Below are 72089 nucleotides of genomic sequence, written 5' to 3'. Positions count from 1 at the left end.
ACTTAGCACATAGATGCATCAATGACTGACACACTGTTTGTATGTGTTTTGAAGACAGCATATGTGCAGGACTGTATGGGTGAATGAGTGTGTATATGTGTGTGTTAGTGAGTGAATGACTGTCTCACTAGTGTCTTTATCAGTAACTACATATGTTTTAATCTAGTATATGTGAGTATTGATGTATTTAAGTGAGTATATGTGAGAGTGAGAGATTGGAAGAGTTCCTGTTTAAATAAGTATGTGTTTCTATAAGTGATTGTTTAAGAGAGTAAGTATGTGTAAGTTTCCTTAGAAGTAAGGTGGTAGTGTGTGTATAGCTGTATATGCAAATAAATGGATGTTCAATAGTTTATTTGCATGTGTGAGTATGTGTGTGAGTAACTTTTGGATGACTGTCGGTGTGTAACAGGATGTATAGGTGTATCACTACATATGATAAGTGAGTATATGTATGAGTGACTATATAGAACTGTTGGTGAATGAGTGGATGTGTATATAGATGGTGGAATTACTGAATTGTTTGTTGTAACTGGTATGGGTATCTCAATTTTTTGTAAATTTTAGTTTCTATTTTTGAATATGTGTTTCAAGGGTTACATTACACTGAAAAGAGGTTTGTCACTCTGTCACAAGGATGGTGTCATCAGTGATATCATGAGTGATGTCACTGACCATGTCATGAGTGATGTAATATGTGACGTCATCAGCAGTGCATTGCAGGCGCGCAAGTTATAGTGAGTCCAACTAACTATAACGTGGGAATTTCAATGGTTTTATGTCAGTAAAATTTCCAGCTAACTATAACTGATGTCCAACCTATGGTTTTTTCAGTGAATTTAATAGGTTTTTCAAATGCTAATTCCTAACTATAACTGGTGTGAAACCTATGGTTTTTTCAGTGAATTTCATAGGTTTGGTAAATGCTAATTCCTAACTATATATAGGTCCTCAAACCTATGTTTTTTTCAGTGAATATCAAAGGTTTTTTAATAGCAAATTTCTATAGCTATGAATTTTTTTTTTTATAATGAATCCTATATTGTATATTTATGTAATACTATTTTTTTATGTATATTGTTCAAGTTTATTTTTTTTGCCCTGGAGCGCTCCCGGTGCGCGTACCGGTGAGCGCACTGGTAAGCGCAGTATTGCGGCGCGCCCCGGTGCGCGTACCTGTGAGCGTCCCGTTAGCGCTATTGCCGCGAACGAAAACATCATCGTGACGTATCGCGTAGCCGCGAGATGCGTCTTATGACGCACGGCGTAAGCGCACCCAGAAGCGCCCGAGCGCATACGATCGCGCTACGTATGCGCTCCGGGGCGCGTAGCGTAAGCGCGTCGGGTCATGTGACCTGAAAATAACACTTTTCATTGGTTCAGAGCAATTTTTTTTCCAAATGATGAAAGCCCCCACCTTTTTTCCTCATTCTTACTTTGTACTTTGACTGAGGAAGACCTGTTTACAGACCTGAGAAATGGCTACAGTAGCAGCAGCAGCAGGAGCATCTCAACCACCACCACCACCACCACCACAAGGACCACCACAACACCACAGTGGTGGTGAAGAAGAAGAAGAAGATGAGGAGGAGGAGGAGGAGAGGCGGTTCCAGCCTAAAGATAATACCCCCTATAAACCTAGGGAGCACTTTGTGTGGGAGTTTTTTAAAATCCCACGGGGAAAAAAGAAAGTCAACGCTCCCAAAGTGACATGTCTCATCTGTGGCACTGTACTTTCCAGGGGGAACCCTGCCAAAAAAAATTCATTTGGGAACCATACAATGTTGCGCCATATGCAACGCCGGCACCCAAACAACTATTCTGCGGCAGAGGTCAGAGAACTAACAAGAAACCCTCCTCAATCTTCTCCCAGCACCTCCAAAAGCAAACAACCCACTCCATCGGGTCCAGAGACAAGGGAGATGGTGCCAAATATCCAACCCCAGTTTGGAGATTACAAAATAGTTTGTATATTTTGCGGGACTACAATTTCCTATGGGGAGCAAAGTATCAAACTAATCAACCGTGCTGGAGACAACCACAACTGTAGAAAGAAACATACATTTTTTCCTGACTTTGTTGGCTCCAGTTGAGCCGTTTACAATTCCCTGTTTTTTGTTTGTCCCCATAAAAATTACAAAGAAAATATAAAATTGTTCATAAAAGCCAAAAAAAGTAAAAAATGTTCAAAAAAACAATAAAAAAAATAAAACAACAAAAAGAATAAAAAAACAGTTATTTTTAGAACTACCTCCAATTTATAAAAAATGCTACATTTTTTAAAAACTCTGTCATTCTTTTTTCTCCAGGATACGCGTACCGGTACGCGCACCGGGGCGCGTACCAAAAAAAAATAATGAAGGAGTGAGCATGAGGGAAGGGGACAGAGTGCTGATAAGAGAAAGAGAGCTAGAGGGAGCAACACAGAGGGACATTGTAATAGATAGTAAGACAGAGAAAAGGTGTAATAGGGTGTAAGTGAGAAAAGGAAAATGAATAAGAGAGCGAAAGAAGGGAAGAGAGAGGAAGAAGACTAAAGCAGAGGTACTGGGAGAATGTGAGTGGGTGTTGAAAGTAAAGGGAAGGACACTAAAGGATGGGGAATGAGGGGTAGTGACAGAACCAGAGTAAAGGAACAGCGGTGAGGGAGGGTGAGAAAAGAGCAGTGAGTGTAAGTAAAGAGGGGTGAAAGAGGGTGGATTAAAGTGAATAAGGGTAAGACATGGGGAGTGACAGAGAGAAAGGACAGAGAGAGTAAAGGAAGGAGTGACAGAAAGGGACTGAGTGAAGCAGCAAAGAAAGGTAAGTGAGAGAGTGTGGGTGAGTTATAGGGAGTGACCATAATGAAAGAGTAGTGACAGAGTGAGGGGACACAGACAGTGAGGGTAAGTGAGACGGAGTGAGGGAACGAGGGTGAGGAACTGTGAGGACAGACGGACTGAGAGAAGAAGTGAGAGGAGTGGAGTAAGTGAGTAAGGGAAAGGGAATGAGTGAGGGAGCGAAGGAAGGGAACAGAGGGTAAGGGAAGTAAAGCAGGGGGACTGAAAGAAGTTGAATGTGGTAGGAGAGCAAGGGAAAGAGGAGTAAACATGGAGGATAAGAATAAGTGAGGGAAGCAGAGTAAGGAAACGGGAGTGAGGTAGGGTGAGAGAATAGTAGTGAGGTTAAAGCAAAGGGTGATGACAAACTACATTTTTTAAGTCACACTTACCATATAATTAATGTAAACTTAATTACATGTTTTTACTACACTTTGTATCTGTGAAAGAAAGAAGAAAAAATAAGTTATAATTAGTAAAATATATATTTTAAAATAGAAGAGACAGGTCAAGGGTTTAAAAATCATAAAAGTGTACTAAGAAATAAAGTAAGAGTGAAGGACACAGAAAGGGAAATAAAGCAATGTAGAAGGACAAAAAGAGGGAAAAAGAAATAGAAGGAGAGCAAATTACTAAGAGTAAGGCAGATACATTCAGTGACAGAGAGGAAGAGAAGAAGAGAGAAATGAATAAGCATGGGCGGATTTTGCGTATCGGCAATCCGCGGATTTGCGGATTTGCGTATTTGCGTATTTGCGTATTTCGAAAATACGCAATATCCGCGGATCCTAGCGTATTTTTTTGTTTTTTGTGTTCGCACGGGTTTCTGCACGTTCGCGAGGGTTTTATTGTACAAAACGCTCGCGAACGGGCAGAAACCCGTGCGAACACAAATGCATAGGCCTCTATCCAGCATCACAGCTGATTTTCGACGGTAGATTTGGGAAGAAGGCACATCTGCCCAGCCTTGACAACGCTCACGATTATTTTTGGGCTGATGAATGAGTCACTGAATTTAAGCTTCAACTAGGGCACATGCTTTATTGATATCTGTAAGTGCTTCCTGTTGAGGTTTAATTTTTGTGACAGGACAACCGTGCCAGAATGAACCCTGCCCTTCATATTTATTCAAGAAGACGCCACCGTTTTGTGCCATACCTCTACTCAACTGGAGGACTTTCTACTGGATAATCAGTAAGTGCTACCTCGTTGGGTAAATGTATAGTGCTTTTACTACACTACAGCTGCCTAAAGTGCCAGAGAGTTGTCTACAGCGACCAGGTGTGTGTTACTATGCAATGGCGCCGAAGGGCGCAGGGGTCTCTTGAGTGAGCTGTCCATCATAGTGGGTAAATGGCCGGAAGACGGTGCCCACCGCAAGTGTGTGGGCGGGGCCAAACGGGCGGGCTCCCATGCGAGTGCACATGCCTCTTGTGTGTATAAAAGGTCCGAGACCGATCAGACCAGCAGATGAAGATACAGAACTTCCTGGTCACAGGAACAGCACGGGGATTGCCTCTATCCAGCATCTCAGCTGATTTTCGATGGTAGATTTGGGAAGAAGGCACATCTGCCCAGCCTCCACGACGCTCACGATTGTTTCTGGGCTGATGAATGAGTCACTGCATTTGAGCTTCAACTAGTTCCAGCGACCATGTGTGTGTTACTATGTCTATTTTACAATGGCGCCAGCAAGCTGACAGCGCCGTTGTAAAATAGTTACAAAGTTAGCTTGCACAGGAAGCATTTAGATAAAATAAAGCAGGTGCTGCTTTATTTTATCTAAGTGCTTCCTGTGCAAGCTAACTTTGTAACTATTTTACAACGGCGCTGGCAGCTTGCTGGCGCCATTGTATACACGAGTTTGAACCCGTTACGTCCGCGGATTTTTTTTCTTCGGATTTTGTGGGAAATCCGCAAAATACGCGGATTGCGGATTTCCCAAAAATCCGCAAATCCGCGGGCGTAGCGGATTTTACGCCCACGCTTAGAAATGAACAACACATCACAAGGTTATCCCCTAGCCTTACCCACACAACAAACGAGGCAGGCTATGTCACTAAATCGTCCCCTTTTCCTACGTACTTGACTCAAGTCAAACAATTGACGAAGCCACCCAGAACTCATATATATGATGTGCTATATGTTTTATTTGTTAATTGTTTTGGTAAAAACACTGTAAGTTAGAAAAAAATATCGCACAACCCCACTTTAAAATCAGCAAAGATGCACAAATTGCTAGTTAACAGTACCTGGGATGTAAGAGAGTTTTGAAAGGGGTTCCTAAAGAGGTCCAGGTAGCTTTTACCAGGGGTGTAAGCCAGGCCCCTGGTCCAGGGGGGCCTCTAACAATAATGACCAAGGTCGTGGCAGGGTAGTGTAGCCCAAATATGCAACAGGGGTGGCTCTCACCCCTCTAAAGGTGTGAACGAGGACAGTTCCACTGAAACTAAAGACATGCCTATGCAGATTATAACAGATTCCTCTCAGAAGCCTCTCAGTGAGCCAGAGTCTGGCTGAAAGCCCATGGTTGCCCGACACAGAGTTACATAATAACCTGATTTCACATCCAAAGGTGTATTGATGCAGCACCGTTAAATAAACTATTGACACAAAGCCAACTTGGTTGGTTGCATAATTTATAGACTGGTTGGGAAATTGCTGCATTGTTTGTTAATCCTTAATTAATTTCTTTGTAACAAACAGAATTTCCCAGTGTCTTTCATGACTTCCCAGATGATTCAAATGCAAATATTATATTGTGTTGCAAGCCTGGGAAGACGGGTCCTTTCAACATAAACTGCTTGCTGTAGTGAGCAGCATGTGGACTGCCCAGCTGATGCTCAAACTGCAAAGAGATACAAGCCTCGCTGCCCTTGTGCTACCGGACTCAAGCGCTTGGACCCCACGCCACTACCGGGGCCACCACAGTGCTGGGTCAGGAGGCAATAAGGAGCTGAGCCCAGAACCAACACCCTAGCAACCTCTTCAGCCTAACTGTGGTGATTTGAGGGAACCTAGTTCCTTGTTGGCTCCAAAACACACTGGGTTTTGATACCAGGGCTATTCCCTCATCACGTCATGTCATGGAAAATGTTTTTCCTCCATTTGGTCACTCTCCAAAGCAGGCCTGGGGTCCAGAGGATGGTTTGCGGGGTGCAGTTTTCTACAGAATGAGGCTGTTTGGTGCTTACAACTGAGCTTAAGCCTCTCATTCAGGCTCTGGCGGGTGTAGGCTTCAGAGGTGGGGTCTCATCCACAGGCGTGGCCCTAGCCCTCACCTTGCTAGTGTAACCTGGCCTAGCCCTCACCTGGCTAATGTAAGCTGGCCTAGCCCTCGCCTGGCTAGTGTAACCTGGCCGAGCCCTCACCTGGCTAGTGTAACCTGGCCTAGCCCTCGCATGGCTAGTGTAACCTGGCCGAGCCCTCGTTTGACTTGGGTATCCTGGGCTTGATCTCATCTCGCTAGTGTATCTGGGCAAGCCCTCGCCTGGCTAGTGTAACCTGGCCTTGATCTCATCTCGCTAGTGTATCTTGGGCTAGCCCTCGCCTGGCTAGTGTAACCTGGCCTAGCCCTCACCTGGCTAATGTAACCTGCCCTTGTCCTCACCAAGCTAGTGTAACCTGGCCTAGCCCTCACCTTGCTAGTGTAACCTGGCCTAACCCTCACCTGGCTAGTGTAACCTGGCCTAGCCCTCGCCTGGTTTGTGTAACCTGGCATAGCCCTCACCTCGCTAGTGTAACCTGGCTTAGTCCTTGCGTGGCTAGTGTAACCTGGACTAGTTCTTGCCTGGCTAGTGTAACTGAGCCTAGCCCTCGCCTAGCTAGTGTATCCTGGGCTAGCACTCGCCTGGCTAGTGTAACCTGGCCTAGCCATCGCCTGGCTGGTGTAACCTGGCCTAGCCCTGGGCTGGCTAGTGTAACCTGGCCTAGCCCTCGCTTGTCTAGTGTAACCTGTCCTAGGCCTTGCCTGGCTAGTGTAATCTGGCCTAACCCTCACCTGGTTAGTGTAACCTGCCCTAGCACTCACCTGGCTAGTGTAACCTGGCCTAGCCCTTGCCTGGCTAGTGTAACCTGGCCTAGCCCTCGCCTGGCTAGTATAACCTGGCATAGCCGTCACCTGGCTAGTGTAACCTACCCTTGCCCTTGCCTGGCTAGTGTAACCTGGCCTAGCCCTTGCCTGGCTAGTGTAACCGAGCCTAGCCCTCGCCTAGCTGGTGTATCCTAGGCTAGCTCTCATCTCGCTACTGTAACCCGGACTAGCCCTCGCCGGGCTAGTGTATCCTGGCTAACCCTTGCCTGGCTAGTGTAACCGAGCCTAGCCCTCGCCTGGCTAGTGTATCCTGGGCTAGCCCTTGCATCACTAGTGTATCCTGGGCTAGCTCTTGCCTCGCTAGTGTATCCTGGGCTAGCCCTCGCCTGGTTAGTGTATCCTGGGCTAACCCTCACCTGGCTAGTGTATCCTGGGCTAGCCCTTGCATCACTAGTGTATCCTGGGCTAGCTCTTGCCTCGCTAGTGTATCCTGGGCTAACCCTCGCCTGGCTAGTGTATCCTGGTTTAGCTCTCGTCTGGCTAGTGTATCCTGGGCTAGCCCTCACCTGGCTAGTGTAACCTGGCCTAGCCCTCACCTCGCTAGTGTAACGTCGCCTAGCTCTCGCCTGGATTGTGTAACCAGGCCTAGCCCTCACCTGGCTAGTGTAACCTGGTCTAGCCCTCACCTGGCTAGTGTAACCTGGCCTAGCCCTCACCTGGCTAGTGTAACCTGGCATAGCCCTCACCAGGCTAGTGTAACCTGGCCTAGCCCTCACCTGACTAGTGTAACCTGTCCAAGCCCTCGCCTGACTTGTGTATCCTGGGCTAGCTCTCACCTCGCTAGTGTATCTTGGGCTAGCCCTCGCCTGGCTAGTGTAACCTGGCCTAGCCCTCACCTGGCTAGTGTAACCTGCCCTTGTCCTCGCCTAACTAGTGTAACCTAGCCTAGCCCTCAAGCTAGTGTAACCTGGCCTAGCCCTCACCTGACTAGTGTAACCTGTCCTAGCCCTCGCCTGACTTGTGTATCCTGGGCTAGCCCTCACCTCGCTAGTGTATCTTGGGCTAGCCCTCACCTGGCTAGTGTAACCAGGCCTAGCCCTCACCTGGATAATGTAACCTGGCCTAGCCCTCGCCTGGCTAGTGTATCCTGGCCTAGCCCTCGCCTGGCTAGTGTAACCTGTCCTAGCCCTTGCCTGGCTAGTGTAACCTGGCCTAACCCTCACCTGGCTAGTGTAACCTGCCCTAGCACTCTCCTGGCTAGTGTAACCTGTCTTAGCCCTTGCCTGGCTAGTGTAACCTGGCCTAACCCTCACCTGGCTAGTGTAACCTGCCCTAGCCATCGCCTCACTAGTGTAACCTTGCCTAGCCCTCCCCTGGCTTGTGTAACCTGGCTAGCCCTCACCTGGCTAGTGTAACCTGGCCTAGCCCTCCCCTGGCTTGTGTAACCTGGCCTAGCCCTCCCCTGGCTTGTGCAACCTGGCTAGCCCTCGCCTCACTAGTGTAACCTTGCCTAGCCCTCCCCTGGCTTGTGTATCCTGGCTAGCCCTCGCCTGGCTAGTGTAACCTGGCCTAGCCCTCCCCTGGCTTGTGTATCCTGGCTAGCCCTTGCCTGGCTAGTGTAACTGAGACTAGCCCTCGCCTAGCTAGTGTATCCTGGCTAGCCCTTGCCTGGCTAGTGTAACTGAGACTAGCCCTCCCCTGGCTTGTGTATCCTGGCTAGCCCTTGCCTGGCTAGTGTAACTGAGACTAGCCCTCGCCTAGCTAGTGTATCCTGGCTAGCCCTTGCCTGGCTAGTGTAACTGAGACTAGCCCTCGCCTAGCTAGTGTATCCTGGCTAGCCCTTGCCTGGCTAGTGTAACTGAGACTAGCCCTCGCCTAGCTAGTGTATCCTGGCTAGCCCTCGCCTGGGCTTCGGCCCCCAGACCAGTCTCTAGGTTGGCGCGAGGGCTCCTCCGAGAGGCCGCGGTGCTTTCAGTGGTACAACAGCTGCCGCTGGCATTATTGTGTGTTTTGCTGTTTTGCTTTGGAAGTTTTCATGCAACAAAAACACTCAATATTCTTGGCAACTTGTTTGCTTTGTGAACCTGGATTGAAAAATAAATGTTGGTTTTGAAGGTCACCTTCCCAGGTGCCTCCTACGGATGTGTGTCTCATTCCAGTGACGCGCACACCCCTACGATGCTGCCGTCTCCTCACCGACGTCTGTCCCCCACACTCAGGGGGGCTGAGAGGGCTGTCCAAGTGAGCCCTAGGCTCACCTCTTCCTTCACTGAGGTTTCTACTCATCTGGTGTCAGCACAACCCCAGCTCTCCTTAGAGTTTAAAATCTGAAGAAAAGAAACTTATCTGCTGGGGCTCAGAATCCTTCTAATGAGGCTTCCACCCTCTGCCACCACTGGTGCAGGGCACTCATCTTGGCTAACACTCATCAACTGATTTTATACAATAATGTATTTTTATACCATTTCATATTGCACACCTGCTCTTCTTAAGCTCTGTCAATAACAGCTGTGACAGTTTCACAGTTCATGGTACTCAGTAGACTGATCTCTGAAGCCCGGAAGGATTCAGGGGCACATGCATCAAGAAAGCTTTCGCGATTCCTTAATTGTGAATATTAAGAAATAGCAATTAAGGAATCGCAAAAGCCTATGCATGTAGAAATCACTAAAAAAGTAGTGATTTCTAAACATTCCTTAATTGCGATTCGCAAATTGCGAGTCGCAATTAAGGAATGTCTTCCCGTTCATTCCTATGAGCCTAGAGGCCCATAGGAATGAATTGGAATTGCATTCGCAATTTGCGAGTACCCAATAGGTAATCGAAAATTGCGCATGCAATTGTAATGGTGCAAGGGTACGAAAAGGACACCCTGTGGCACCCCTGAAATCTGCATATGAGTACATGTTACACACACATGCCCTAGGGGCATGTGTGTGTGTAAAATGGAACTTTTAAAAATGCACATTAATGTATTTTTCAAAGTTTTTGCCAATTACCATCAACTACAAATTGATGGTAATTTGTGACTTATATTAGCTAAATCGCTAACAGCCTTATTCATCAACGGGCCGTTTTGCGAGCCCCTAATAGCGATTCATAGCGAATCGCTATTAAGGACTCGCAAAACGGTATTCATGTAGGAATTGCTAAATAAATAGCGATTCCTACACATTCCTTATTTGCGAGTAGCAAATTGCTAATCGCAAATAAGGAATAACTCCCCATTCATTCCTATGGGCCAAAAGGCCCATAGGAATGAATGGGGAGTATTCCTTATTTGCGATTAGCAATTTGCTACTCGCAAATAAGATAGCGATTTAAAGGGTGCCAGGGGTGTCCAAAGGACACCCTTTAGCACCCCTTAAATGCAAATTGAAACAGGTATTGCGCACACACATGTCCAAAGGACATGTGTGTGTGCAACATGCAACTTAGAAAAATGCTTTTAAAAGCATTTTTCTAAGTTTTTGCTATTTACCGAGAGGTCTGACCACGCGGTAAATAGCGGGCCGAAAATGCATTTTCGCAATTTTAAAATGCTTCATGAATTGCATTTAAGGAATCTCAAATAGAGATTCCTTAAATTCAATTCTTCGCAAATGTGCGCATTCTTAAATAGCGAATTTTGCATTTGGGATGATGAATCCCAAATGCAAAAATTGCACTGCACCTTTGCGAGTGCAATTTAGCTTGATGAATCAGGCGGTAAATGTTTTACTTTAATGCATTGCATTTAAGGAATCTCAATTTGCGATTCCATAAATGCAATCGAAATTTAAGTAATTGCAATTTAGAGATTACTTAAATTGCGATTTTTGCATTTGGGATGATGCATCCCAAATGCAAAAATACTAGTCGAAAAGGGGAAGATTCTGAGAATCTGCCCGTTTGCAACCGTTTTTTCCTTAGATGCATGTGGCCCTCAGTCTCCTGCCCTGCCGGTTATCCCAGTGACTGAGGCCAGCGTTACCGCCTGGGTTCCCCTGACGCCCACCTGAGGCTGTTCTGCGCACAATGGTGCTTTAAACACTGTTCAGCACTTACACAAAGCCTTGCATGGTGAGTGTGACACAATCAAACAACGAATGCTGTTCTTCTTGGCACACAGTGTGCGGCAGTAGAGATCAGGTTGTCCTCAGTAGGGAACTGGGGGTGTGTGGTGTGTGCAGCGCGTTGCGGCCCTCCCCGCCCTGGCACAACCTTAACCAGGGCACCTGACGCACTCCATGAAAGCGTGTCCTGTGATGGTGACTGAATTTTTGACAGGCAGACCGGATGTCTGAAGTTCCCAGGGGCTTTCCAGTGAAGGTGGCAAGCCAGCCTCTTGTATACATGGAGTCAGAGCCCCCCCACCCCCCGCAGGTAAGTACAGTGGCAACTCTATACACCTGCAGGAAAATGCCTTGAGCCTCTGACCCCCAGCCAAAGGTCTCTTACATGTGGCAGAGTCATTGTGCCTCCTGACAGCCTCTTTGCCTCCACGCCTGCATCTGCCATAGAGATACAAAGTGCGTCCCCCTCTGCACGGTGCCGCGACCCCCACTGAATGAGCAGACGCTTCTTCGTGGCTGCCCTGGCGCCAAACGGGGCTTCCACAGTGAAATAGCATTTGGGGGCTTGTCACTGCAGGGGCACGGTGGCATTAAATCACTATGTGTCCGTTTTTAAGTACTGTGCACTCTGCCTTGTGGGCTAGGAGTTCTGGAAACGTGTTACTTATTAATATTTAAATTATTTGGATAGGTCGGACTGTAGGTTTGAACGACATCAATCAGGCTACAATCGTAGGCCCGACACCTTGTCTTTCTTATCAGCAATACGCAGGGATATTTTCTTACACTATTCCCACTCCAACCTGAGCAACAGTACAGAGAGTGTCAGCCTTTGTAGGAGAAACATGTACTGATCCCACTCCAACCTGAGCAACAGTACAGAGAGTGTCAGCCTTTGTAGGAGAAACATGTACTGATCCCACTCCAACCTGAGCAACAGTACAGAGAGTGTCAGCCTTTGTAGGAGAAACATGTACTGATCCCACTCCAACCTGAGCAACAGTACAGAGAGTGTCAGCCTTTGTAGGAGAAACATGTACTGATCCCACTCCAACCTGAGCAACAGTACAGAGAGTGTCAGCCTTTGTAGGAGAAACATGTACTGATCCCACTCCAACCTGAGCAACAGTACAGAGAGTGTCAGCCTTTGTAGGAGAAACATGTACTGATCCCACTCCAACCTGAGCAACAGTACAGAGAGTGTCAGCCTTTGTAGGAGAAACATGTACTGATCCCACTCCTGCCCGAGCAACAGTTGGGAAAGTGTTGGACTTTGGCCCTACAGCCCTAAAAACAAACACCGACAAAAAAAAAACTAAAATAATACTAGGAAAAAATGAATTGTAAACAACAATTAAAAAACTCATACGATATTATGGGATTTCAATTTCACCGTTGTGAGGGAGTAACCCATTCGCCGAGATCTATACCAGGCCCATGTAATTAATAATCACATTAACTAATTACAATTTATAAAATAATTAAAATATTTACAAACAATCCACCGCTAAATAAATACATGTAAATAATATGAAAAAACCTTAAATGTGTTATCAGAGGAAAATTAAAATAACCACTAGTAAAAACCAATTTCACATAATTAACTTAAAATAATATTGACTTTGAAAAAAAAGTAATGAAACATAACAAGATAGTTTAATAAACGATATTACATACAGCTACAATTAAAATACAATATTACAAATGTATATTTGTACCTGTGATATTCTGTCCCACAATATTCTTGACATTACAATGTTTTTGACATGATATTTGTGTCCAATGATATGTTTGCAAGGATATTGAGGCTGTGCGCCGATCAAGCATCATACAACCTCTTGTTGTAAAGCGACATGTCTATTTATATCATCAAGCATCAAAGATCAGATAACATTAAGGTAGAATCCCCTTCAGCCCAGTCCAAGCACTGGTCCCACATTAAAAAATGTCCACATCATCAACATCCAGTCTGTGATTGGAACAATTGTAGAACGTGTGGCTCAGACGGCCAATCAACAATTCTTGGTTTTTTTTATCACCGGTATAGCCGCTGCAGCACTAAGGGGGCGGGGGGCCGCGCGGCGCTCACACGCTGGTGACGGAACCGCTCCATCACCAGCCTCGGGTGAGCTGTGCTGATGACGGAGCTGTTCCGTCATGGCCCCGCCCGCTCAATAGAACGCGCCGCACAGGCGCGAAATCAGCACCACGCATGCGTGTCGGGCGGGCCATGACGGAACCGCTCCCTCATCAGCACAGCGCCACCGCGGCTGATGAGGGAGCGGTTCCGTCATCAGCATCGATGTGGTTAACTAAAAGCCTCCCGCCCTCTTCTGTCCATGAAGCTGGTGTTCCCCGCTGGATCTCCCTTGAATAGGATCAGGCATCAGAGCATCCTGAGAGACACAAATCAAGGAAACAACACACCTAATACAAAGATTTAGGGTGGAAGAAGAAGTATTCTGGACCCTCCCGAAGACTCCAAAATTCACAAAAAGTCTATCTGGAAGTTTGCCGTCAGGTAAACAAAAGGAGAAAATTGAAACTGCTCAAAAACCACTCAGAACGAGCAGACGTCTCTCATTTTCAGAAGAGGAATTTGAAAAAGATGATGGAAGAGAAATCACCTGAAGCTGAAAACATGAAGCTGACCATGAAACAATCCTATCAGACACTTCCTGCAGGGCAGGAATCCCACCTGAAGGAGGCGCTAACGCCCCAAGCCTACGGACAAGGGGCAGTGTCTACCAAGAAGAAAGGTTTCAGGGTTCAAGAATGTAACATGTACATCTTCTAGTATCCCAAATAGTGGACATTGTAAATGTTGAAGCACCAAAGGTAGATCCCAAGGTGGAGCTGACAACTGAGAAGCAAGCCTCTGCAATGAGAAATATTTCAAAAGACATGCCACCAAAACCCCCAAAGAAATAAAATGACTCAAACTGCTGCCTACTGAATGAATGAAGCCTGATTTATATAGCGCTACTTAGCCCAGTGGGCGTCAAGGCGCCTGACCAGTAAGAGTATTCGCTGCTAGCCGTAGATTAAACCCAGCCTGTACAAATTGCAGAAATGACCTGGGTTCACATATAACAGGGCCTAATGCCTCCTTCTGACACCAAGAAACAAACATAGCCCATTGCCAATAGCTGCATCTACAAGCAGAGCCTCTATGGGACTCCTGGATAGAGTCTACCAAAGAAGAAGAGAAACATAGATTATGAAAACCCCTCCTCAGTTTCCAAGAGGACAGATGAAGTCTCTAAAGAGACAGAAGGGACAACTCTGGACTCCTCAACAAACTTGGACAGATGGGAAGAATTCATTCAGAAAAAAAGGCCATCTTCCTCAGCAGGGGAACCAAACCAATTGAGGCCACAAAAAGGCTATTACTAGGATCTCCTCCCTCTCCATCTAAGGGCATGCTAGGATCTCGCTATCCGGGGAAAAGGAGGGAAGGCGTAAAGCACACGAGGAGGTCACAGAGTCGTTAATGCATCCACAATTGCTTTTGACTCTGAAAACTGAGACAAAAAGTAGTCGTTAGAGCATTTCTGCTACTCACGAATAAGCCCATCATCAGAGGTCCCAACGGGGGTTTAAAATCGAGCGCCATTGAACCTTGAGTATTGTGGGGGTATCAACTTGAGGGCATATTTACAAGCCCCTTGCGCTGCCAGTACGTCACTTTTTGTATCGCACTGAGAGCGCATTTCCCTGCCCCATATTTACAAGGATACGTAAAGTCACCCTGCATGGCTTTTACTGTCCTTGTAAATATGGCCCCTTCAAACGCAGCACTTTGCGTGAAAGGGGCGTTCCATAGGTGTTGCTGTGGGTGTTCCCTCGCAACACCCATGGAACCAGACACATTTCCAGATTTACGAGGAATCGGAAATCTGGAAATGCGTGAAATGCCACGCCTCACCAGGGGAGGCGTCGGGAGGTGCAACGAGGAGAAATGTATTCATTTCTCCTCGTTTTTGCTTCCTGTTTCTATGCGTGCTGCATTCTACAGCACATATAGACAGAGGAAATCACCTCTACTGATTGTTTTTGTTCAGGGAGGGTTCCCTTCCTGCGCAAAAACGATTTCACCACGATGCAGGCATCCTTGCAACACCATGGTGCAAGGGTGCCTGCGCCGGTGCATGGCGGCAGTTTGTGCGTTAGCACAGGGGGAAGCACAGAGATGCGACATGTTGTAAATATGTTGCATCCATGTGCTTCAAAACTAACGCAGAGCGGCGCAACAAAATGACTTGCTGCACTGTCCTGCGATGGTTTCTTGTAAATCTCCCCTTGGACTTTAGTAGAATTAGTAAAAATCCATGGTGTTCTAACCAAGGCATACTTCCCTTGTTTCTCTCTGCTCGAGAAGCTGAAGGAGTTAAAAACAACCAGTGATCCAAGTAGAGGTGAACCAAGATTCCTGCACTGTGGAGCACTGCCCCCAGTGAAGCCAGAATATTTGTATGAACTCTTCAAGAGAATTTGAGTCAAAAAGGAAATGATGGAGAGGACATGGACCAGGAGGAGAAGGGGGGCCAGGAGGGTAATGGAGGAGAGGACATGGACCAGGAAGGGGGAGAAGGAACAGGAGGTAATGATGGGGAGGACATGGACCGGGAGAGAAGAAGGACTAGAAGGGGGAGAAGGACTAAAAGGGTAATGATGGAGAGGACATGGACCAGGGGGGGAGGAGGGGGGCCAGGAGGGTAATGGAGGAGAGGACATGGACCAGGGGGGTAATGATGGGGAGGACATGGACCAGGGGGGGAGAAGGAACAGGGGGGTAATGATGGGGAGGACATGGACCGGGAGGGGGAGAAGGAACAGGGGGGTAATGATGGAGAGGACATGGACCAGGAGGAGGAGGAGAAGGACCAGGAGGGTAATGATGGAGAGGACATGGACCAGGAGGAGGAGGAGAAGGACCAGGAGGGTAATGATGGAGAGGACATGGACCAGGGGGGGAGAAGGAACAGGGGGGTAATGATGGAGAGGACATGGACTAGGAGGGGGAGAAGGGGGGCCAGGAGGGTAATGGAGGAGAGGACATGGACCAGGAGGGAGGAGAAGGAACAGGGGGGTAATGATGGGGAGGACATGGACCAGGGGGGGAGGAGGGGGGCCAGGAGGGTAATGGAGGAGAGGACATGGACCAGGGGGGTAATGATGGGGAGGACATGGACCAGGGGGGGAGAAGGAACAGGGGGGTAATGATGGGGAGGACATGGACCGGGAGGGGGAGAAGGAACAGGGGGGTAATGATGGGGAGGACATGGACCAGGAGGGAGGAGAAGGACCAGGGGGGTAATGATGGGGAGGACATGGACCAGGGGGGGAGAAGGAACAGGGGGGTAATGATGGAGAGGACATGGACTAGGAGGGGGAGGAGGGGGCCAGGAGGGTAATGGAGGAGAGGACATGGACCAGGGGGGTAATGATGGGGAGGACATGGACCAGGGGGGGAGAAGGAACAGGGGGGTAATGATGGAGAGGACATGGACCAGGAGGAGGAGGAGAAGGACCAGGGGGGTAATGATGGGGAGGACATGGACCAGGGGGTAATGATGGGGAGGACATGGACCAGGAGGAGGAGGAGAAGGAACAGGGGGTAATGATGGGGAGGACATGGACCAGGAGGAGGAGGAGAAGGAACAGGGGGTAATGATGGGGAGGACATGGACCAGGAGGGAGGAGAAGGACCAGGGGGGTAATTGTGGAAAAGTAAATTTTGCCATGTTCTGTGTCCCTACGTGTTCCCCATCCTATGTTATGTGTGCATGATTAATATGCATATGTATTCCCCATGTTTGATTAAAGACGCAATTACAGTTGTGTCCATCTCTAGTATGCCAGTTTCCAGTTCTCGTGAATACTACGAATATCAGGCCTATGTAAAGTTACGTTGCCACGTTTCCCAGTGTGCACGTTATTTCATTGTAAAGTCCCCGTTTCTAGGCCTCAAAAGGGCCCGGACACCAGATTCAGCTCCTGTCTCCTGAACCCTCGCTGAGGAGCGATACAGCCCCCACCTGTATCCTCGACCCTTCACTTACTTCCTGCCTCACAGTGCCCGGCTCGGCCTGGCTCTGCCTGCTAGTCTGCCAAGAGTATGTTATGATTCTAGTTATCAGTCCAGCCCTCCTTCTCTGCATTCCTAAGCTACTGAATCGCATCAATAGTTTCCGTCATTGTCTAGCCTTTACGTCTCCGTGTAAGAGAAATACTGTATTTATGGTCATTTAATATTCTTCATCACGCACTACATGTAGAATAATGCATGCTCCAGTCTTAGAGTCTGTTAGCCTTTACCCCGATAACTTTTAGTTTATATCAACATGTTCTCTAAACATCAGATACTAGATAGTGGGTTAGGTACATGTCGCCCTGACTCTCCAGACTTCAGTCTCTGCTCCTAGTACAGAAGTCATAGCCCCCAGCTTCTCCTAGTAACACGTCATTGTCAGTTTGCGCTCACCATTTAGGTTAGAGGTCCCGGCTCCTTAGGTAGCCCCCTCCATGTTTCCGCCCCATTTATGACATATTCTGTTACATTTACATCACATGTCCATGTATACGCCTCCTGTTACACCCATTTTCACCCTTATCTTTCGCGACTGCTATTGACCACACCCACTGCTCCGCCTATCATATGTATTGTAATGCAACTATTTTAGTATATATGCTTGTGCATTGTTATTAAAAGTTATCCTTTTCCTTGATCCTGCCCCCGGCAGCGCTGCCATCCTGTTCCCGTGCAGGTTGTCCTGTTCCTGTCCTTTATGCTGTATTAAACCTGCAAACTCCTACTACCTCGAATCTTGACTCTTATTTATTGAGCTATCTGTTATTGCTATGTCCAGTCAAACCTAGATCCGGTATTATTTATTTATATACCACATAATGGCGCCCGAATAGGGACTTGCCCTTTCCCCGCGCGCTGGTGAAGCCACGCCGGCCCCCTGACCCTCTGCAGCCGTGACGGAACCATACCGTGCACGTGCAGATATTTCTGCTTCAAGTATCCCTCAGGCCTACGGAGGAGACGGAGGTTGCGGTCCAGCATCCAGACGAGGCGGTGGAGGAACGCGGCGAGTCCCGACCAGAGCCCAAGCCGAGAGTCCAAGGTCCGAGGTATCCGGAGGCCCACCCGTAACTGAAGTCCGAAGTTCGTCCGTCCGGCGTCGAAGCAGTCCAGTCCAGTCCGAGGCTTTCCGTTCTTGCTGCCCGGTGAGTACCGTTGCTGGGGTAGTATCTAGACAGGGTCAATCTAATTGTCTCTGGTCCGTGGGGTTTGGTGGTACACAGATCCCAAAACGAAGTGCCCACTTCGGTGGATGCGGGTCCTGACGTGTCTCTTTATGAGACCGGTAAGTTTCGTACTGTTTTAGCAGTGCATCTAGTTTCTGTTCCAGTCAGTTCTGTTCTCGAGAAATTCATGTATTCTGTTTTCAGTATTCCAGGTAGTATTCTGTTCGAACTGTTATTTTAAATGTTCTTCATGTATTTTAATGTCGTGGTATGAGAGTGGTGTAATTATCGTGTTCATTGTGTATTGTAATTGTGTCCAGATTACAGTTCAGTCATGCCGTTATTTTCCAGACTACGTCAGTTAAGAACTAGAAAAGGTCTGTTAGAAGCAGCAGTTCCTGTCCCGCCTAGGGACAGTCCAGGTCACTTTATGTATCAGAAGCATGGCATAAGTGCCATATTATATCTAGATTTATGGGTAGAGTATACCAAAGAGTTAGAAGAAAGGTATAGATGGCCCGTATCGGGTACATGGGATGCCGAGTGCATCATGCGAGTAGAAGAAGCATTATGGAAAAAGAAAGCCAGACAGTCACAGAAAGACGCCATCGAGTTATGGCGCAAAGAATCTCATAAAAGAACCGAAAAAGAAATCAGAAAGTCAGAATTAAGTAGAGAATCCTTAGAACGAGCCCACGAAAGGGAATTAATCGAGATAGGTGAACGAGTCAAAACCGAACAGTCAGATAGACAGAGGCATGCCCTCATTAAGGGTATGTATCCTCTTCTTGCCGAGGGCTTGCCAAAAGCGACCCCGGAGGCATCCAGTAATTTTCCGCCACCATTAGTTCCGACCAAGCTACGTCACAAACCGACCGCAGCTGATATTTTCATCTCGTCCTACTTGGACGACACAGTCCCAGAATATGCAAATCCTGTTCCGCCAGTCCCTGTAAATAATGTAAATCCTGCTCCTCCAGACACCGGAGTACCTGCTACGGTACCCCCGGTCCAGCCTACACTACAATTTCCCACTCTGCCAGCACGAAGAGTATCAGTCGACGATTCCAGTATAGGGGCCGCAGGAGGAGGTCCTCCTGGTACCCCGCCACCACACCAACGAGTAACGTTAGTCGAGTTACATGAAAGTGCGTTACAGCGTACGCCCAAATATAAGTCCGTTGCAGATATCCGACGAGCCCTTACTGAATGCCGCTATGATCCAGTTGCAGGTGATGATAGTACAGTTATATATTCCATCCGTGTAAGACGGGTGACCGGGTACTTGGACACCCTACCGAATATGAAAGAAGATCTAGACAGAATATATCGTTTCATCCGTACAGGGAATGATCCAGAAAGTATTGGTGAAGCCATGTCACAAAGGAAAGCTGAGATCCAGCTCATGTTATTAAAGTTTCTGATTAATTGTTTAATAAGAGAACAAGATTATCCGACCAAAGATCCGGCCGAAATGAGAATCCTAACAAGGTGGAGTGATAATATAGCCGAGGGTAAGCACAGAACTATCAGTAGTATAGAGAGTATGTACAAGAGAATTCGTAAAGAAATAATAAAGTTACATGAACAACGTAAAGCAGCACAAGTAAGCGAGAAAGAGAATGACTCTTCTACTGAAGAGGTAGAGGACGAGAATCCCGCCAGAATAGCGTATGTAGGAAAATCTAGATTTCCAGACCGCCATTTACGCCTAGAACACAAGTCAGTTTTTCATCACCCAGCACCAGAACAAGGTTCTCTAGAACAAGTATTTCAAGCTACCGATCAAATTCTGAAATCACGAATCGGTTATAGTAAGTTGAGTACTATGCATGAACAAGAACTAGCCCGATCAGCAGTCCGATGGATTACTGATTCTACCACTTTTCCAGATGAAATAGTGGCACAAATGTTTCTGAAATTGCCCCCAGCCGAGCAACGACTGGTGGGTATGTATATGATCCAGCACCTCATCACATTGTATGAGGGTCAACATTCTGATCCAGGTCCGTTACACGATGTCCTGAACGAGTTACTCCAGTATAGATGGAAAGGTTTAGGTACCGATTTAATTAGTGTCATTCTAGAACAGCGCCATAAATATAGTATGTTTTTGAACCCGCATTTTGTTCATGTCTCACCCCCAGAAAGTAAACCGTTTTACATAGATAGACAGAACCCGCTACGAGAAGTACACCCAGTCAGGACAGCAGATGGTGAAATGCAACGAGTGTTTGTTTACACTCCGATTACAAAGATGGAACTCTTAGAGATGAAGAAATTAATTCCCTGTCATGACAAAGATCCAGCAGGGTTCCACCGAGAATTAAAAGACATGCTCCGTATGGGAGAATACACGTATCCAGATATAATTAAAATGTTAAAAGTCCTGTTGCCCGCAGGCATATATGAAAAACTCAAGGAAAAAGAATGGGAGGTGGGAGAGAAAAAGATCGATTGGGCATTTCTAGAAGCTGAAGATAAGATACGAGTACCAGGTACCGGTCTTGGAGAGAAATGTAAAGAATTACCTGAATTATTGATACAAGTTTTGCCAAGATTATTAGCCACTAAAAAGGAAGACTGGGATGCAATCTCAGCCTGTAAACAGAAACAAGATGAAGATACTAGTGATTTTTATTCTAGATTCGAGAAATGCTTTAGTATTAACAGTGGCTTGAAGACGAGTAGCGAGTCATACCCTCATCTTTTTGTTACTAAATTAGTCGAGAATTCAAGTCCACAAGTTAAGAATCGAGTTTTGAAAGTCGAAAGTACATGGCAAGCTAGTACCCCGTCCCAGATGTTACAGATGCTCCACTACCACCAGAATAGAATCAGAGAAGAGCAAGATCATGAAAGAAAACGTATGAAAGACACGAAAATGAAAGTACTAGTTGCACAATCTGTTCCTCAAGACAGTCAGAAGAGGGGTACGAATCAAGCCAGTCATCCTACAGTTCCCGTTAAAGGGACCTGCAATTATTGTAAACAGCCAGGTCATTTCATAAACGAGTGTGCAGTTCTGAAACACAATATAGCTACTGGTAAAACTAAAGAAAGACCACGTCCGCCTAGACAAGAACAAGTTTCACAGACTTCTCAGCCACAGAATGCACAACAGACAGTTCCAGCACCGCAGCCTATTGCTGCAACACAGCATGTTACACAGCAGATGTACCAGTATGCACAGTCTGAGTATCCAGAGTATCAGCCATATTCATGAAACAGCCTAGAGAGGGAGGTAGGCTTGCCTCTCATCGAGATTCCTGTAGATCAAGAAGGTCCCTATGTTCATAGTCAAGTACTAGGGAAAGACAGAAAGTTTCTGATTGATACAGGGGCAAGTAGGACCACCATCAGTCACGCCGAAGTTCCAGGGGCTCCGCTCTCAGGCTCTAGAAATGTTTCCCTTGGATTTTCAGGAAAGCCTATTGTAAACGAGATATCTAAGCCAGTTACTCTAGAAGTAGGTCCATTGTCCCGCACTACTGATCTGTTACTTACGAAGTCATGTCCAGAAAATCTGTTAGGTATTAAGACACTGAAAGAATTAGGTGCAGTTATTTGCTGCTCCCCAGAGGGAATACGCCTGTTTCTACGTGACTTCAAGGGTCACTATGTATTACGAGATTTTGATCCGAGATTGTCTAATGTTCCCCAGCATCTATGGGCGCAAGGTCCAACTGATGTAGGTTATATGCAAATCACACCCCATCGTGTGACTCTCAAGCCAGGTGTAGTGTTACCACGAATCAGACAGTACAAATTGCCACCTGAGGCTGTAGCAGCCTTATCCAAAATTATTGACGAGCTCATGGCTCAAGGAGTAGTTGTAGAAACTGACTCCAATGTATGTAATTCTCCGATCATTCCAGTCATGAAACGTACTGATCCAAATGCACCGCCAGTATATCGATTAGTGATTGACCTACGAGAACTTAATAAATGTATTATTCCCCAGTATCCAGTTGTCCCAGATATCTCTTCCCTATTGACAGCCATTGATTCCGAAGCCTCATTTTTTACAGTCATAGACCTCAAGAACGCGTTTTTCAGTGTCCCCATTCATCCAGACAGCCAGTTTCTTTTCGGATTCTGTTTAAATGGAAGGAGCTATAAATTCACACGAGCTCCTCAAGGTTTCACAGAAAGTCCTAGTATTTACAGTCAAGCACTTAAAAGACAGCTAGACAATATTCACATGCCAACAGACACTGCCCTGCTCCAGTATGTCGATGATCTACTGATCACAGCCCGTTCTGAACGTGCTTGCGAGCGAGCATCCCTTACAGTCCTGTACTTCCTAGCCGAGATGGGGCACAAGGTGTCCCCTTCGAAGCTTCAATTCTGTGTCCAGCAAGTGATCTACTTAGGCCACTTGCTGTCCAAGTGGGGTAGGCAGTTGACACCAGACCGTATCCAGTTAATAGCGAGTCTTCCTCAGCCCAAGACCCAGAAGGAGGTACGTGCTTTTATCGGCCTTACTTCTTATTGCAGACAATGGATTCCTCAGTATGCATTTCTAGCTAAACCACTGATACAGTTAACGACACAGGAGGCAGCCGTATCGACTGTCCTCCCTTGGACATCTGAACATACACTTAGTTTCAATGAGTTAAAGAAAGCTTTATGCCAAGCTCCAGTTCTAGCTACACCGAACTACAGTAAGCCTTTTACACTTTTCGTCACAGAACGCGAAGGTACAGCATTATCTGTTCTCACACAAGATCAAGCAGGACAATACAAGCCCTGTGCTTATTTTTCGACCACACTAGATCCTGTAGCCCAGGCTCTGCCTGCGTGCCTCAAGTCAGTTGCAGCCACAGCACTAGCTATCAGACAAAGTGATTCCATAATATTAGGACATTCCTTGACAGTACAAGTTCCACACTCCGTGGAAGTTCTTTTAAATCGCACACAGACTCAGCACTTGACAATTGCACGTTTAACAGGTTATGAACTGACACTGTTCCAGCCACACATAGAAATCAGACGCTGCAACTTTCTAAATCCTGCTACACTATTACCGTCAGTTAATTCGAATCCTGCCACACATGACTGTGTGGAAGTAGTTAACACTATGACTAAGCCAAGACAAGATCTGACAGATATTCCATTACCAGATCCCGACCTGACACTTTATGTGGATGGTTCATGTATGAGAACAAGTACAGGAGAACTAGTAGCCGCGTATGCAGTGACTACTGATACTGAAGTTATAGAAACACACCGTATTGACACTCTGTCTGCCCAAGCAGCAGAGCTAGTTGCTCTGACACAAGCCTGCATACACGCCAAGAACCTGAAAGTTAATATTTATACAGATTCACGCTACGCATTCGGAGTCGTACACGACTTTGGAGTACTCTGGCAGGAGAGAGGTTTCATGACTTCTCATGGGACCAAGATTCAGCATGGTCTCCTTATTCAAGCTCTGTTAGATGCCATACATTTACCGACATCTATTGCTATCATGAAATGCAAAGCACATACGAAAGTTACTGACATTATTTCTCAAGGTAATGATCTAGCAGATCGCACAGCCAAGCTTACAGCACAGACTCCAGACATTCCAGTTAATCCAACACAGACACATACTCCAGATCCGACTATATGCATGACAGTTAAGGACCCTACTCAAGATGTCATAGATATCCAGTTACATGCTACTCCCGATGAAATCAAGAAATGGTCCGAACAAGGAGGGGTCCAGACAGATCACGGATGGGTAACGAAGGGTAGAGCCACATGGTTTCTCCCCGACTCAATGGTTCAAGTCATTATCAATACCGCACATAGTCCAGCACATTTAGGAGAAAAAGCTATGTTAGATAGTATCCAGAACATTTGGTTCAACAAGCATTTACGAGCTGCAGCCAAGCAGAAAGTCCGTACCTGTATGATATGTTGCCAGTTTAATCCAGGTAAAAGTGTCCCGGTGGAACAAGGTGGATTCCAGCCCCCTGACCACCCTTTTGAAGTCCTCCAGATGGATTATATTCAGATGGAGCGATGTCGAGGTTTCAAGTATGTCCTTGTAGTTGTATGCGCTTTGTCCAGATGGACAGAAGCATATCCGGTCCCAGATTACACAGCCGCGACCACTGCCAAGCAGTTGGTTCGTGAATTCTTCCCCCGTTATGGACTCCCTAGGGTCGTATATTCTGATAACGGCCAGCCATTCTCATCTGAACTCATGAAACATGTTTCCCTTTTGTTAGGGTACCAGTGGAAGTTCCATTGTGTACGCCATCCTGAAGCAGCCGGTCTCGTAGAGAGACATAATCAGACCCTGAAAATCCGCATTGCTAAAATATGTAAAGAGAAAGGTGTGGACTGGCTAGTAGCTCTGCCAGTCGCCTTGTTTTATATGCGCATGGTCGCACATTCCAGATCAGGTCTGTCCCCGTATGAGGTCGTATTCGGCCGCCCCCCTAATATGTGGGGTACACCTAGACCCCGAAGTATTACAGATGTTTCAAGTAATATGCTGACAGATTACCTAGCTTCCTTGATGTCTGCCCTACACTCTTGTCGTTCACAGGTTGCCGCCGCATTTCCAGACAATACCGAGGTGGCACCGCATGAAATCGTTCCCGGATGCATGGTTCTTGTCCGGAATTTTGATCGTTCAAGTCCGCTGGAGCCCCGCTGGAAAGAGCCCAAGCAGGTCCTCCTGGCCACCCGTACTGCCGTCAAGCTGGAAGGCAGGAAGGGCTGGGTCCACCTGTCACATGTGAAAAAGTTTTATGGATTAAAGACTGTTTTAAAGAACATTTCCCAGGATTTGAAAGACTGCCAAAGTACTATTCTTAAGGACTGTCCCGCAAAAGACAATGATACTAAACCCTCCCTGTTAGAGAAAACTCCGCAACAGGAGTATAAGCTAAAATTAAGGTCTAGTAAAATAAGTCAGCCAGTTTGATTGTCTAAGTCCTCCCCTAGGTGAAACGGTTAGACCGGTTTCTGACATGTATAAAATAGACCCCCATAGTGAGAGAGTTAGTCAAAACTCAATCCGATGTATCGTTTTTCTAAGTTTTATATTGTTTTTCAGCCTTATGTTTACCTGCACAAGTTATGCATTTTATTTGTGTTTTTCAGTTTCTCATGTAAATAAGTCTTCTATTGCTACAGTAGAGCACACGTTTAGTGATCTACCTCCTCATGAACTCTCATATCGTCTTGCTATGCGTAATAATTCCTTTATCCACATGTTACATTACTCACACCAGACCAGCAATGCCACTAATTGTTGGGTGTGTGGTCGACTCCCCCCTTTCCAGACACCGAAGGGAGTTCTGCAACTCATTCCTTATCCATTTTCACATAACGGTTCGTGTGGAGCATGGTCCACGTTAACGTCATCCTCAACAGATATGTCTTTTCTTAACAGTACATGTTTTCCAGACAAGCAAGGTCTTCCCCACAGAACAGGGTTAGATCTAGAAAATGAAGTTTATAATTTAGGTAATTATTCTTCGAATTTCATGGTCCTGAATGTTCAGTCTGATACTACTCCAGACTTACCTGCTATGTCAGTACTACCAGTAAAAGGTGAATTATGTGTCCGAAAGAATGGTTCCGTACCTGTAGGACATAGTGATTGTACTACTATTGTCAAGTATAGTGACAGTAGGAAATCTATTTTTAAAGCTTCACGTCATTCTTATTTTGTTTGTGGTCAGACCGCATATGTTCGTCTGCTCCTCGATTGGGAGGGAACCTGTTACATTGCCTTCCTACTGCCACCAGTTTTTCTAGCCCCACCTGATTATCATAGGAATTCCCACCTAGTACATACTAGACACAAGAGAGACCTCCCGATTGTCGATTATACTGAAACTGCCCTAGAACAATACATAGATATCAATAAAGGTGTCTTCCCTTATTTAGGTACTGTCGTGAATAGTAAACTGATACGTAGATTAACCAGAACCCTTGAAGCAGTAGTGATTGAGACTACTTCTGCTCTAAGTAACTTAACCGAGGAGCAATCCTTTATGAGAATTGTCGTGCTCCAGAATCGTCTCGTCCTTGACGTCATACTGGCCGATAGGGGCGGGGCTTGTAGAGTCATCGGATCTAGTTGCTGCATTTTCATTCCAAATAACGCGCCGTCTGTTTATTCAGCTATAACCAGACTCCATAAAATTGCCCATCTGTTACACAAAGATCCAGGCACCTGGACATGGTCCGGTTGGTTCTGGAATATGATTTCCGCCTGGGGATGGAAAGTATTGTCTTTTCTAGGTATTGCAGTAGCGATCATATTCAGTTGCTGCCTATGTATACAATGTGGCCCTGCGATTTGTGGCATTTGTGCTACCTCTTGTATTCCTAGTCCCAAGTCCCGTCCTAAATCCCGTTCCAAGAAAATTCGAGACGAGCAAATGATACTGTATGAAATGATAGATGGTATCATGAATATTGATGTTTCCTGATGGAAACGTAGTGACAAGGAGGGAATGTGGAAAAGTAAATTTTGCCATGTTCTGTGTCCCTACGTGTTCCCCATCCTATGTTATGTGTGCATGATTAATATGCATATGTATTCCCCATGTTTGATTAAAGACGCAATTACAGTTGTGTCCATCTCTAGTATGCCAGTTTCCAGTTCTCGTGAATACTACGAATATCAGGCCTATGTAAAGTTACGTTGCCACGTTTCCCAGTGTGCACGTTATTTCATTGTAAAGTCCCCGTTTCTAGGCCTCAAAAGGGCCCGGACACCAGATTCAGCTCCTGTCTCTTGAACCCTCGCTGAGGAGCGATACAGCCCCCACCTGTATCCTCGACCCTTCACTTACTTCCTGCCTCACAGTGCCCGGCTCGGCCTGGCTCTGCCTGCTAGTCTGCCAAGAGTATGTTATGATTCTAGTTATCAGTCCAGCCCTCCTTCTCTGCATTCCTAAGCTACTGAATCGCATCAATAGTTTCCGTCATTGTCTAGCCTTTACGTCTCCATGTAAGAGAAATACTGTATTTATGGTCATTTAATATTCTTCATCACGCACTACATGTAGAATAATGCATGCTCCAGTCTTAGAGTCTGTTAGCCTTTACCCCGATAACTTTTAGTTTATATCAACATGTTCTCTAAACATCAGATACTAGATAGTGGGTTAGGTACATGTCGCCCTGACTCTCCAGACTTCAGTCTCTGCTCCTAGTACAGAAGTCATAGCCCCCAGCTTCTCCTAGTAACACGTCATTGTCAGTTTGCGCGCACCATTTAGGTTAGAGGTCCCGGCTCCTTAGGTAGCCCCCTCCATGTTTCCGCCCCATTTATGACATATTCTGTTACGTTTACATCACATGTCCATGTATACGCCTCCTGTTACACCCATTTTCACCCTTATCTTTCGCGACTGCTATTGACCACACCCACTGCTCCGCCTATCATATGTATTGTAATGCAACTATTTTAGTATATATGCTTGTGCATTGTTATTAAAAGTTATCCTTTTCCTTGATCCTGCCCCCGGCAGCGCTGCCATCCTGTTCCCGTGCAGGTTGTCCTGTTCCTGTCCTTTATGCTGTATTAAACCTGCAAACTCCTACTACCTCGAATCTTGACTCTTATTTATTGAGCTATCTGTTATTGCTATGTCCAGTCAAACCTAGATCCGGTATTATTTATTTATATACCACAATGATGGAGAGGACATGGACCGGGAGGAGGAGGAGAAGGACCAGGGGGGTAATGATGGGGAGGACATGGACCAGGGGGGGAGAAGGAACAGGGGGGTAATGATGGAGAGGACATGGACTAGGAGGGGGAGGAGGGGGCCAGGAGGGTAATGGAGGAGAGGACATGGACCAGGGGGGTAATGATGGGGAGGACATGGACCAGGGGGGGAGAAGGAACAGGGGGGTAATGATGGGGAGGACATGGACCAGGAGGAGGAGGAGAAGGAACAGGGGGTAATGATGGGGAGGACATGGACCAGGAGGGAGGAGAAGGACCAGGGGGGTAATGATGGGGAGGACATGGACCAGGGGGGGAGAAGGAACAGGGGGGTAATGATGGAGAGGACATGGACTAGGAGGGGGAGGAGGGGGGCCAGGAGGGTAATGGAGGAGAGGACATGGACCAGGAGGGAGGAGAAGGAACAGGGGGGTAATGATGGGGAGGACATGGACCAGGGGGGGAGGAGGGGGGCCAGGAGGGTAATGGAGGAGAGGACATGGACCAGGGGGGTAATGATGGGGAGGACATGGACCAGGGGGGGAGAAGGAACAGGGGGGTAATGATGGGGAGGACATGGACCGGGAGGGGGAGAAGGAACAGGGGGGTAATGATGGAGAGGACATGGACCAGGAGGAGGAGGAGAAGGACCAGGAGGGTAATGATGGGGAGGACATGGACCAGGGGGGGAGAAGGAACAGGGGGGTAATGATGGAGAGGACATGGACTAGGAGGGGGAGGAGGGGGCCAGGAGGGTAATGGAGGAGAGGACATGGACCAGGGGGGTAATGATGGGGAGGACATGGACCAGGGGGGGAGAAGGAACAGGGGGGTAATGATGGGGAGGACATGGACCAGGAGGAGGAGGAGAAGGAACAGGGGGTAATGATGGGGAGGACATGGACCAGGAGGGAGGAGAAGGACCAGGGGGTAATGATGGGGAGGACATGGACCAGGGGGGGAGAAGGAACAGGGGGGTAATGATGGAGAGGACATGGACTAGGAGGGGGAGGAGGGGGCCAGGAGGGTAATGGAGGAGAGGACATGGACCAGGGGGGTAATGATGGGGAGGACATGGACCAGGGGGGGAGAAGGAACAGGGGGGTAATGATGGAGAGGACATGGACTAGGAGGGGGAGGAGGGGGGCCAGGAGGGTAATGGAGGAGAGGACATGGACCAGGAGGGAGGAGAAGGAACAGGGGGGTAATGATGGGGAGGACATGGACCAGGAGGAGGAGGAGAAGGACCAGGGGGGTAATAATGGAGAGGACATGGACCAGGGGGGGAGAAGGAACAGGGGGGTAATGATGGAGAGGACATGGACTAGGAGGGGGAGGAGGGGGGCCAGGAGGGTAATGGAGGAGAGGACATGGACTAGGAGGGGGAGGAGGGGGGCCAGGAGGGTAATGGAGGAGAGGACATGGACCAGGGGGGTAATGATGGGGAGGACATGGACCAGGAGGAGGAGGAGAAGGACCAGGGGGGTAATAATGGAGAGGACATGGACCAGGGGGGAGAAGGAACAGGGGGGTAATGATGGAGAGGACATGGACTAGGAGGGGGAGGAGGGGGGCCAGGAGGGTAATGGAGGAGAGGACATGGACTAGGAGGGGGGGGGAGATTCATAACGAGTATGACGGAGGGAAGCATTAGGACCAGGAAGAGAAGGCGGAGTACTGCGAGGAGGAGGAGTGGGAGGACTGGGAGGAGGTGAGTGTACTCCTCGGTCACGTGTACAAGGACACGCTCGTGGTTACAGCTCCACTGTTCTTCTAGAGTCCTTGGGCCTCTTTTCTTTGGCCTCGGGCCCTTCAGCGACCTCTCACTTGCACCAGAGCTTGAGTGCGTCACCTCTCTTGGTATGCGCTTTGGCTGTGACCAGGACTGACGTCTGTGGTAACAGAAGTGTCGCCATCTTCCCCTGAGGCGCACAATGTCCCAGGCGCCATGCCCGGCTGCTGTGATTGGCCCGGCCCCCGTGACTCCCTGCTGTGAGCTGCATCTGATGTATGAACTCCCAGGAGCCTTCCTGGCCACGCTCTGGTTGCCCAATGACGGGGCGGGTGGAGCTGGCTCTGGAGCCGGTTCTGGCCCTGGAAGGATGAGGGGTTCGGTCCCGCCCCACATTGCACCCCCTTTAAATGAGCGCGGCCGGCGGGGTCTGTGCAGACACAGTGGCGGCTCACCATGAGGGCGCAGGGCGCGGCGCTCCTTCTCCTGGGTCTGGTGGCCCTCAGCTGGGGCCTGACCGGGGCGGCGGCTCGGGCGCCCCCCTGTGAGTACAACCAGTGCGGGTCACGTCCGGCTGCACGCGGGGCTGGGACCTGGTGGGCGGTGTGTGAGTGTGCGAGGATACTGGAGTGTCTGTGCAATGAGTGTGTCTGTTGCGCTGTGTGTGTACACGCACATCTGGGCGGGGTGTGTATGTGCCTGTCTGTGCCATATCTGCTGTGTGTGTTTATACGTCCGTGAGTTGTGCAGGTGTGAGTCTGCGTGCTGTGTCTGTCTGTGTGTCTTTGTGGGTGTCTGTCTGTCTGTCCACCCAGAGTGTCTGTTGTCTGCTATGCCTGTCTTTGTGGGTGTCTGCCTGTCTTTCCACCCAGTGTGTGTGTGTGTTGTCTGGGTGTCTGTCTGTCCACCCAGCGTGTGTGTTGTCTGCTATGTCTGTCTTTGTGGGTGTCTGCCTGTCTGTCCACCCAGTGTGTGTGTGTGTGTTGTCTGGGTGTCTGCCTGTCTGTCCACCCAGTGTGTGTGTGTGTGTTGTCTGGGTGTCTGCCTGTCTGTCCACCCAGCGTGTGTGTTGTCTGGGTGTCTGCCTGTCTTTCCACCCAGTGTGTGTGTGTTGTCTGGGTGTCTGCCTGTCTTTCCACCCAGTGTGTGTGTGTTGTCTGGGTGTCTGTCTGTCTGTCCACCCAGCGTGTGTGTTGTCTGCTATGTCTGTGTGTCCGCGCGTTTTTTATGCGCGTGCGCCCTCTGCTGGCACGGCGCGGGCACGCACCCGAGGAACGGATCTAACTCGGGTCAGAAGCAGACGGAGGCTCAGGGGGTGCGCGTGTGTCACCTCGCTGGGGGGCTCGGCGAGCGGTATTATGGTTTTAGGGCTGTGAGCTACTGTATAATGGTTTCGTGGTGGAAAAGGAAGTGCATTTAAATAACAAAATGCTGTGAACTGGCTGTGGAAAGTAGACCGAAGATGCGCCTTCGAAACATCACTCGTCTGTAACAAAACTATGTCCGGGCTCCCTGACACTAGGGTATATTTGGGAGGGTGTGTAACAACATGACATACACGCATTCAGAAAAATAAGAAGACATACTCCTCAGACAGTTCTGTAAGTCTGTCTGACATCGATTACGATGCGTGAATGTGGCCCATGGCCCCATCTCCCAAGGGCCCCCAAGAGACGGTAAACATTGCTCCACTTGACCGTTGCCCCTTCTGCCCTCGCCACCTCTTGAAATGAATAGTTCATTTCTGCAACAAAGACGCCTGGAGGGGGTGGGCAGCAGAGCCCGGAGGCTGCGGGTCATTCACCCCCCCGCCCCTGTCTTCCCTCGCACAGGGCTCAGGTGATGGACACACCTCTCCGTGGCCCCTGGGGGTTGGGATTCGTGGCCGCTGGGGCTCCTGCTGGACACAATGCCCTGTTTGTTGGCGCGGCCCGGGCAGCACGAGGTGCTTGTGATTCCTGTTGTCAGAAGGCCCTGCAGGTGAAAGCCATCTCCACTCAAGTTCAAGTTTCAAAGCTTTATTCGATTATTAAAAACAATCATAAAAGCATACAATACATATACATTCATATTATAAAACTCGAATGGGGGTAGGTCCAGGCGAGGTGGATGTGTGGGGGAAGAGAACGGTGTGTGGAGTGTCTCCTTCCAGAAGGGTTTAGGTTTGTGCATTTAAATGTGATCTAGAAAACCAGTCTAAAGTCCACAGCTGCAGCAACTGTCAGACCTCGTCAGGCCCATCTGTGGACTGAACGGGAACTGGCTGGGGTAGCGATGGGTGAGGCAGGCGGGCAGGCCCCGGGACCCGCAGCGTGGCATGCATTGGTGGCTGACGGGCAGGCCAGGCAGACATGGTCACATAGATTCACATTGCCACCATGGGCTGCACAACAGACCCTTCTGGCTGCCGCTGAGGCATGTCCTCGGTGCTCAGGTAAGGTTGTGCTGACTGCAAACATCTCTTACCACAGGCTCACACAGGCAGATGTCTGGAGGTGGCAATGTGTGGCAGGACTATCTATGCGTGTCTGATGCTTGGCATTGTGTTGTGATGGGGATATGTCCAGTTTTTTGTGTTCTGTCTCTTTGTGCTAGATTGTTGCAGTGTAAAGTGATTCTTCGGTTCTGTTTTAAGTGTTCTATTGGGTTGTGCCGTGGTATGATTGAATTGTGTTGTTTGGTTGTTTCGTGGCTGTTAGTGTTTTATTTTCTGTTATTTTTTTTTATCAATGTCAACCAATGCCGCTAGGCTTCCTACCCATGCCTTCGAAGTCCCTGAGACAAACCACCATTCCCTGACGCCTTATGCGCGCCTCACACGTCCCTGCAGCATCTCAGAATCTCCCAGAATGCAGCAGACATGGAAAGAGGAAGGAACGAGGAGAAATGAAGAAAGGTCTCCCCGGCACGCCTCTGTTGGGTAGGCGCACCATTGTGGCGCAAAGGTTTACAAGTCTTTGTAAGTCTGGGTTTGCGTCACAATCTGTGGATGGACACACGGGAACACCCATGCTCCACCTATGTAAGGGCTGCCCAACCCAAAGTAACGCAAAGCAGCTCTATGCACCCCATTGTGTTACTTTATATTCACAAAAAAATCCAAAACCATGCAAGATGGCTTTGCGTGGCTTAGTAGATAACAAAAAAGATTTTGTGTCGGGGTGTGCCACAAAAGTGACGCAACCCTGACACAAAATCTGCCCCCATGTTGTGCCAGTAAAGGTCAGTGCAGAGATGCAGCACGTGGTCACTGTGGTGTAGTCAGTGCCGGAACGCAAGGTGGTGTCTCCGTGTCTAGGTGGGAGGCATCGAGCCCACCTAGACACCACCCTGTGTGGTGGGGAACGCCGGGACCATGACCTGTGCCACGAGAATCCCCGGCCTCACTGCCTTTTATTGATCACAGGGAGAATCGGCACGTGTCCCCCGGAAGAGGATGGGAAGTGTGACACCGTGACGACAACTGCAACAAAACCGTGCAAAGCCGACGGCGACTGCCTCTTCCCACTGAAGTGCTGCGGCTCCTGCGTGAAGAAGTGCGTGCACCCCATACACAGTAAGTGTCATCGCCTCTCCATGGACAATGATAAGTAAACTCAGATGTGTCCTGCTCACTTGAAATTGACTCCTGGGCAGTATCCCTTGCCTTGACCTTACATTGACCTTGTTGGGTCTTCTCCACCACAGAGGACAGGCTTCCCCTCACCTTCCCTGCACCATGAGACCCAGGCCAAGAGAAAACAAGGCAGTATGGGCAGGGTCAGAGGTCAGGAATCAAAGGAAGAGGATGGACAGTCCAATAAAGGCCACATGCGTGGCAGAACTGGGCTTGGGCTTCTCTTGTCACCTGGTCCTGTGTCTCTCACACACTGGCCCTCTACCCCTCCCCCCCACACACACCCTTCTGTCACAACAGCACTGATATGGACTTGTTGAGTAACCTTCCCTCATCCACCTGTGTCTCCATAATCCATCCTCCTTCACTGCTGACTAGTGTGACCCACAGACCTCCCATGCAACCCCTTTGATGCACATGAGCACTCATGCCTGGAATGCCCACCTGCACTTTGGCGCGCAACAGGGTACCGGCGAGTAATACTGTGGCCTTCTCACCCCTGTGCAATGGTCTTCTGCCCTCTGGGCAGGTGACGCAAGATGGCGTTGGAAGAATGTCAAGCGCTTGATGAGGCCTGAGGTAAATCATCACTAGTGCTTTCAAGTTCAGAACCTAAGTGCCGGCACTTTCTACAGTGAGCCGAGGAAAGGAGGCTCGGGCTGGGCTCAGAGGAGGGCATGGAATGGCTTTGATTGTCATGTGCTGTGCATTGCTGACGTAGTGAGCTTTGAAAACCGTGGGGCTCCGCCCTGAGGTTTAGTGAGTGACGCGAGCGACCCTGAGAGTTCAGGTGAAGGGAGCCTCCCTCTAGAAAGATTAGGAAAATGGGGATTACAGGTGCACTTTACACTGGGGCCTGCACAATACAGACACACAAATAAATATTAAAAACGTTTTCATAATTATAAATAAATAATCAAAGAATCCAAACATCTTAAATATATTAAAATAAATATGATGAATATTAGAACAAATCATAAAAATATCTATATCCGAACTCCACAGCAGTATTTTTTATTTTAATGAATAAATAAATAGTAATCAAAATAAAATGTGTCCCTCAACCACCACCAACATATGACACAAACATAAATACAACTAATTGAATATGATATATGGTGAAGAATATTATGATTTTTATCAAATGATGACTTAAGAATTTTAAAATGAAAACACTACCAATTAATGTCCCCAGTAAAAGTGATATATCAAAAAACATGAGACAATAAACATTATTTAAAAATCAAATATTAACATTTGTAAAAATAGCAATACCCACCAAAACTCAATACTCAACACTACCCATGAAACATACATGAAATAATAGTTTACAAAAACATATATACAAGCGTTTTTATAAATTACAAATATTTAAATATACATATAAAATGTAAAAATAAAAACTAGCATATTTAATAATAATCAACAAATATCATTTTGCATACATTTTGCTCATACACTACGCAGCCAATCCTCTAACACCACAATTCACAATTAAAATATATTAAATTGTTTAAACCTTTACTAAGCATACAGACAAATAAATAAAAAGTTAATATAATAGTCATTTAATACTAAATAAAAATTAATCAATGAATTAATCGACTGCATTTGTATGGAGCGGCATTGTAACCCCAGGGGTATCTGGGTGCTGTGGTTGCTGTGTCATTGTCGGAGAGCCAGGTCTTGAGCTTCGGTCTGAAGTCTTCCAGGGAGGGGGGTGTGTGTGGATGTGGAGGGGCAGGTCGTTCCAGGTCTTTGTGGCGATGTATGGGAAGGAACGCTGCAACAGATGTGGGGTGTAGATGAGGGTCAGTGATGAAATACTCAGATTTCTGGTGGGTAGATAGAATTTCAGTTGTTGGTTGATGTAAGATGGCCCTTGATCGTGTAGAGCTTTGTAGACGTGAGTGAGGATCTTGGCCTGGCATCGCTTCAGGATAGGGAGACAGTGGAGGATTCTGAGGTGGGGGGCGATGTGGGTTTGTTTTTGGATGTTCAGGATGAGTCTGGCTGCAGCATTCTGTATGGTCTGTGGTCTTCTCAGGAGTTGGGTGGATCCCGGCATTTAGGGCGGTGCGTTGTTGAGTCGACTGGTGACAAGGGCCTGGGTGACGTTTCTTTTGGTGTTGACTGGGATCCAGCTGAAAATTCTGCAGATCATGGGAAGAGTGGGGAAGCAGGAGGAGGAGGTTGCGCTGATTTGTCATTTAATGGTCAGTTCGCTATCGAGGATAATGCCAAGGTTGCATACGTGGTTGGTCGTGTGGATGTTTTTTCGTGTTCTGCTGGCCACCAGCTGTGGTTTTAGATGGAGGTGTTCTTCCCTAAGATCAGTACTCCGGTCTTGTCAGAGTTGAGTTTGAGGCAGTTGTTTCTCATCCAGTTGCCTACATTGACCATGGCGTCGCAGAAGATTGTTCTGGTACTGGAGGGTTCTTCAGTGAGTGAGAGGATTAGCTGAGTGTCGTCTATGTAGAAAATTATGTTGATGCCATGGGATCTGACGATGTCTGCGAGGGGGGTCATGTAGATATTGAACAGGGTGTGACTGAGGAATGATCCTTGGGGTACGCTGCATATGATGTTCTGGGGTTGGGAGGCGAAAGGAGGCAGACGAATGCTCAACTTGCATCCTGTGAGGAAGACCAGAGGTCAAGGGCTACTCAATGGAGCCACGCAGTGGCCTCCATATGTAGTCCTGAGAGGTAGGGAGGGCTGTTATGGAGGCTGGAGGGAGGAGAGCGGGTTCAGCGTTGGGAGAAGGAAAGAACAGCTTGAACCGGAAGGGCCAAATCAATGGGGTAGCTAATGCAAAAATCAAACACCATAAATAAAAAAGTAATGAATGTTAAAAATGAATCCAACAAATCACAGAGTTAATAAAAGTAACCTGACCCGAGTGGGCCTGCGGGCAGCTATAACAATGAGGGCAGAAGTGACAAAGAGCTCAGTATCTATTGTGTGGAGATATAGTGGCAACAGGGGCTGCGGCGTGAATACCAGAGGTCAAGGCTGCTTACTGGGTCATGCAGTGGCCTCCAAATGTAGTGCTGGGAGGTGGGAGGGGCTGTTAGGGAGGTGGAGGGGATAGAGGGATCGGGAGCGGGAAGAACGTGTTGGAACGGGTAGGCCAAAATAACAAGTGAACATACATAAAGATGAACCAACCCAAATCAACAAATTATGAATGTAAAACATTAACCCAATCAATCACAGAATTTACAAAAGTAACCGGACTCAAGTGGGCAGCATGATTGATGAGGGCTGAAGTGACTGGGAGCTCAGTCCCTAGCTTGTAGAGCGATAGCGGCAGCAGGGAGACCAGCTCGATGACCAGAGGTCAATGGCTACTCCATGGAGCCACCGTATGTAGTCCGGAGAGGTGAGAGGGGCTGTTAGGGAGGCGGAAGGGAGGGGAGAGGGATAAGCATCCGGACCGGCGAAAACTATCTGCAACCTGCAGAGCTGAATCAACGCGGGATCGAACGTAAAATAAACCACTCTGAATCAAAAAATAAATAATGTTAAAAATGAACCCATCACTGAATTAACAAAAGTAACCTTACAGGAGTTAGCCTGTGGGCAGCGGGAAAATTGAGGGTAGAAGTGACTGGAAGCTCAGTCTCTAGCTCATGGAGTTATAGCAGCTGCATGTGGAGTGGCGCAATGACCAGCCAAAAATAATTTGAAACGCTAACCACCATAACCACCAATTAACCACCTAAACAGAAATTACATTTCTATGAACAATTTAAATGATTAACCATGTAAACAAACAATTACCATATTAAAAAGCTAAATAACTCAATTAAAATTAATTAAGATATAATTAGAAAACACAGCCAACAAAATCCCTCAATAAACCCAACAAAATTAAAATATAAGACAGTATTAATGTGTTATTTAAAAATGTATAAAATGAATCCCAAAATAACATAAATAATTGAAATAACACATACTGCAACACAACAAATAAATTGAAGAGGGTATTAAAGTAAACTTTATTTTAAATATCAAAATAATTATTGTAAAAAAATTAAAAAGGATAGAAATGTATGCTACACGTTTCTGTCACAATATTTTTTTAGCTAGATTAATATAGTGAAATGATATGTTTGGATGATATAAGGGTGATTACCATAAGGTTCAAATACATATTTAACAATGGAATCTTTTTGTCCCCAGTATTAGCCTGTTAGGGTATGAAGAGACACACATTTGGCTATCAAGCAGCAGCTTTTCATTTTGGAAAAATAAATAAAATTCCCCAAAACAAAATCTTATCTTTTCCATTAAAAATACAATTTCTGTCCCCATCTCAGCTTTTCATTACTATTAAATGCCTGTTATGTTATTTGATGTGTATTTGTGAAGCATCCTATCAACCACCAAGGTATGCTGGCGCTGAGCAGGTGTGTGTTCCTCGCCCTGCCTGGGGTGGGTTGGTTCATTTAAAAGACAGGTCTTCAGCTTCTTGTGGAATGCTATGGTAGTGGCTTCACCTCTCCTGGGTTTTTCATCAGTGACTCACATGCACTTTGGCCAAATGTTGAAAGATTCTGCTTTGTATGCCCACCAAAGACCCTGGATGACTAAACTGTTTCAAGAGTTACGACTACTATGGAGGGGCCAGTGTTTTATCAAGGGTGGGCCTTTCTTGGCATGGAAGAGCACAAAAGAGCAGGAGATACCCCTATACTGCCAAGACATCATTACAGTAGGGTTGGGTACCACCATGCCATGGAATTCCACAATATGAACGGTATCACTAATAGTATGTTGGCGCCTGCACATTACCGGGGTGGGTATGCTGCCCACGGTGTCTACCGAGAGTGCAAAACATTTTTTCATGAATTACAACAATGATGACCTGGGATGGGCACTGTTCTGTGGATCCCCCCAGTTTGCTAAGAAATGCCACCATCATTACCAGCGATGAGAATCATGACATAAATGCCCAAACCCTGCCAATCATTACAATAATTATGCCAGGGCAAGCATTACCAGTGGTGGGCATCATGCCATGGATGCCCACATTTTGCCAAGAATGACCATTGCTGCACAGGACCAGCATTGCCAGGGGTGAGTGTCTTGAAGGAGATGCCAACAACTTGCTAGGAATTACCACCCTTAGGCCAGGGGTATGCATCAGGCAATGCAAACCCATAATCTGCAAACAAAATTATTTTCAGTATGCCAGTTCCTCCACTTAGCCCAGGGTAGGCATCATTTCATGAATGCACGCAATTTAAAGAAATGACTGTCATTGGGCACAACGCTCACAAACACTCATTGATGCACACATATGCAAATGTACACACACACAGGCGCATGCATGCAGGCAAACATGGACATTCAAGATATTTGCATTACGTTTTAGCTGCTGCTGGTGCCCCAGTTCCCAATAGCGATACAGAAAAGGGGGGGGGGCGGTGATGAACAGAGTGTCTGAATTAAGCAGACCACTCTTACCCAGTCCAAAGATCAGGGCTTGATCCATCACCGTTATTTATCTCACTGCCCCATCCCAGCTCAGAACCTGGCTATATGCAAATTAGTCTGTCCCTGGCCCAGTGCATCATGGGAACAGGGCAGACCAAACTACCAAGCCAATTCTTCACCAGAAAGGAGACAAGCTACCGGGGACCGGTTTCTGGCATTTCAGCCTCTTCGGCCCGGCTTGCTTGAATCCTGATGGAGCAGTGAGAAAGGGACTCATGTCTGAGTATACCCTGCCACACCTATAGTGGCCAAAAACGATACAGAAAAGGGGGTGGTGATGAACAGAGTGTCTGAATTAAGCAGACCACTCTTACCCAGTCCAAAGATCAGGGCTTGATCCATCACCGTTATTTATCTCACTGCCCCATCCCAGCTCAGAACCTGGCTATATGCAAATTAGTCTGTCCCTGGCCCAGTGCATCATGGGAACAGGGCAGACCAAACTACCAAGCCAATTCTTCACCAGAAAGGAGACAAGCTACCGGGGACCGGTTTCTGGCATTTCAGCCTCTTCGGCCCGGCTTGCTTGAATCCTGATGGAGCAGTGAGAAAGGGACTCATGTCTGAGTATACCCTGCCACACCTATAGTGGCCAAAAACGATACAGAAAAGGGGGTGGTGATGAACAGAGTGTCTGAATTAAGCAGACCACTCTTACCCAGTCCAAAGATCAGGGCTTGATCCATCACCGTTATTTATCTCACTGCCCCATCCCAGCTCAGAACCTGGCTATATGCAAATTAGTCTGTCCCTGGCCCAGTGCATCATGGGAACAGGGCAGACCAAACTACCAAGCCAATTCTTCACCAGAAAGGAGACAAGCTACCGGGGACCGGTTTCTGGCATTTCAGCCTCTTCGGCCCGGCTTGCTTGAATCCTGATGGAGCAGTGAGAAAGGGACTCATGTCTGAGTATACCCTGCCACACCTATAGTGGCCAAAAACGATACAGAAAAGGGGGTGGTGATGAACAGAGTGTCTGAATTAAGCAGACCACTCTTACCCAGTCCAAAGATCAGGGCTTGATCCATCACCGTTATTTATCTCACTGCCCCATCCCAGCTCAGAACCTGGCTATATGCAAATTAGTCTGTCCCTGGCCCAGTGCATCATGGGAACAGGGCAGACCAAACTACCAAGCCAATTCTTCACCAGAAAGGAGACAAGCTACCGGGGACCGGTTTCTGGCATTTCAGCCTCTTCGGCCCGGCTTGCTTGAATCCTGATGGAGCAGTGAGAAAGGGACTCATGTCTGAGTATACCCTGCCACACCTATAGTGGCCAAAAACGATACAGAAAAGTTCCCAATAGAGCCCTTCCTCCACCTTTGGGGTGACTGCCTCACCTGGAACTCAATTTCCACTTGCATGGAGCATGGTAGGTGGCTGGCCCTGCCTCCCAGATACAGTGTGAATTAATAGTGTAGACCGGATTGAAGTCTGTCCTGTCAATCACAGTGTGCAGTAGGCGTTCCCAATCCCCAAGAAGCACTGAGAGCACAAGAGGAGGATGATGCATAACTTAGCTTAACAGAAAGATACCGGGTGTTCAGCTGTATTTGAGGCTCAAATATACGCTCTACTCTGACAATGTCAGCAACAGCAGCGTCTCCACCGCTGAAGACACTGGGCCATTCTGACTGCCCCTTTGAGTACTGGCCCTCTGCATGGGCAAGAAGAACTTGTGGAACTCAAGAGGAGACAGTTCAGAAGTGTTGGCACTGAGTACCCCTGAGTATCAACCCCTATGGTCCATATAGGAATCTTTAACTCTAGGAAAAGATGAAAGAGCACCATCTCCATACCACAAAACCAATTTACTCACCTCTGCTACAAAATAATTTATCATCTACAACTCCCATCTTCCCCATTACATCTCATTCGCTCTCTAAACTAAGCCTGGGCAGAATTCACAGACTTCCGCTACACGAAACTCCACAATGTGCAAAAAATACCCCTGCAGCACTAACCGGAGCTCCGCAAGTGGTGGAGTGCGTTGGATAAATGCTGTTTGCAGTGATTTTCAGAGCCAGGTGCTTGTCTGCACTTTGCAATTTATCGAGCACGGCACCCTGCGCAGCACAAGTGGGCGCGGCTTCCTTTCTGCCGCTCAAGTAGATTTTTACTCGAGCAGCAGCTTTCTCAACACGAACGGACAGTTTCTCAACGTGAGCGGTTGCGAGCTTGCGCGACCAGTCGCAATGAGAAACTGACCGCTTGCGTTGAGAAATCTCTCCGGGATGCTGTTTTTTCACACTTGCGCTCGCCAACTTGATGTTGCCAATCGCGAACGAGGAAAAATCTCACCAGGAGGTACTTACTCTAATCCACTGCATCCCGATAGTAAGACATCAACCCACCTCCTCCATCCTCAGAACCCTCTCCTTATTGTTGGAGAATGATGTAAGTGTCAAAACTCAGATACAGTTGGCACTTAAGCTGTATACAACAGTTTCCTCCTCTGGCAAGGGGCATTGCTTTATTAGAAATGGCCTTTGTAGCTCACAGGTAATTATTTCAACCTAACTTTGCACAATATGACTGTTTTGCAGAAACAGTTACGTTCCATCTGCAAGCACTCTAGCAAGGCACAGAGGACCTCCTGGGTGTTTGTGGTACCCATGCAGGTCACACACCACATGTCGTGTTGGCAGGAGAAGTTCAGAGCGGCCTTGCCAATGCACTTTGGTTCTGCTGTGTTTGTTCAGTGGTCTGTTGGCATCTGACAAACGTTGAACACTTGAGGTTTAAGAGCCAGATTTAGAACAGTTGCACACCTTTGCTTACTTTTCTCCACCCCATTTGCTCCCCCGCTTCACAACAGCCATTTTGCATCTGTCCACATCTGTTTAGAGTAACTATAAAGTAGCCCTGAAGGGATGTTCTCTTCTTTCCCAAACCAAGGAGATCTCAATTCCTTTTCACAATCCTGGAGATTACACCTCCTACCGCCCCCAACAACACTTGATTTCACCACCCTCCCCTTTATCACATTCCCTGCAGGATCCTGCACTTTAAAAACAACAAACCTTTAATTATGGCATTTTTGAATAATAAAGAGATGAAAGAAAGTAAAGAAGGAGAAAGGAAGGATGGGGTGGAAAGCAAGAGAAGGACAGAAGGACATGAGCACGGGGGGGGGGTTGTGGTATATAAATAAATAATACCGGATCTAGGTTTTACTGGACATAATAATAACAGATAGCTCAATAAATAAGAGTCAAGATTCGAGGTAGTAGGAGTTTGCAGGTTTAATACAGCATAAAGGACAGGAACAGGACAACCTGCACGGGAACAGGATGGCAGGGCCCTGCAGGGGGGACAGGGAATGAGCGCGCTAACTTTAATAACAATACACAAGCATATATACTAAAACAGTTGCATTACAGTGAATACAATAGGCGGAGCAGTGGGTGTGGTCAATAGCAGTCGCGAAAGATAAGGGTGAAAGTGGGTGTAACAAGAGGCGTATACATAGACATGTGATGTAAACGTAACAGAATATGTCATAAATGGGGCGGAAACATGGAGAGGGCTACCTAAGGAGCCGGGACCTCTAACCTAATGGTGCGCGCAAACTGACAATGACGTATTACTAGGAGAAGCTGGGGCTATGAACTCTGTGCTAGGAGCAGAGACTCAAGTCTGGAGAGTCAGGGCGACATGTGCCTAAACAATATCTAGTATCTGATGTTTAGAGAACATGTTGATAGAATCCAAAAGTTATCGGGGTAAAGGCTAACAGACTCTAAGACTGGTGCATGCATTATTCTACATGTAGTGCGTGATGAAGAATATTAAATGACCATAAATACAGTATTTCTCTTACATGGAGACGTAAAGGCTAGACGATGACGGGAACTATTGATGCGATTCAGTAGCTTAGGAATGCAGAGAAGGAGGGCTGGACTGATAACTAGAATCATAACATACTCTTGGCAGACTCGTAGGCAGAGCCAGGCTGAGCCGGGCACTGTGAGGCAGGAAGTAAGTGAAGGGTCAGGAACACAGGTGGGGGCTGTATCGCTCCTCAGCGAGGATTCAGGAGACAGGAGCTGAATCTGGTGTCCGGGCCCTTTTGAGGCCTAGAAACGGAGACTTTACAATGAAATATCGTGCACACTGAGAAACGTGGCAACGTAACTTTACATAGGCCTGATATTCGTAGTATTCACGAGAACTGGAAACTGGCATACTAGAGATGGACACAACTATAATTGCATCTTAAATCGAACATGGGGAATACATATGCATATTAATCATGCACACATAACATATGATGGGGAAACACGTAGGGACACAGAACATGGCAAAATTTACTTTTCCACATTCCCTCCTTGTCACTACGGTTCCATCAGGAAACATCAATATTCATGATACCATCTATCATTTCATACAGTATCATGTGCTCGTCTCGAATTTTCCCAGAACGGGTTTTAGAACGGGACTTGGGACTAGGAATACAAGAGGTAGCACAAATGCCGCAAATCGCAGGGCCACATTGTAAACAGAGGCAGCAACTGAATATGATCGCTACTGCAATACCTAGAAAGGACAATACTTTCCATCCCCAGGTGGAAATCATATTCCAGAACCAACCGGACCATGTCCAGGTGCCTGGATCTTGGTGTAACATATGGGCAATTTTATGGAGTCTGGTTATAGCTGAATAAACAGACGGCGCGTTATTAGGAATGAAAATGCAGCAACTAGATCCGATGACTCTACAGGCCCCGCCCCTATCGGCCAGTATGACGTCAAGAACGAGACGATTCTGGAGCACGACAATTCTCATAAAGGATTGCTCTTCGGTTAAGTTACTTAGAGCAGAAGTAGTCTCAATCACTACTGCTTCGAGGGTTCTGGTTAATCTACGTATCAGTTTACTATTCACAACAGTACCTAAATAAGGGAAGACACCTTTATTGATATCTATGTATTGCTCTAGAGCAGTTTCAGTATAATCGACAATCGGGAGGTCTCTCTTGTGTCTAGTATGTACTAGGTGGGAATTCCTATGATAGTCAGGTGGAGCTAGAAAAACTGGTGGCAGTAGGAAGGCAATGTAACAGGTTCCCTCCCAATCGAGGGGCAGACGAACATATGCGGTCTGACCACAAACAAAATAAGAATGACGTGAGGCTTTGAAAATAGATTTCCTACTGTCACTATACTTGACAATAGTAGTACAATCACTATGTCCTACATGTACGGAACCATTCTTTCGGACACATAATTCGCCTTTAACTGGTAGTACTGACATAGCAGGTAAGTCTGGAGTAGAATCAGACTGAACATTCAGGACCATAAAATTCGAAGAATAATTACCTAAATTATAAACTTCATTTTCTAGATCTAACCCTGTTCTGTGGGGAAGACCTTGCTTGTCTGGAAAACATGTACTGTTAAGAAAAGACATATCTGTTGAGGACGACGTTAACGTGGACCATGCTCCACACGAACCATTATGTGAAAATGGATAAGGAAAGAGTGGCAGAACTCCCTTCGGTGTCTGGAAAGGGGGGAGTCGACCACACACCCAACAATTAGTGGCATTGCTGGTCTGGTGTGAATAATGTAACATGCGGACAAAGGAATTATTACGCATAGCAAGACGATAAGAGAGTTCATGAGGAGGCAGATCACTAAACGTGTGCTCTACTGTAACAATAGAAGACTTATTTACATGAGGAACTGGAAAATACAAATAAAATGCATAACCTGTGCAGGTAAACATAAGGCTGAAAAACAATATGAAACTTAGAAAAACGATACATCGGATTGAGTTTTGACTAACTCTCTCACTATGGGGGTCTATTTTATACATGTCAGAAACCGGTCTAACCGTTTCACCTAGGGGAGGACTTAGACAATCAAACTGGCTGACTTATTTTACTAGACCTTAATTTTTGCTTATACTCCTGTTGCGGAGTTTTCTCTAACAGGGAGGGATTCGTATCATAGTCTTTTGCGGGACAGTCCTTAAGAATAGTACTTTTGCAGTCTTTCAAATCCTCGGAAATGTTCTTAGAAACAGTCTTTAGTCCGTAAAACCTTTTCACATGTGACAAATGGACCCAGCCCTTCCTGCCTTCCAGCTTGACGGCAGTACGGGTGGCCAGGAGGACCTGTTTGGGTTCCTTCCAGCGGGGCTCCAGCGGACTTGAACGATCAAAGTTCCTCACAAGAACCATGCATCCGGGAACGATTTCATGCGGTGCCACCTCGGTATTGTCTGGAAATGCGGCAGCAACCTGTGAACGACAAGAGTTGAGGGCAGACATCAAGGAAGCTAGGTAATCTGTCAGCATATTACTTGAAACATCGGTAATACTTCGGGGTCTAGGTGTACCCCACATGTTAGGGGGGCGGCCGAATACGACCTCATACGGAGACAGACCTGATCTGGAATGTGCGACCATGCGCATATAAAACAAAGCGACTGGCAGAGCTACTAGCCAGTCTACACCTTTCTCTTTACATACTTTGGCAATTCGGATTTTCAGGGTCTGATTATGTCTCTCTACGAGACCGGCTGCTTCAGGATGGCGTACACAATGGAACTTCCACTGGTACCCTAACAACAGGGAAATGTGTTTCATAAGCTCAGATGAGAATGGCTGGCCGTTATCAGAATATACGACTCTAGGGAGTCCGTAGCGGGGGAAGAATTCACGAACCAACTGCTTGGCAGTGGTCGCGGCTGTGTAATCTGGGACTGGATATGCCTCTGTCCACCTGGACAAAGCGCATACAACTACGAGGACATACTTGAAACCTCGACATCGCTCCATCTGAATATAATCCATCTGGAGGACTTCAAAAGGGTGGTCAGGGGGCTGGAATCCACCTTGTTCCACCGGGACACTTTTACCTGAATTAAACTGGCAACATATCATACAGGTACGGACTTTCTGCTTCGCTGCAGCTCGTAAATGCTTGTTGAACCAAATGTTCTGGATACTATCTAACATAGCTTTTTCTCCTAAATGTGCTGGACTATGTGCTGTAAGCTTGGCTGTGCGATCTGCTAGATCATTACCTTGGGAAATAGTGTCAGTAACTTTCGTATGTGCTTTGCACTTCATGATAGCAATAGATGTCGGTAAGTGTATGGCATCTAACAGAGCTTGAATAAGGAGACCATGCTGAATCTTGGTTCCATGAGAAGTCATGAAACCTCTCTCCTGCCAGAGCACTCCGAAGTCGTGTACAACTCCAAATGCGTAACGTGAATCTGTGTAAACATTAACTTTCAGGTTCTTAGCGTGTATGCAGGCTTGAGTCAGAGCAACTAGCTCTGCTGCTTGAGCAGACAGGGTGTCAATACGGTGTGTTTCTATAACTTCAGTGTCAGTAGTCACTGCATACGCGGCTACTAGTTCTCCTGTACTTGTTCTCATACATGAACCATCCACATAAAGTGTCAGGTCGGGATCTGGTAATGGAATATCGGTCAGATCTTGTCTTGGCTTTGTCATAATGTTAACTACTTCCACACAGTCGTGTGTGGCAGAATTTGAAATAACTGATGGTAACAGTGTAGCAGGATTTAGAACGTTGCAGCGTCTGATTTCTATGTGTGGCTGGAACAGTGTCAGTTCATAACCTGTTAAACGTGCAATTGTCAAGTGCTGAGTCTGTGTTCGGTTTAAAAGAACTTCCACAGAGTGTGGAACTTGTACTGTCAAGGAATGCCCTAATACTATGGAATCACTTTGTCTGATAGCTAGTGCTGTGGCTGCAACTGACTTGAGGCACGCAGGCAGAGCCTGGGCTACAGGATCTAATGTGCTCGAAAAATAAGCACAAGGCTTGTACTGTCCTGCTTGATCTTGTGTGAGAACAGATAATGCTGTACCTTCACGTTCTGTGACAAAAAGCGTAAAAGGCTTACTGTAGTTCGGTGTAGCTAGAACTGGAGCTTGGCATAAAGCTTTCTTTAACTCATTGAAACTAAGTGTATGTTCAGATGTCCAAGGGAGGACAGTCGATACGGCTGCCTCCTGTGTCGTTAACTGTATCAGTGGCTTGGCTAGAAATGCATACTGAGGAATCCATTGTCTGGAATAAGAAGTAAGGCCGATAAAAGCACGTACCTCCTTCTGGGTCTTGGGCTGAGGAAGACTCGCTATTAACTGGATACGGTCTGGTGTCAACTGCCTACCCCTCTTGGACAGTAAGTGGCCTAAATAGATCACTTGCTGGACACAGAATTGAAGCTTAGAAGGGGACACCTTGTGCCCCATCTCGGCAAGGAAATACAAGACTGTAAGTGATGCTCGCTCGCAAGCACGTTCAGAACGGGCTGTGATCAGTAAATCATCGACATACTGGAGCAGGGCAGTGTCAGTTGGCATGTGAATGTTGTCTAGTTGTCTCTTAAGTGCTTGACTGTAAATACTAGGACTTTCTGTGAAACCTTGAGGAGCTCGTGTAAACATATAGCTTCTTCCATTTAAACAAAATCCGAAAAGAAACTGGCTGTCTGGATGAATAGGGACACTGAAAAACGCGTTCTTGAGGTCTATGACTGTAAAAAATGTGGCTTCGGAATCAATGGCTGTCAATAGGGATGAAATATCTGGGACAACTGGGTACTGGGGAATAATACATTTATTGAGTTCTCGAAGGTCAATCACTAATCGATATACTGGGGGTGCATTTGGATCAGTACGTTTCATGACGGGAATGATCGGAGAATTACATACATTGGAGTCAGTTTCTACAACTACTCCTTGAGCGATGAGCTCGTCAATAATTTTGGACAAGGCTGCTACAGCCTCAGGTGGCAATCTGTACTGTCTGATTCGTGGCAGGACTACACCTGGCTTGAGAGTCACACGATGGGGTGTGATTTGCATATAACCAACATCAGTTGGACCTCGCGCCCATAGATGCTGCGGAACATTGGACAATCTCGGATCAAAATCTCATAATACATAGTGACCCTTGAAGTCACGTAGGAACAATCGTATTCCCTCTGGGGAGCAGCAAATAACTGCACCTAATTCTTTCAGTGTTTTAATACCTAACAGATTTTCTGGACATGACTTCGTAAGTAATAGATCAGTAGTGCGGGACAATGGACCTACTTCTAGAGTAACTGGCTTAGATATCTCGTTTACAATAGGCTTTCCTGAAAATCCAAGGGAAACATTTCTAGAGCCTGAGAGCGGAGCCCCTGGAACTTCGGCGTGACTGATGGTCGTCCTACTTGCCCCTGTATCAATCAGAAACTTTCTGTCTTTCCCTAGTACTTGACTATGAACATAGGGACCCTCTTGATCTACAGGTATCTCGATGAGAGGCAAGCCTACCTCCCTCTCTAGGCTGTTTCATGAATACGGTTGATACTCTGGATACTCAGACTGGGCATACTGGTACATCTGCTGTGTAACATGCTGTGTTGCAGCAATAGGCTGCGGTGCTGGAACTGTCTGTTGTGCATTCTGTGGCTGAGAAGTCTGTGAAACTTGTTCTTGTCTAGGCGGACGTGGTCTTTCTTTAGTCTTACCAGTAGCTATATTATGTTTCAGAACTGCACACTCGTTTATAAAATGACCTGGCTGTTTACAATAATTGCATGTCCCTTTAACGGGAACTGCAGGATGACTGGCTTGATTCGTACCCCTCTTCTGACTGTCTTGAGGAACAGATTGTGCAACTAGTACTTTAATTTTCGTGTCTTTCATACGTTTTCTCTCGTGTTCTTGCTCTTCTCTGATTCTATTCTGGTGGTACTGAAGCATCTGTAACATCTGGGACGGGGTACAAGCTTGCCATGTGCTTTCGACTTTCAAAACTCGATTCTTAACTTGTGGACTTGAATTCTCGACTAATTTAGTAACAAAAAGATGAGGGTATGACTCGCTACTTGTCTTCAAGCCACTGTTTATAATAAAGCATTTCTCAAATCTAGAATAAAAATCACTAGTGTCTTCGTCTTGTTTCTGTTTACAGGCTGAGATTGCATCCCAGTCTTCCTTTTTAGTGGCTAATAATCTGGGCAAAACTTGTATTAACAATTCTGGTAATTCTTTACATTTCTCTCCTAGACCGGTACCTGGTACTCGTATCTTATCTTCAGCTTCTAGAACTGCCCAATCGATCTTTTTCTCTCCCACCTCCCATTCTTTTTCCTTGAGTTTCTCGTATACCCCTGCGGGCAACAGGACTTTTAACATTTTAATAATATCTGGATACGTGTATTCTCCCATAGGGAGCATGTCTTTTAATTCTCGGTGGAACCCTGCTGGATCTTTGTCGTGACAAGGAATTAATTTCTTCATCTCTAAGAGTTCCATCTTTGTAATCGGGGTGTAAACAAACACTCGTTGCATTTCACCATCTGCTGTCCTGACTGGGTGTACTTCTCGTAACGGATTCTGTCTATCTATGTAAAACGGTTTACTTTCTGGGGGTGAGACATGAACAAAATGCGGGTTCAAAAACATACTATATTTGTGACGCTGTTCTAGAATGACACTAATTAAATCGGTACCTAGACCTTTCCACCTATACTGGAGTAACTCGTTCAGGACATCATGTAACGGACCTGGATCAGAATGTTGACCCTCATACAATGTAATGAGGTGCTGGATCATATACATACCCACCAGTCGCTGCTCGGCTGGGGGCAGTTTCAGAAACATTTGTGCCACTATTTCATCTGGAAAAGTGGTAGAATCAGTAATCCATCGGACTGCTGATCGGACTAATTCTTGTTCATGCATAGTACTTAATTCACTATAACCGATTTGTGATTTCAGAATGTGACCGGTAGCTTGAAACACTTGTTCTAGAGAACCTTGTTCTGGTGCTGGATGAGGAACAACTGACTTGTGTTCTAGGCGTAAATGGCGACCTGGAAATCTAGATTTTCCTACATACGCTATTCTGGCGGGATTCTCGTCCTCTACCTCTTCCGTAGGAGAGTCATTCTCTTTCTCGCTTACTTGTGCTTCTTTGCGTTTCTCGTGTAACCTTATTATTTCCTTACGAATTTTCTTGTACATACTCTCTATACTACTGATAGTCCTGTGCTTACCCTCGGCTATATTATCACTCCACCTTGTCAGGATTCTCATTTCAGCCGGATCTTTGGACGGGGAATCTTGTTCTCTTATTAAACAATTAATCAAGAACTTTAATATCATGAGCTGGATTTCAGCTTTTCTTTGAGACATGGCTTCGCCAATGCTTTCTGGATCGTTCCCGGTACGGATGAAACGATATATTCTGTCTAGATCTTCTTTCATATCTGGTAGGGTGTCCAAATACCCGGTCACCTGTCTTACACGGATGGAATATATTACTGTACTATCATCACCTGCAACAGGATCATAACGGCATTCAGTAAGAGCTCGTCGGATGTCTGCAACGGACTTATATTTGGGCGTACGCTGTAACGCACATTCATGTAACTCGGCCAACGTTCTACGTTGGTGTGGTGGCGGGGTACCAGGAGGACCTCCTCCTGCGGCCCCTAAACTGGAATCGTTGACTGATACTCGTCGTACTGGCGCGGCGGGAAATTGTAATGTAGGCTGGACCGGGGGTACCGTAGCAGGTACTGCAAAGGGTGCCCCGGTGTCTGGGGGAGCAGGAATTGCCTGATTTACAGGGACTGGCGGAACAGGATTTGCATATTCCGGGACTGTGTCGTCCAAATAGGACGAAATAAAAATATCAGCTGCGGTCGGTTTGTGACGTAGCTTGGTCGGAACTAATGGTGGCGGAAAATTACTGGATGCCTCCGGGGTCGCTTTTGGCAAGCCCTCGGCAAGAAGAGGATACATACCCTTAATAAGGGCATGCCTCGAGGAGGAGCTTGGCGGGCATCCGAGATGGCCGCTTGAGCACAGCGCTCTCCGGACCCTCGCCGCTCCCGACATTTTATCCTGGCTGAATCCTGATTTCTTGCAAGAATTCGTGTGGGGGACGCTTGGCTGATTACCCTGGCACCTTTCGGGAATCGATTTGGATCTCGTATTCCTGAGTTATGGTGCTCTGAACTTTTGGGCTCCGCCCTTGAGGAGCGCCCGGGACGGGGTGCGGTACTGTAGCCGTCCTGCAATTGAACAACAACGGCAGGAGATCTGGCCTTGTGGGTCCCCCCTTCCTAGGTTTCGGTTTCGATTCTGTTCCGACTTGGGCCACGGCTGTGGATGTCGTGTTGCGACTGAGACTTGGAGGCAGATCGGCTGTTGGGCTTTCATGTGACCTATTTGCTGGTTTGGCGACCTCCACCCGAGTCGTGCCCCCTTTTTATGTACTTTTGATCCTGTACTTTGGGTGTCGGGCCCGTCGAACCTGGTGGCTAGTCCTGTGACGCATCTTCAAAATGGCGGGCAGAGGGGACAGAGAGACGCGCAAGACGAAAACACCTCTGCGCGGAGCTCCAGTTCAATCGAATGTCATGGATCGTTATACCCATTCTAAGGGGTCCCCCGGAGCTGCCCTGCCTGGTTCTAGTATTGCGTCCGAACGAATTTTGGAAGAATCGGCGGAGCCCTCCTTACAGGATATCATGGGCGCCATCTCGGGTGTGAGAGAATCCATCGGCCTACAGTACGAGGCCTTGGCCCACAAACTTGACACCGTGGCTATTGAGGTGAATCTGATTCGTGCTGATCTCGGCAAGACGAATGAGAGGGTACAGTCACTGGATATTAAATCCTCTAGCCTTACGAATGACGTCTCGGAGCTCCAAACTGAGATTGGAAATCTCCGTCGGGGGAATGACTTCATGACCCGTCGCCTGGAGGACTTTGACAATAGGGCGCGTCGCTGCAATGTTCGCCTGGTTGGTGTACCGGAAAACCCTGAACCCCACTCGGTGGATCTCCTGGTTGAGGATCTGGTCTTGAACCATTTGGCCCCTTCTGGTCTCACAAAATTTTTCACGGTGGAACGTGCACATCGTGTTCCAGGGGGCAAAGTCAAGCCGGGAGCCCCGCCGAGACCCATTGTAGCGAAGCTCTTTCATTATAGAGACCGGGACGCTATCCTGCAGGCCTCGCGGGTGAAGGGCCCGGTGGCCTTTGAGAACGCTACGGTGAACTTTTACCCGGACTTTTCCCAACAGGTTCAGAGACAACGTATGGAGTTCCGTGGTGCCAAGAAACGTCTCCGGGATCGGGGCCTACGTTACGCCATGCTCTTTCCCACTAGACTCCGGGTTGAATACAATGAACGTACCCTTTTCTTTGATCGGCCAGATGCTGTTAATGACTGGCTGGACTCATTGCCTGACCGTCCTCCTGAGACAGACTCCGCCGCTCACCCTGGCGGTGCCGAAGGTGGTGTGGAGATCTAACTGTTCGGCTCTTCTGTCTTGTTTTGAATACATTCTCAGGGGTGTTGGCCGGCGTCCCTCCACATTGTGATCATTCTGTCTTTTCGTTTGTTATTTTTGTTCTTGCTGAGGTCGGGGGATGGATGGAACGGAGACCTTTCCTCCTCCGGGGTCTTTGTGTAGAATAGGGGTTCTTGGGCGACAGGCACACTGCAGGTTGGGGTGGCTCTTTAGCTTTTTGCAGGGGTGCAGGGTGGGGGGTGTTTCTCTTCAGTTTGGGGGAGGGGGGTTGGGAAGTTTTTTCTTTTCTGTGTGTTGTTTTCAAGGCGATTTGCTCCTGTGTTTGCTGCTGTTTCTGATGTCTAGCTCATGGACGAGGGGTCTTGGCTCGGGTGGTTGGGATGGGGGGTAGAGGGTTGAAATTTCTTTCCTGGAACGTTAATGGCCTGGGTGATCGTATTAAGCGCAGTGTGGTCTTAAAATGTATTCGACGTCTGTCACCGGACATTGTTTTCATGCAAGAAACCCATTTGATTGGTAATGTTTGTTATGCGATGAATAGATGGGGCTACCGCCTTGTGGCGCACTCAGGGTTTACCTCCGGATCTAGGGGTGTGGGTATTCTTGTTCGAACCTCCCTCCCCTTGGCTATTGATGAGGTGATTCATGATGACCGTGGGAGATATACTGTCCTGGTGGGTAGATATGAAGGCCGCACCCTATCTCTCTTCAATGTCTATGTTCCCCCGGGTTTGCAGGCCTCTACTTTCACTGACTTGGGCCGTGTTCTGTTGGATCTCCCTGATAGCACTCTCTTTCTTGCCGGTGATTTTAATTCGGTGCTTTCCGGCCTTCACGATCGCCATCCCCCTAGAGATACCCCGCAGGCTCAGCAGTGGTTGGGTGGGTTTTTAGATACCTTTGGCCTTGTGGACTGCTGGCGACTGTTGCATCCTACTCAACTCCAATACACCTTCCATTCTGGGGCCCATGGCAGTCTGTCCCGGCTGGATTATTTCCTGATGCCCGCAGCCCAATCATCGGCGGTTCGTGAGATTTTACACTTGCCGAGGGGTATTTCTGATCACTCGCCGCTCTGGCTTCGTTTTGAGGTTGGTGTAGAGGCGGCGGGCCGAGTGGCTCCCATTAACCCTTGGTATCTTTCCTCCCCTGAGACTCGTACCCTCTTGCTCAAGTCCATGGATTCATATTTCCTGGAAAATGAGGGGTCGGTCTCTTCGGCTGTGTCCCTGTGGGAGGCTTTTAAAACTGTGATTCGTGGACAGGCCCTTTCCTTGATTGTTGAAGCTAAGAGGGCAGGGAGGAAGGAGGTGGTGGAACTTGAGGGGGAGATCTCTGCTTTGGAGGACGAGTTGGAATCTGGTGTCACGCCTGACAAACTCCATGCCCTGGGTCTCAAACAGTTTGCGTATAAATCTCTGGTCACTGACGCTGCAAAGGTGATGTTTCGTGAGCAGCAGGGCAGATTGTATGATGTGGGTGACAAAGCGGGAAAACTCCTAGCGTGGTTGGACAAGAAAGAAAGGGCTAATCGTGTGGTGCCCGTGATTCAGTCTGCGAGTGGTGAGAAAGTGATAGATCCGACCGCCATTGTTGATCGTTTTGCGGAATATTTCCGTGTGGTATATGCTCCCGTGTCTGTGAGGGATGTTGACGACTCCCGCCTTCTTCTGCGTGATATCGCTTTGCCCTGTGTCACCGACTTGGACCGTATTGCTTTGGACTCCCCTTTTACGAATGATGAGATAGCCAATGCAGTTAGATCGCTCCGTTCGGGCAAAGCACTGGGCCCGAACGGTTTGCCTATTGAGTTGTACAAATTATGCCCCGATAAGGTGGCGCCGTATCTCCGCGCCATGTTTCTAGAATCTCGTGAGCGGAATATGCTTCCCTATGATCAGCGTCTGGCGACAATCGTCGTCATTCCCAAAGAGGGTAAACCACGTGACCTCTGTTCCTCGTATAGGCCCATATCCCTATTAAACGTTGAACCTAAGGTGTTGGCTAAACTTTTGGCGACCCGTCTCCTTTCGGTTCTTGGAGAGTTGGTCCATCCGGATCAGTCTGGCTTTATCCCGCATCGCAACACTGCTCTGAATTTGCGTCGCCTTCACGGCGCGCTGGCGAGGGCGGGGCTTTTGACTGAACCGGCCATTTTGGCGTCCCTAGATGCCTCCATGGCCTTTGATACTGTGGAGTGGCCCTATTTATGGGCGACACTCGAGAAATTCGGATTCGGGTGCGAGTTTATTAGCTGGATTAGGCTGTTGTACGCGGAACCTCTGGCGCAAGTTGTAGTGAACGGTAGAGTGTCGGCCCCCTTTTCCTTGGGCAGGGGTACCCGTCAGGGCTGCCCCTTGTCCCCTCTGTTGTTCGCGCTCGCTCTTGAACCGTTGGCGGCCTGGCTCCGTTGGGAACCGTCCCTTAAAGGTATTCGTTGGGCCCCGGACTTCGAAGACCGTGTCTCGCTTTATGCGGACGACATCCTCTTGTATCTTACTTCCCCTCGCAAGTCTCTATCTGTTTTATTTGACGTTCTTGCGTCCTTTGGCGCTAACTCAGGCCTCGTCATCAATTGGTCTAAATCCTGTGTATACGTTTAGTCTGGTATCTTGCCTCCGTTGCCGAGTAGACTTCCTCTTCAGGTGGTCCGGGATGGTTTCAAATACTTGGGGGTGTTCGTTACCTTGGATCCGTCCCTTCGTTTTGATCGTAATCTCCTTCCCCCGTTGCTTAGGCTCCGTTTGGACGTTGCCCGCTGGCGCAAACTTCCCCTGTCTCCACTGGGTCGGGCGGCCCTGTTTAAGATGATGTCACTACCGCGGTTTCTCTACGCTCTCCAGAATTATTATGATCCTATCCCCAAGACCTATTTTCGGGAGATTGAGAGCCTTCAGAGGCAACTTATTTGGGATGGGCGACCGCGCATTGCTCTCGCTAAACTTTCCATCCCGTGGTACGATGGGGGCATGGCGCTCCCCGACATTAAGAGATACTACTGGGCTTCCCATCTATCCGCTATTAATCACGCTATGTTCTCTCCGGGTCGTAATCCGGCGTTTGAGATGGATAAACTTCAGCTTCCGGGAGGTGACTTTAATAGAGTGCTCTATTCTCGCTCCGCTGGGCGCCATCTTGTGGGACCTACTTTGACTGCTTTGACTGTGTGGCGTGCTGCGAATGTGAGCCTGGGCTGGGAGGATCGCTTGACGTTGGCGACGCCGCTTTATGCTTCGGAACGTCTGGGCGGTCTTTGGTCTTCCAAGGGTTTCGACCGTTGGGACTTGATTGGGATCTCTAAAGTGGGGGATGTATATTCTAAGGGTTCGGTGCGCCCGTTTCAGGCCCTCCAGGCTGACTATGGCCTGAGTAGTCGGGAATTCTTTCGTTATTTACAGATCAGGCACGCTTTGGTTTCGGTGTTTGCTCCTGGTGAGATTCCGCCTGACTCTTCCCCACTTGAAGACCGTATCCTCGACGAACATCTTCCTGATAGCACTATCTCCCTGATTTATAAAAAGTTGATTAACAATCGGACTGACTTATTGGCCCGGCTTCGGGAACAGTGGATGGGAGATGGGTTGGAACTTGATGATGAGGATTGGCAATCGGCCCTCTCCTCTCCGAAGGAGGTGGCTATACCGGCTCGACTCCGTTTGGTCCAATTGAAGATCCTTCATCGGGTGTACGTGACGGGACCGCGACTGATGGTGATGGGCTTTTCCTCCGATGGACTGTGTAAGCGTGGATGTGGTTTGCGTGCTACTTTCCTGCATATTCTTTGGGAGTGCCCGTTGGAGGCTGCTTATTGGGTGGCCGTGCTTGATCTGATGACTGTGGTGACGGGGATATCCTTGCGACCGGAACCTCGTCGCTGTCTTTTGAATGTTTGGGAGCCCACGGACTATTCGGTGGCACAGACTAGATGGGCCACCCTGGGCTATATGATCGCGAAGCGAGATATTGCGCAACTCTGGGGGGCCTCCAGGCCCCCTGCCCTCTCGCAATGGGAGGATAATATGGATTGGTCCATGTTCCGTGAGAAAACTGTTTATGTGGCCAGGGGTAGACCCAGGGCATGGGTGAAGGTGTGGGGTCAATGGAACGAATACCGTGGCGACATTTGTACTCCTCCCCTTGTGGACACTGTCGAGATTACTCTATCTCCCTAGGCCGGCGTTCCCGGAATCTTCATATAGGGACTGAGCTGGTGTCACCGGCTCTTCCCCCCTTCTTCTTCCTGGTCTCTGCCCCCCCTCCCCCCTCCCCCCCCCGCTCCATACTCCTTAGTGCTTAGGATATTATTATTGCTCCTCCGTTGCTGTCCCCCCCTTGCGTCCCTTGGGCTGACTTTCAGTGATACACTCTCGCCTTTTTGTATGTTTGTTCTTTCATATATATAAAACCTGTTTTGGTCCTGTATATATTGTGGAGTATTGCATTGTTGATTGACGGTTACCTCTGCGGGCTTATGTGATATGTCTCTCCTCCTTTTTAGCGGCTGGCCCGTGTGGTTGTAGGCCCATCCTTGTACATTTCTGCTTGCTCAAATAAAGGTTTTTAAAAAAAAAAAAAAAAAAATAAGGGCATGCCTCTGTCTGTCTGACTGTTCGGTTTTGACTCGTTCACCTATCTCGATTAATTCCCTTTCTTGGGCACGTTCTAAGGATTCTCTACTTAATTCTGACTTTCTGATTTCTTTTTCGGTTCTTTTATGAGATTCTTTGCGCCATAACTCGATGGCATCTTTCTGTGACTGTCTGGCTTTCTTTTTCCATAATGCTTCTTCTACTCGCATGATGCACTCGGCATCCCACGTACCTGATACGGGCCATCTATACTTTTCCACTAACTGTTTGGTATACTCTACCCATAAATCTAGATATAATATGGCACTTATGCCATGCTTTTGATACATAAAATGACCTGGACTGTCCCTAGGCGGGACAGGAACTGCTGCTTCTAGCAGACCTTTTCTGGTTTTTAACTGACGTAATTTAGAAAATAAGGGCATGACTGAACTGTAACCTAGACACAATACGCAATTACAATACACAATGAACACGATAATTACTCCACATTCATACCACGACATTACAATACATGAAAAACATTTAAAATAACAGTTCGAACAGAATACTACCTGGAATACTGAAAACAGAATACATGAATTTTCTCGTGAACAGAACTGACTAGAACAGAAACTAGATGCACTGCTAAAACAGTACGAAACTCACCGGTCTCATAAAGAGACACGTCAGGACCCGCATCCACCGAAGTGGACACTTCGTTTTGGGATCTGTGTACCACCAAACCCCACGGACCAGAGACAATTAGATTGACCCTGTCTAGATACTACCCCAGCAACGGTACTCACCGGGCAGCAAGAACGGAAGGCCTCGGACTGGACTGGACTGCTTCGACGCCGGACGGACGAACTTCGGACTTCTGTTACGGGTGGGCCTCCGGATACCTCGGACCTTGGACTCTCGGCTTGGGCTCTGGTCGGGACTCGCCGCGTTCCTCCACCGCCTCGTCTGGATGCTGGACCGCCACCTCCGTCTCCTCCGTGGGCCTGAGGGATACTTGGAGCAGAAATATCTGCACGTGGCCGGTATGGTTCCGTCACGGCTGCAGAGGGTCAGGGGGCCGGCGTGGCTTCACCGGCGCGTGGGGAAAGGGCAAGTCCCTGTTCGGGCGCCATTATGTGGTATATAAATAAATAATACCGGATCTAGGTTTTACTGGACATAATAATAACAGATAGCTCAATAAATAAGAGTCAAGATTCGAGGTAGTAGGAGTTTGCAGGTTTAATACAGCATAAAGGACAGGAACAGGACAACCTGCACGGGAACAGGATGGCAGGGCCCTGCAGGGGGGACAGGGAATGAGCGCGCTAACTTTAACAACAGTACACAAGCATATATACTAAAACAGTTGCATTACAGTGAATACAATAGGCGGAGCAGTGGGTGTGGTCAATAGCAGTCGCGAAAGATAAGGGTGAAAGTGGGTGTAACAAGAGGCGTATACATAGACATGTGATGTAAACGTAACAGAATATGTCATAAATGGGGCGGAAACATGGAGGGGGCTACCTAAGGAGCCGGGACCTCTAACCTAATGGTGCGCGCAAACTGACAATGACGTATTACTAGGAGAAGCTGGGGCTATGAACTCTGTGCTAGAAGCAGAGACTGAAGTCTGGAGAGTCAGGGCGACATGTGCCTAAACAATATCTAGTATCTGATGTTTAGAGAACATGTTGATAGAATCCAAAAGTTATCGGGGTAAAGGCTAACAGACTCTAAGACTGGTGCATGCATTATTCTACATGTAGTGCGTGATGAAGAATATTAAATGACCATAAATACAGTATTTCTCTTACATGGAGACGTAAAGGCTAGACGATGACGGGAACTATTGATGCGATTCAGTAGCTTAGGAATGCAGAGAAGGAGGGCTGGACTGATAACTAGAATCATAACATACTCTTGGCAGACTCGTAGGCAGAGCCAGGCTGAGCCGGGCACTGTGAGGCAGGAAGTAAGTGAAGGGTCAGGAACACAGGTGGGGGCTGTATCGCTCCTCAGCGAGGATTCAGGAGACAGGAGCTGAATCTGGTGTCCGGGCCCTTTTGAGGCCTAGAAACGGAGACTTTACAATGAAATATCGTGCACACTGAGAAACGTGGCAACGTAACTTTACATAGGCCTGATATTCGTAGTATTCACGAGAACTGGAAACTGGCATACTAGAGATGGACACAACTATAATTGCATCTTAAATCGAACATGGGGAATACATATGCATATTAATCATGCACACATAACATATGATGGGGAAACACGTAGGGACACAGAACATGGCAAAATTTACTTTTCCACAGGGTAACAGCATCATATTAGCGCTCAGGGCAGCGCATCACAGCAAATTAACTCAAGCAAGAGCAAAACCATTATTCAAGTGGATCAATGTTACACTATGATACCTGAACCAGACTTTATCGTGACCACTCAACACCGCTCCCTTCCAGTTCCCTATCGGATGACAAGAGACCCCCCCATACGAGCTTGTTGTTGGGGAGTGGGTATAGTGGGGGCAGGGTTCATGTTTGCCCTATCCCTCTTAACATCAGTATGAAAGGGTAGCCAAGTAACTTTGGATGTATACATCGTGCCTGTAACCAATGCCGTCAATCGTTCCTTGGCATATATATGCCATACCTTAGTCCACCGCAGACTCAGGTGGTGCGGGAGGGGGTCCTTCCAGGTGTGGGCTATAGTGTGCCTTGCTGCTAGGAGGAAGAATAGATGTAATTTATACAAAATAACACAATACCCACCAATGTGTGTTGCTTGCGTGCTTTGTATGTGTTCCTTGAACTAAACTCAGATTCGAGTATTTGATGAATAACTCTGTGAATTAAGCTGTTGCATAAGAAATCGTTTTTACACCAGACAGAACCACCATTTTTCTTTACATATCAATGCCCAGTTTCTGAGGGATACTGGGTTGCCCCATTGCTTACTAATTCGAGGAGGAAGAGATGAGCAACTCCCCCCGGCACATGGCTACCTGTTTGTTGTCGATTGTAAAGATTAAGCCCCTCTGACACTTTATTTTCTTGTTTCATAAGTAAGATAGTTCTGGTTCGATATCGCCTGAAAAAGTGTGAGGTTGTCGCCCTCGAGGTGATGGAATCCATTTTCCAATCCACTCTCAAGATGCCCTCCTTGACCCTGTAGAAATGGACTCTGGTGAGCACGTGATGCCAGATGGTTCCGCTGCGGGTAGGCGGAGAATACAGGGTGAGTGCAATTGTGGGTGAGATCCTGCCCCTCAGAATCCTGGAGGATGTGTTGAAACAGCTCCTGGACATAACTTTGAAGCTAAACGTTAGGTACAGTGGCACTCACGCCTCTAATCCATATACTGTTTATCCGGGAACGGTTCTCGTAGCCTTCCAGGGCATCTCCCAAGAGTCGTTGTTGGGAATCCAGATGCTGACACCTGTCCATCAGGTCATTCTGCATCTGGTCCAGCTGCGCCACCATTGCTTCCAACAGGTCCACACGTGACTCAACCCCTTTCATGGTTTGGTCGCGCTCTATGAGCGCTTTGGTGACGTTTGCAGTCATGGTAGCAATGTCCCTCTCCATCTCATGAAGGAGAGATTCGATATCTCCTTTCGTTGCTGGGAGGATAGATCCAGGGGAAGGTGCCTGGCCTCCATAGTTCCACCACTCTAGCTATTTCCATGGCCAATAGAATGTCTTTGATTGAGAAGGAGGCCTTTGCCGCAAGGAGGCCATGAGGAACAGCCTCCCTCATAGAGACTCTGTTGTGAGCACAGAGTGTGAGTGAGCCGTTCCAAGGAGGCGAGTGAGTCAAATAATGAAAAAAATGGACCCAGGTAGGGAATCATGCCGCCCCCAGGAAGAGAATGCACTCCCAGAGCGCTCTGGATCTCACTGGCAGTGTTCCTCTGCTTTCCGGGCCGAAGGCAGCGGTGGCACCGCTGCAGCCTGCTGAAGCAAAGAAAGGCCCTGCAGCTTTGGCCTCAAGTACACCAGGCAGTCAGGGAAGGCACTCAGTGCCAGACGCATGCTGGAAGGGGTGCGGCAGCTAAGTGGGCAGACATTTTTGGCGTGCAACCGCTACAATCACACTCACAGGAGTGCGGCCACACTCACTGCCGCCACCCGCTTCGCCAAAGCTATGACTTCCTCTGGCATCTAGGGTGAGGGCATCCACCCATTGCCATTGGCCATTTGCAGGAGCCCCAGCTCAGGAGCTTAGAGGAGAGATGCCATCATGAGTTCTTGTCCAACATTTTTTGACGCAACACTCAAATCGTTACACAAGGAGTGTTCAACATTACTTGAGCCGGAACCACAAAGGCCACATTCATTCCTCTGCTACACTTTGCAACCGGGGTCCCTACCATATTTGCAGCACTCACTGTGCATGACCCAGAAAAACTCTCCTGTGTAAGATCGCTTGCAATTTTATTTGGAAGAACAGGTTTAGAGGTGGGAGTCAGGGTGATTTGGGGGTAAGATAACGTTTTCTTGCCATCGGAGTTTGATACTCAATACTTCTCTTTAGAGACCCCCATCTCTCTTCCACTTCTCTTTGGTCCTCCTGGCTTTTGACTACTGTTTGCTGAAACCAAAAATTATCTGAGTGTTCATGCATTTCGTGTTCCTTCCATTCCCATGAATGAGTGGATGGCTTGATGACAGCGCAGTTGGCTTCCGAAGCCACCCTTCCATCTACACATGGTTTGCTTCACGTTTCAAACCCGAGGACTTGAACGACCAATGAATCTGAGAGTGAACGGTAAGGACGCAAACATAGGGGCTGATTACAATGGGAATTAGAAATTGGGACCACCCGACCAGCTGTCGGAGGTCCCGAAATAGGTATTACAAGGCAGCCACCACCACGGCGGTTGCAATGCCTATCTTTTGTATTGCGGCGTGCAAGTACTGGGAATTTGCTAATCTTTTTGTGTCCTTTTAATTATTCTGATTTTATCGGGGCTTTGCTGTTACCGATTCCTGGCCCTGCTACTGTCAGCACATGCCGCAATACAAAAAGCCGCCACTTTTCACATCCCTGCTCTACGTGGCAGGTACCATGCGGAGCCTGCCACATGGTGCAGGGACATGTAGGGGGGCACCATAGGGGCCCACCAGGACCCACATTGGAGGGCCGGGGGGCTACGGGCTCACAAAGTCCCTTTTTGCCAGCCTTTTCATGCGGTGGAGGGAACTACAGCCCCCTTCACCGCAACGGTAGGCTCAAGGAGCCGGTCGGGTGAGTGTCAGTTGGTCTTTCCGACCGCCACCCCTCGGTCAACCATCCTCATGTAGCGGGCAATAAAAATGGTTCTGATGGCAGCGAGACAGCCTGTTGGTGGCAGTTTCACCGCCATCATAATAAGGCCCATAATTCTGCCAGAGTTACTGGCTCAAGGCACAAGGCCCCAATCATCTGTGCAACAAAGGAACAATTCTGCTGCTGCACCAGCTCACAACTCATTACCACTACCACCATTCACAGGCCACAGAACTCACTGATGTGACTGAGGGCTCACTTAAAGTGAACTACATGGTCAAACGTATGGAAGCCGCTAGGCTTAGCGAGGGCCTTGCGTTGAACTTTTAGAAGGACATCGCTTTACATTGACCAACACCAATGAAGGGTGGGTGCACTTGAAAATCAATTCTTTGCATAGCAAGCAGGGGTTCTTTTAAATACAAATTTACCTGAAAGTCACCTTGTGGACAATAAATAATATGCTTGGTATTATGGCACGACAGTCTTCAATAAATATTTTGAGTCCTGGTGGGTGCCTGCTGGGACCTTCTTAAATCCCAGGACGCAGCTTTCTATAACTCCGCTCACACTCAGATGTTTGATATCTTCTTTTGTTTGGGTCTGGACATGTATGTAATGTCTTTTCTCACTCATTTATGCATGTCTTTGAGGTTCATAGAGGACACAGAGTGTCCCAGGCAATGTTTCTGGTCCTAACTGTTTGTGTTTCCTCTTCTTTCTAGTTGACCCAGGACCGGTTGGACCGAACTCATCGTAAAGACGCATCTCTGCTGCTCGACATGATTTGTTGGGGCAGAAACCATTCACATAGCCATGAGGATGAGGCTGCCATGGACCCTAACTCAGTTTTTTGGATGATTTGCAGAATATAGGAGAGTCCTGATTGGATGGTTTCCATGACCGCAGTTTGAAAGGCCTGTGCTGATTGGGTGATCATGGGTACACTTAATGGGGCTTCCTGCCACGTGCCAATGACCAGCTTCCGGTTATCACTGCTCTCACAGAAGACCTGAAAGGACAGCAGCCTCCTGGGGCCTGCTCAGAGCACCTGCTGAAGTCCCATGGCAAACCCTCCTCTCTGGGAAGAGTCTGGGACTGGCTCCCAGGAGCTCGGAGTAAATACAGAGCTAGGCGGCTGTGCAAACGACAAATACACATGTTTTTACTTACGTGAATCTGGCCTGAAATGAAAATCATGTCGTCTCTGCTGTGCTGTCTGCTCTTCACACTCATTAAACCACTTTCTTGGTATGAATTATAAGACCCTGGCTAGCAAAGCCGATAAAGAGATGCAGCTCTGCTATGTGTGGCTCATTGTTTTGTTATGTTATGTTATGTTAAAAGGTTTTGTACCACGCTCGGTCACCGTACGGTTTCATGGCGCTCATAACAAATGCGGGATAGCAGTGGTGTGTGTTACTCAAAAGCCGACTGAAAAAGATAGGTTTTTAGCATTTTACGAAAGCCATCATAGGTAGGGCAACGTCGAAGGGCAGATGGAAGAGAGTTCCAGGCCGTAGGGGCACAAAAGGAAAAACAAGAGCCACCATGATTTTTCCGTTTAATTTTTGGAACAACCAGCAGATTGTGGCCAGAAGAGCGAAGGTCTCTGGAGGGAACATAACATTTCAATTTAGAGGAGATAAAAATGGGGGCCAGATCAGAGAGGGCTTTGAAGATTGTACAGCCCAGTTTAAAGATACAGCGCTTAGCCACTGGGAGCCAATGAAGGCTCCGCAAGAGTGGCGTGACGTGCTGGTGTCGAGGTTGATGGTAAACCAGGCGGGCTGCCTGATTCTGCACAAGTTGCAATCTGTGAAGGAGGAATGCAGGAATACCAGCGTACAGAGTGTTGGCGTAGTCAATCCTTGACATGACCAGGGCCATGATGACAAGGATCAGTGCGTCTCTGGTGAAAAATCTACAGATTTTACGTATCCTGCGTAGGTGGAAGAAGCATGATGACGTAACCGCACTGATCTGGGGCCCCATAGATAGGTCATTAGAGATGACCACGCCAAGACTCTTCACGGAGTTAACGGGGCGGGGAGCAGGCCCAAGTGAAGGAGGCCAAAAGCTGTCATTCCATGGATTAGCTGCTCCACCAACCAGGACAAGCTCAGTCTTAGTAGGATTCAATTTGAGCTGGCTATGGGACATCCATTCCGAAATCTCAAGCATGGTGGACTGAAAAATAGTGCAGAAGGGGGAAGTGTCAATGGGAAAAATTAAATGTAAATCGTCTGCATAATTGAAGATGGTAGCAGGAGATTTATGCAGAGAAGAAATCAGAGGTTGCATGTATAGATTAAACAATAAAGGGGATAGGGCGGAGCCCTGTGGGACACCGCAAGACAGAGGAGAATCAGAGGCAGAAAAAGTAGACAGATGCACAGCCTGGAGGCGACTATCCAGGAAGGACCAGATCAATTCCAGAGCCATGCCCTGGATGCCCGCGTTCCTGACACAGTCAATCATTATGACATGATCGACCGTGTCAAAAGCCGCTGACAAATCCAACAGGACAAGGGCTTGGGAGATGTTATCATCGGCACCCTTTCTAAGGGTGTCCATGACAGCCACGATGACCGACTCGGTGGAGTGGAGAGGGCGGAATCCGGCTTGCTGGGCCTCCAAGAAAGATGAAGACTTGATGAAGGCACTCAGGCATCGGGTGACATAAGTTTCCAAGATTTTGCCTAAATAGGGGAGGAGAGAGATGGGTCTATAATTACTCAAGACCGTAGGGTCCGCATTGGGCTTTTTTAAGATCGGTGTCACCACTGCCTGTTTAAAAGAGTCTGGAACCACCCCTGTGGTCAGCGAATTGTTAAGTAGGGCCAGGGGAGGACCGGGGCAGGCCAAAAAGACTTCTCTGAGAATCTGGGGGGGACAGCAATCAATAGGGGAGCCAGAGCTCACTTTGTGCAAGAGTGAACAAAACTCAGAAAGGGAAATTAAAGGAAAAACCTCCAGACAGCAAGGATTTCTGGGAGGTAAGGAAGGGGGATGGGGGGATAAGGGCAGAGGAATGTTGTTCTTGATGGTAATGATTTTGTCTATAAAAAAGACATTAAGAGAATCACATAAGGATTGAGAAGGTTGGGGTTGAGGAGTGACTCGGTCCGGTAGAGAAAGCTCTTTCACTATGGCGAAAATGCCTTGCCTTAGAGGCAGACTCCATGATTTTTTGGGAGAAGTAGGTAGTTTTGGCAGATAGAATAGATTTGTTATAGGCTCTCAGACGATCGACGAACTCGGTTTTCAGCTGATGGTCGTAGTTGCGCCTCCAGTGGCGCTCCGCTTGGCGTAATGCTAATTTATCTGCTTTCAGTTGGTCAGTAAACCAACACCCAACACTGGGCGTCATGAGGCGCCTGGTTTTGATGTTTTTCAGAGGGGCGATGGTATTGCAGGCAGATAATAGCCATTGTTCGAGGAGGAAGGCCTGATCAGGCACCAGAGTAGCGGTCGGAGGGATAGTAGAGGCCAGTATGGAGTGGAGTTCCTCTAGGTTGGCTTTTTTCCAATTTCGGGCAGTAAAGTTGGTCGAAAGGGGAGGGCGAATGGGAATGGCCAAATTAAGAACGAAAGAGATAAAATAATGGTCTGACCAAGAGCAAGGGGTCACAATAGGGGATGAGATATACAAATTGGCTGTCCATACCTGATCTAGAATGTGGCCTTTATAGTGAGTGGGGTTAGTGATGTGTTGATGGTTATATAGGCTTGACAGGAGGTCAGAGAATTCCTTCGCGAGATGACTTTCCCGGGGATCAAAGGGCCAATAGTTAAAGTCACCAATAATCATAACCCTAGCATGGTTGATAGTAATTTGAGAAATAAAGTCACCAAGCTGTCGGGGGAAAGAGGGCATGGGATCAGGAGGTCGGTAAATAAGAACCACAACAAAGGAGGACCTAGGGGACAAAAATTTGACAGTGAGACTATCGGTTCTAGGAATCACTGTACAGACTAAGGTGGTGAAAACATACTGGGAGCGGATGATGGCAGCCACCCCCCCCTCCGACTTGCCCCGCAGGTCGGTTAGCTTGCAAGATATAATAGCCGACAGGGATGGCAGCAAGAATATCAGGGACGGAGTCTTCGGTCAGCCAGGTCTCTGACAGAAGAAGAATATCCACGGATCTCTCATCCAATAGTTGGAAGATTTCCAGCTGGTGTTTCACCAGTGACCGCGTATTAAGATATATCACGGACAGTGGTGATGGATAAGGACGAGGGGATTTAGGCACAGGACAAGGAGTCAGAGTCACAGGGTTGAGGGTACTTAAAGGGGCAGAAATACCACAGTTTAGTACAGCCTGTTCAGCAGAAGCTGATAGGGGGAAAGGGCGGCGAAGCGATAAAAGGTCTGATGACGAATAGGAGATGGGATGGGCATTACGAATGGCCCCATGCCCCGGCCGGCCGCGGACAGGCGCAGATGGGCTTAACTTTGGCGCAACTTCGGCGCGAAGTCGGTGCTCCCGCTGCGCTCGTCCGCTGCTCTTCCGCCAGGTCGCCATTATATACCGAGAGAGAGGTGAGCCACTAGACTGCTGACCTGCACGATGGAGAGGCAGGGCGGAAGTGGGGAGAAGGGCAGGAAGTGGTGCTCAAAGCTGCGACCCTCCGCTCAAACGGCACAATGCCGGGGCGGAACGGGGTCCAGAGCAAAGAATACAGGTAAGGCAAGCCCAAGCCCAATGCCCAATAGTAAGTGAATAACAAATGCACAAATACACATAAGCGCTGTAATCACAGTTTAAAAAATAAGCTATTATTCAGCTATTACAGAGGGTTAAAATTCAGCAGCAGCGCAGTCTCACGCCCGCAGCCTTAGTCGCCGCGTTTGTTTTCCATCATGTTAATGATTTCTACAACTTCTCTGAGATCTGTATTTACTGGTGAAATGTCACCAACAGAGTGTAAATCCTGGACCCCACTATGATGCTAGTCTGTGTTATCTGATGTTGTAAAGCACATTTTTATAACTTGGTATTTATTTATTTATTTATATGCTTATATAGCGCCAGACTCGACCCCCGTAGGGGAATCTCCGCGCTTGGTTCGCCAGTAAATGTCTAGAGCAGCGCTTTAAGGGTGCGGGAAAGGTTTATGCTGTCAGAAACAGATGTGTTTTTAATGTCTTCCTAAAGGTTGAATGATTCGGGTTTTGTCTCAGAATGAGGGGAAGTTTGTTCCATAGGGTGGGGCCTATGTACGAGAGTGCTCGGCCACCTTGTCTTGCTCTTTTGATAGATGGAATTTTTAACAAGAATTGGTTGCTAGAGCGCAAGGAGCGCGCAGGTTTGTAAAACTTTCACAATCAGTTGCCTCTTTGTACTCCAGGTGGCAGACTTTTGTCTCAAAGTTGGGTTGGCCAACAGAGGATGGTGGTTATTTGACCGCCCCCAGGCCTGTGTGATGGTGGTTTGGAGGGTTGGCCTAGGTGGTCTATCTAGACGAACAGGGGGCTGATTTTGCAATTTTCCTACCAAATATGCAGTGGCATTGCATTCTTGGTGGGGGGGTGTGGCGGTTGGGGGTCAGGTGAAGGAGATGGAGGGGAGGTGTCAAGGTGAGGCCTGTGCCTCACTGTAACTGTCCCAGTCCATGCTTGTGCTCCACCAATGGGCAGCAACCACTGCACCGCACAAGCCAGGCCACTGTGCTCGCAGAAACCAAATGCCACTGGGTGGCAGGCATGCACTGTGCAGATGCCAGTCTGGAAGTCTGGGGAGTGGTTTCTAGACTACTCATTAACTTTGGCTTATGTGAATCCTTGCCTTCGCCTCAGCCACCCTGCCATCCCCAGAAGCCAGGCTCTCTCCCAGTGCCCACAGGCGAGCATTCCCCAGTGCCAGGGAAGGGTTGGTTTCTTGGCTAGCCAGGCACTGTACGCGGCCCTGCTTCTGCGGACAAGCTCTGGTGCTGTAGAGGCAGCCAGTGCCACAACGACCACAAGGGGAGGAGATCGCAGCCAGGTCGAGTCGCCATCTTCTAACTTGCTTCTTGGTTTTTCTGCTGGTACTGCTGCTGAAGTAGAGCCGAGCCGCAGAGCCACAGCCCGGAAACAGGGAGCTCAAGGCCACCTCAAGCAGACAGGGTTTAAAACAGCCTTACCAACATGCCCTAATTTGTGTGGGTTCTTCTAAAGTCAAAAAACACTTTTTAACCAATTGAACATCCAGCACTCACCAAGTCAGTTTTCACTTACAAGGTTAGGCAAGCAATTAGCCTCCACCCCTAAATGATAAAATAATTGGCTTAATTGGCTCTCTCACCCTCTTATTTGTGATTTTCTGCCCATCTTTCCTTTTACCCTTGTTATGAATACTATGTCTATTCTCTCCTGGGGATTGGCCTGCTTGAGTTACGTGTGTCAGTCAGATTAACATAAACACCTGTGATTAACAGAAAGCAGATTTAGCTTAGATTATTGTGTCTGCAACATAGTAATGAAGTATTTCTTGAACGTATTTGCAGTATTTAATCTAAGTACGGATTGTTCTGTCTTGCATAATTTCTTATTGATTTCTGCGGGTTTGTAGATGGTTGATAGCTACGTGGCGCGTTCATTGCTGTTGTTCGATAGAGCACCTTCTTGCAGACTTTAAAGATGTAAAACGGCTGCAGCCTCAGGCAGTGTCCTTTCATAGGTGACTCCTGCGGTCCACGACACAAATAACTGTTGCAGGAGCGCTAACTGATGGACCCTCACAACATGTGCATGCTGCCGTGCAAGCAGGAAGTCCACAGACTATTAATGCCATCAGGGACAAAGTGGCAGCAAAACAAGATGAAATTCCACTCTGAATTTCTCTCAAGACAAATCAGTTGGAAGTGGCCTATCCTCACACAACAACACACTATAGGCAAAGAATCCTGACCATATGTCTTTCCCTTAGTAATGTCCCACCTATAGAAGAGATTACCACTTGTGGAATGGTATTTGCGAGTATTGACATTACCACGCATGGCCCACCCTCCTTTGTGGCGTTACCAGAGGTGTTCAACCAAGCACAGAATGAGCATGGTGTTGCACCTGCTCTAATTTCGGGGATACAATTGATGTGTAACTTCGAGGCAGTCTCTTTAATAGCACTGAGAAGCTGCAGTTCTGCTAGAGCACCAGTAGTCGGCAGTGGTTCCTCTTCAAGATCATGAAATGGAACTTTCAAAAATAATTTCAGAAGTTTACCCCACTGTTGGCCATAATACCCTAAGTTCATTGGCCCCAGAAATGCATTTCAAAGCTAAAAATGAGATTGAGGGTTACAGCAAGGAGAAAGCTGTGCCGGAGACTAAAAAGAAGAAGAAAGCAAAACAAAAAACCAAGGACTGGCTCTCCACCTACACAGGAGTCCAGCAGAGGGGGATACAATCTTAGGGACTATGACAAAATTAAGAAGTCTGGTCTGAATCACCATTCTTCTTGCCATGCCCGTTCCATACAGGACTCTGGAGACACTAAAAGGGCAGAATGCAGTGGATGGACTGAAGGACTGAGTATCGCAGAAAAAAGAGTATATCAAGCAAAAACGTGAATCAGGACATGAAGCTGAGATTAGTGAAAAGAATAAAGAGAAATGCTATGTAGGGGTGCTTTAAAATAAATTTAAAAAAAATAAATAAAAATGGCTCCATTTTTTGCTAAGAGCTTCGGCTTCTTTCTTATAGTCTGATACTTGAGAACAGTTCCGACGGAGTCGCAGGAATTGCCCATAGGGCAAGTTTTCCCGAAGCGAGCGGGGATGAAAGCTCTTGAATGAGAGCAAGTTGTTCCTATCGGTTGGTTTATGGAACACATTGCTTCTTTCGGTATGATGTTCAAATCCAAAAGGGAAGACATTCCTTTGTGATAGTTCCAGTAAAGAATAAAAAAGGATTCCTGCTGTTCAACCAGGAGAGGAATGCTTCCACAGAGTCTCTATCACCTCTCCAGATGATCAGTACATCATCGATATACCGGCGCCACAAATGTGGATGCGAGTGTTGAGGCAATATGTGTGTTATGTGAAACCACATATTTTAAGTGTGTGCAATACCCTTTGTGAATGGCACGCAAGGGCTTTTTATGGCTGCTTGTAAGTGAGAACATGACACGAGACTCGGTTAAAAAAACGGTAGAGTGAGATATCCTAATGGCTCGGCATACACTCATGTTAGACACTCATGGAGTACCTTATGTGTGTTTACTTCCTTAGCTATCTGTTTCCCCACAGAAATTCTGGCGAGGGTGACATCGAAAGGTGGAACAGTTTTGTCCATTTCAAAAAACTAAATTAAGGTAATATTCACTCGACTAGGGTGGGGATTGGAAAGCAGGGACCAACAACCTGATGAAAGCCTAAAGTCATCCAGTTGGAGACACCTAAAAAAGGCAGAAACATGTTGGTATAAGCAGAGGGGATTAAGGGTTCATAACTTCCCTATACATACCCCAATTTTTCACATTTTAATCCAGCCAGAGCTTTCCTTTTGGAATAAAGTAGATACTGGGAAACCTCTAGCCTGTTTTATTTGCACTTTACTGCTAAGTTTGGTCCTGTTAGTGTGGGAAAGAAGTAATCCCGCCATATATGTTTTGTATGTTTTCCTTTCCGTTTAATGGTGCAAGTGTCTTGTGTGTATTATCACCTCCGTGTTTTATTTTCACTACCCTTACCACCTGTCTTCGTCAAAAAAAATCTTACGCTCCACCTAGAGTGTTGGTCTGCGCCTAGGTGTCTGATGCGGCCCAATCATGAAGCATGACACCGCAAGGTGTGTGAGGGCAGTTTTAAGACACCTGTGGACCTCCCTCTGGCGTTTCTAGTGAGTCTCGTATGTCATTATTTATGTTTTTCTGGGGAACTTGATCTGGTATCACTTGAAATACAGACGAGTTCCAACATTGATGCGATATAGGTTTCTCTGCTATGTGGGTTTGATATACGAATAAGGGAATTAGAGAAACTATTTTCCCTTGTCTCTCTTTTGTGGGTACTAAACATTCCTTATTTACAGTTGACCATTCACATGTTTTCACGACAAAAAAACGCAGAATCATGATGACAAGCCCATTTTTCAGTTTGTCCAGCCCACAACCAATTATTGGTCAAACTTAACATTCTTCATCAGATAGGTCGATCGAACCCACCATAAAAACGGGCACATCCCCATCGTAAACGGACCATAAAGAAAGGAGCAGAGACAGGTGTGAGCAAGATAAGACATAGTTGTGCGCAATAAAAGGTTTGATGATGTCTTGTGTCTTGAGCAGTAATCTTGATCAGCTACTGGGAAAGGAACTGGTTTAACAAGTTTGGCTTCAGGTAAGAGGGTCGCTTGCTCAGGTCATTCAGAAGTCAGCTAAAGTGTATGTGTGCTTGGAGACTCGTTCGGCCACTGTCATCGGCCTATGTGAGGGTAACCTCAAAATGGCTGCAGTACACAAAATTGAACCCGAGGGTTCAGAACGGAATCCCTGATTTCATGGTGATCTCGTCACTCGAATATCACGAGAATACTCGTACACCTTACACTCGCCATTTTCGGTCTGATGTTACCAAAATCGTCATGATACGACAATTTTTATGAAACGGGTTTAGAATTTCAGTACCTCAATCGAATGCTTATGACATCATTCTTGCAGATGAAGACTAGCCTCTGGTTTTGTAAGGGATGCACCCAAGGCGAGGAGATGATAATGCAGGCATTTTCCTCTTTAGTACCTGAAAAGCTGAGGTAAAAATATCCATGTAAATGGCTTTAGAGCAGGCTCCAGCACTGTGTAAAAACCAAGCAGGCTAGGACAAAGAATCCATTCCGCATGTAATTCCCTAAAAGAGTGAGTCTGCAGTGCAGGCTCAATGGCCAGATGTACATAGTTTCAGCTTGTGATGACCTAATAGCGCATTTTTGCAATTCACTATTAGGAGATCGCAAACAGCTGTGTGCAATATTGTGTTTTCCGCTGTTAGCGGTTCCCAGTGGGTCGCAATTGACCCACCTCATTAATATTCATGAGGTAGGTTGCAATTTGTGACCCATTTGGAATCGGTAAGCACACAGAGATGGTGGCCTACTGGGGACAGCCGGCCACCCTGTCTTTGTTTACTTTTAAATAAAGAAACATTTTTTGGGTGAAATGTAGCCCGTTTTCGATAAAAGAAAACGGGATGTGTTTCAAAGACAAAAATATAAATGAAACGTT

General features: G+C 47.4%; 1 long non-coding RNA gene across 1 annotated transcript; it reads left to right on the top strand.

Annotated features, from left to right (window-relative positions):
* Positions 1-29921: 29921 nt before the first annotated feature.
* LOC144762074 (uncharacterized) lies at positions 29922-63188 on the top strand. The gene is made up of 3 exons (XR_013596042.1): positions 29922-30137; positions 33000-33149; positions 62608-63188. It is a non-coding gene; the product is annotated as an uncharacterized LOC144762074 (long non-coding RNA).
* Positions 63189-72089: the final 8901 nt, after the last annotated feature.

Source organism: Lissotriton helveticus, chromosome 6 (assembly GCF_964261635.1).
Source record: "Lissotriton helveticus chromosome 6, aLisHel1.1, whole genome shotgun sequence".
NCBI lineage: Eukaryota > Metazoa > Chordata > Amphibia > Caudata > Salamandridae > Lissotriton > Lissotriton helveticus.
The sequence above is the reverse complement of the archived record's forward strand: the minus strand, read 5'-3'. Positions and strand labels throughout refer to the sequence as shown.